This window comes from Camellia sinensis, unplaced genomic scaffold, assembly GCF_055761805.1.
Source record: "Camellia sinensis isolate YWXY unplaced genomic scaffold, ASM5576180v1 Unanchor3, whole genome shotgun sequence".
NCBI classification, from domain to species: Eukaryota; Viridiplantae; Streptophyta; class Magnoliopsida; order Ericales; family Theaceae; genus Camellia; species Camellia sinensis.
This window is the reverse complement of record NW_028129178.1, coordinates 16742679-16814767: the sequence shown is the minus strand read 5'-3', so window position 1 is coordinate 16814767 and position 72089 is coordinate 16742679. Positions and strand designations below refer to the sequence as shown.

The 72089-nt window shown below is 39.9% G+C and overlaps 2 long non-coding RNA genes across 3 annotated transcripts; both read right to left on the bottom strand.

The window, feature by feature from the left end:
- Positions 1–19234: 19234 nt before the first annotated feature.
- Positions 19235–22077, bottom strand: LOC145816143 (uncharacterized). Its single transcript, XR_014358564.1, has 3 exons — positions 21908–22077; positions 20972–21010; positions 19235–19500 (listed from the first exon to the last, which is right to left on the bottom strand). It is a non-coding gene; the product is annotated as an uncharacterized LOC145816143 (long non-coding RNA).
- A 32464-nt stretch (positions 22078–54541) lies between these two features.
- Positions 54542–67401, bottom strand: LOC145816157 (uncharacterized). 2 transcript variants are annotated; one of them, XR_014358593.1, is made up of 5 exons: positions 67276–67401; positions 62224–62268; positions 60054–60828; positions 56320–56364; positions 54542–54888 (listed from the first exon to the last, which is right to left on the bottom strand). It is a non-coding gene; the product is annotated as an uncharacterized LOC145816157 (long non-coding RNA). The 2 variants fall into 2 exon arrangements; XR_014358594.1 differs by lacking the exon at positions 56320–56364.
- Between the last annotated feature and the right edge of the window lie 4688 nt (positions 67402–72089).

The following is a 72089-nucleotide window of genomic DNA, read 5'->3' as shown; positions in this document are numbered from 1 at the left end:
AAGGGAAATCAAATTCATCCTTTTGTGCTTGAGATTTGAATACTTAAGTAATTTAGAAAACCTTAAATGAGGTGCTTATGTTAAACTAATATCGTTAAGCTACAATTACTTAGAAAATTGTTTTTCCTAAATGCTAAGCAAGGGTAGTTTGAGTTAAACTTCCCACTTAAGATAATGAATCATTTAGTGGCCTAAGCTAATTAGTTCATAGAACAAAATAGAGAAGGATGGACAAGGATAGAGAAGGTTATACAGAAACATTATTCATGAGAGCTAGAACAGAAAGTTGGAGAACAGAAAGAGAAATAGGACGGAAATCAAAGGAAATTTAAATTCATCCTTTTGGGCTTGAGAATTGAACACTTGGGTGATTTAGAAAACCTTAAATGAGGTGCTTAAGTTAAAGTAAGAGAACCTGTCTTGGATACTTAGCCACAAGAAGTGCAATTGGTGGTTGATCAAGTGAATCCTAAAGTTGGGCAGAGCCATCTACCTAAGCCATCCTTGGGTGTGGCTGAAGAGAGTCTAAGTGATGAGGTCAGGGAAGTTGATAATAGAGATACTGCTGGGAGACTTCTGTTCCCAATATTGAAGGGTTGGAGGATCTACAGAAGGATTTGATGGAGATAACAAAACTGGCTCTACCAAACAATGCAGAACTCCTTACGAAAGTGGAAAATTTGATGGGCACCACAGCAAAGAAAAGTGGTCCAGCAAAACAACAGGTCCAACAAGCCACCTCTGCAAGAGGTAACTCCTCTAGCAAGGGCTACAAAAGCCAGAGGAAGAAACACAGGTAAGTCCCAATTTAGTCTGGTTGTGGGTTAGAAATTTTTGTTGTTGTTTCCAATGACTTTTAAAATTGCATCCTGGAATGTTAGAGGGTTTAACGACCCTTCAAGGCATAAAAAAGTTCAAAAAATTTTAAGTTGTGAAGATATCAAAGTCTTGGGCATTTTGGAGACCAAAATAAAAGCTATAAATAAAAATCACATTCTATCTCCTTGTTTAAATAACTGGTCTTTTTTTGACAAACTCACAACCTACTCAAACTGGGAGAATTTGTGTGTTGGGACTCGGTTTTTTATTCAGTCAAGTTGATTAATTCTTCTGATCAATTCCTTTTTTGTGAAATCACTGACCTTTCCAAAGACATTGCTTTCAAAGCTTGTTTTGTGTATACTGATAATGGACATGTTGTTAGGAAGGATTTTTTTGAGTACATGGTTAGGATCTCCCTTTCGCAGTCCAAACTCCCTCTTGTTCTGTTAGGGGATTTTAATGCTATTCGGTATGGTTTTGAGAAATTTGGTGGTTCTTCTGTTTGGTCTAATGATAAAGAGGCTTTCAATTCACATATTCTCCAATCTGAATTGGTGGATCTTTCCTATGGTGGCTGCCAATTCACTTGGGCTAGCAAAAGGGACAGTGGGGACTACATTGCTACTAAGATTGATAGAGTCCTGGTTAATGAGTCGGGACTTGACTCTTTCCCAGCCTCTTCTGCTTATTTTTTTCCTTCCTGTATCTCTGATCACTCACCGGTTGTGGTCACTGTCTCTGCTGAAGTGGTCTCCTTTAAGAAACCATTTTTTTTATATTTTATTTTTGGGCTCAACATGAAAATTTTATTCCCACTATGTCTGAGGTGTGGAATCAATATGTTCAAGGGGTCCTTTTTTTTTGGTGAATTGTTCAAGGGGTCCCCATGCTTAGAGTTTGTCAAAAACTTCGGGATTTGAAGCCTGTTCTTAAGCATTGAACAAGGACTTTAGTGATATCTCCACTGTCCTGGCTACTAGTTCTGAGTTAAGTTTTGTTCAATGGAAATTGGACAAGGATCCTAGCAATCCTCTCTTACAAAAACTTACTTTTTTTTTTTGGGTGAATAAGACATAAATAAAGACAAGAGAATACACAAGATTACAAGGGGAATACCCCAGGCCCTACAACAACTATACAGAGAAAGAACCGAACCCAAACCAAAAGCAGCGAGAACAAAAGAGAAGCAGAACTCAAGCACAATGTTTAGAAGCCATATCCAAAGAGATAGGGGAAATGAACACTATGAAAACAACCCAAAATAATGAAACTAGAAAACAAAAGAAGCGGTCCAGAACAAGCAGAAAAGCACTGCCGAAAGGGACCAAAGACCAAATAAAGAGCATCTAATATGCAGCAAAAGGTTTCCAGGCGCAAGCCACAAAACCAAGTCCAAACCAAACAAGCAATTAAAAAGGTATAACACAACATTGTGCTAACAAAACAAAGCAAAATACTATCCTAGTACACCCCACTAGGGTAGGCGAAAACTGTATAGCAAATGGCGCTAGACATAGACAAAGTAATAACATAAGGCAGCTGATATTCATTCTAAAAACTCCAGATGGCGCTAACAGCAGCCATTCCTTAACCCAGATTTCCATCGAGTTCTAGTCTGACTCATCCAGGAGGCGCATTCAGCAGCCAATCCCTCGAACCAACATTCACCGAGATCCTTGTCAATCTGCAGTCCCCTACTAGACAATATACAAGGTCCTACCAGCATAGATTGGAAGATTGAATTCATTAGCAATGATATACAGATTACAAAGTAACCAATACACACAATGATGTATGAACTCACATCACTCAACCCACATTAAACTCACAATACTCTGTAACATCTAACAAGAGATAATTACAACACTCCATATTTAGGCTCACATCACTCTACCCACACATACACCCACAGCACACTATAACCATCCTTAGCCTGCATATAAAAATTACAATATATATAATCATTAGCAAAAACATTTGTGAGGACTATTTTACTTAACCCACATTCATTTCAAGTAAATTTAGACCTCACTTCACTCAACCCTCAGTGAATCACAATCCATACATGCTGCTGCACAAAGAATAAACAATTAGAGACACTCATTTTGCTTTTAGACACTCAACCATCATTTAGTGAACTCACATCTCTCAGCAGCCCTCCCATTCTGAGTGTATGGGGCTTCAAAACAATAGCAGGCAAATTCCATTGGGCAATGTACCAGTCTTACAAAAACTTGAAAGGAATCTCTATAAACAGTATGTGGACCTTAGTGCTGTTGAAGAGAGTTTGGCTCGCCAAAAGTCTAGGATCCAATGGCTTAGTTTAGGGGATAGGAATAACAAATTTTTTTCAGATCCATTAAAGGTAACATTAATAGAGGTAAAATCCTCAGTATTGAGAGGCATAATGGGCTTAGAACTACCAAGCCTGAGGATATTCAAGATGCCTTCACCAGTTTCTTTTGTGGTTTGTTTGGTATCCCTTTTGATAACCACTACAATGGTTTTGCTAGGATCAATTCTCTTGTGAAATCTAGACTCTCTCATGACCAGTCTTTGATGCTTGCTAGTTCTGTGTCTGATAAGGAGATTAAGGATGTTTTTTGGTCCCTTAAACGTGATAAGGCCCCTGGCCTTGATGGGTTTTCTGCAGGTTTCTTTAAGAGTTCTTGGGATATTGTGGGTAGAGAGGTCACTCAAGCTATTAGAACTTTCTTTGAATCTGGCAAGCTTATTTACGAAGTTAATAGCACCATTATTGCCCTTATTCCCAAGGTTCCTAACCCTGTGAAAGTTGGGGATTATAGGCCTATCTCCTGCTGCAACACCATTTATAAATGCATTGTGAAAATAATTGCTAATAGGATTAAAAAAGTTCTCCCTGAACTGATTGATCCTGTTCAGTCTGCATTTGTATCTAGTAGGAAAATCTCCAATAATATTTTCTTGTCCCAAGAGATTATGAGAGGGTACCATAGAGAGTCTCCTACTCCTAGGTGTGCCATGAAAGTGGATATTATGAAAGCATATGATAGCGTGAGATGAGAGTTCATCATTGATATTCTTAGAGCTATGGGTTTTCCCCCTATTATGGTGTCTTGTATTCAAGCTTGCATTACTAGCCTGTCATTCTCTATTTGTATTAATGGTAGCCTGCATGGCTATTTTAAAGGTGCTAGAGGTCTTAGACAAGGTGATCCCATGTCCCCTTATCTTTTTGTCTTAGCCATGGAAATTCTTGCTAGGATCTTTGTTGAAAAGTCTCATCTTTCGCTTTTCAAGTTTCATTGGAGGTGTGAAAAAACTAAAATTGTTAACCTCTGTTTTGCTGATGACCTTATGATCTTTCGTAAAGGTGATGTTCCCACTGTTGAATTGATTATGGAAGGCCTTGAGGAATTTAGGTGTCTCTCTGGCCTCACTCCTAGCCCTAGTAAAGAGTAACATCTACTTTTCTGGCTGCAATAATGATTTAAGAGAGGCCATTCTTAGGGTTGCTAAATTTAGTGAAGGAACTCTTCCTGTTAAATACCTTGGTGTTCCTCTCATTACTACTAAGTTAAGAGCCTCTGATTGTCACAAACTCACTGATAGGATTACAAAGAAAATTAAGAGTTGGACTAATAGAATCCTTTCCTATGTTGGTAGAGGCCAGCTCATAAAAACCATTCTCTTTTCCATGCAAGTTTATTGGTCTTCTCTTTTCATCCTTCCTAAGAAGGTGGTTAAGGAGATAGAGAGTATCCTCAAGGCTTTCCTTTGGTCTGGCACTAATCTCAAGAAGCATAGTGCCAAGGTAGCTTGGGACAAAGTGTGTGCTCCTAAAAATGAGGGTGGTTTGGGGTTTAAATCCCTTGAAATTTGGAATAGGGCTACTATTGCTAAATATATTTGGTTTTTATTTTCTGGGGGTGAGCAATCTATGTGGAATGGTTTAAATCGTAATTACTCAAAGGCAAAAGTTTTTGGCATGTTAAAATTCCTAGTGAACCTTCTTGGGTTTGGAGGAAGCTTTTTTCTCTTGGGAATATTGTCTCTCCCTTTATCCTTCACAAGATTGGCAAAGGTGAGTCCACTTTCCTTTGGTATGATAATTGGCACCCTTTTGGCCCTCTCTAGGACATGTATGGGGATAGAATTTTGTATGATTCTAGTCTTAACAATGAGACTAAAGTTAGTCAAATTGTTAATGGTGATTCTTGGAATTAGCTGTTTCCTAACTCTTGGGAAATTCAGGAGTGGATCTCTTCTACTCCTGAGAGCTGTAGACCTGATCCTTCTAGGAATGATCTTATCAGCTAGACTCTCACTTTTGTTGGTGAGTTCACTATCAATTCAGCTTGGAATCATTGGAGAAGCAAGTTTGCTAAAGTGGTTTGGCATGAGTTTGTCTGGGGCCTCATGGGATTCCTAGAGTTAGTTTTATTGTCTGGATTGCTATTGAGGAAAGGCTAAATACTGGTGATAGATTGTTTTCGTTTGGTATGGTTACTAACTCTATGTGTCCCTTTCATCAGTACCCTACTGAAAGTCACTCACATCTCTTTTTCACCTGTGCTTTTTCTTCTAGAATTTGTCATGCTATTCAAGATAAATGTAATGTTAATTGGGTGGCCCTCCAATGGCCTAAGATTGTTATCTATGCCACCAAAGAGACTAAGGGTAAAACTCTGAGATCCAATGTCCTTAAGCTGGCTTTACTGTGCTTTGTGTACCACATCTGGCTTGAAAGGAATAATAGAATATTCAATAAAGAATTTAAACCTAAAGAGGTTATTATAAAATCTATTATTCACATGGTTAGAGGTAAATTGCTGTCTGTTAACAATTTGTCTAGATCAATAGGTGATAGCTAGTTCCTATCTCAGTGGAACTTGCCTGAGATAGTTTTGAAGCCCCAATCCTTCAGGAATGGGAGGGCTGCTGAGTGATGTGAGTTCACTTCATGAGGGTTGAGTGAAGGAGAGCAAAACTGTATTTCCTAATGGTTTGCTCATTTTACAATAGTTATGGAGCTTTAATTGATTCTGGTTGAGAGTTGAGAGATGTGAGGAATATATTGGTTTGTTGTTTACTAGTGGGTTGAGTGACATCATGCCTCATAAATGATTTTTTGCTAATGCTTATATATATATAGTACAATTTTGTTTGCAGGATAAGGAAGCTTTAATTGAGTGGTGTGAGTTCCTAAATTGTGGGTTAAGTGAAGTGAGGTCCTATATTGTGGGATTTATTTTCTTGTTACCGATGTATGGTTATTATTCTTCATTTGGATGTAAGCATTTGAGTTGCACTATGCAGGTTCTACTGAACTTCTACCAAGAGGCTTTCTTCTACTGTGAATACCAAAGTTTTATTTTCATAGAAGAAGGCCTTGAGGCATATGAGAATCTATGGTTTTTTGATTATGTGAAGACTGCTGATACAAAAGTTGGTGGCTGGATATTCTGTCGCCGGTCAGGTTGTCGCTGGATCAAGTGCTCGCAGTATTACTTGCAGACAATTGGATTCTGGCCGTTGATAGTGATAGCTGCCTTAGGCGCCTCATGTTTGCTACTAGTCTTTTCTTGGTTATTGCTACTCCTTTTTGGTTTGTATATATGGTTGTTCCTCTGGCTTGGCGACCTGCTTTGCTTACCTTTGCTGGTTGTGCATAGGAATTGTCATTTGTGTGTGTTTTCTTTCGAATCAGTATTGAGTTCTTGGATTGTGTTCATGTTTCACATTTAGTTTGTATGCGAATCCTGAACATAGTTTAGTCTTTAATATCGATTTGATTTTCTTTGGTTTGCTTTTGGTCTTATCATGGCTTCGTTTTGCTGTTGTTTCAGTGTCGGCCTATTTTTTTTAGATGTCTTTAGGCGTTATTTTACTGTATAGCTGTCGTTAGGGCCTGGGGCATGCCCCTTGTACTTGTGTATATTTCTATTTTTATTTTATGTCTTATTCACCCAAAAAAAAAAAAGAAGTTAAACTAATATCATTAAGCTACAATTTCTCGGAAAATTCTCTTCCTTAGAGGCTAAGGAAATTATTTTGAGTTAAACTTGGCCACTTAAGCTAATGAAACAATTAGTGGCCTAAGCTATGTAATTCTTAGAACAAAATAGAAATGGATAGAGTTGTACAAAGAAAGTTAGAGAGAAACATTCTTCGTGAGAGAAAGAAGAGAAACTTAGAAAAAAGAAAGAGTAGTAGGAACAAAATCAAAGAGAATTCAAATTTACCATTTGGACTTTACAATTGAACACTTAGGTGATTTGGAAAACTTTAAATAAGGTGCTTAAGTTAAACTAATATCGTTAAGCTACAATTCCTCAGAAAATTCTCATTCCAAGAAGCTATGCAAGGCTAGCTTGAGTTAAACTTTGCCACTTAAGCTAATGAAACAATTAGTGGCCTAGGATAATTAGTTCCTAGAACAGAATAGAGAATGATTATAGCGATCTCGGGTTTACCCTTGTTGTATAGTGATCCAGACTTGTGTCTGTAGATGTTGGTAGTTGACTATTATCTTGTTTGCATCCTCTTTACTTCATATTTGAGTTATGGGATGTGTTGGGTGGGTTGTTTCAGGTTGGTTGAGTTTAGAAACCAAAACTAGTTGCCCAGATCTTTGGCCTGTCCGCTCGAGCGGAGATGTTGGCGCTCGAGCGTGGAATACACCCATCCAGTATTTGTTGTGCAGTGTTGTACGCTCGAGCGTAGGGTTGGGAGCTCGAGCGGAGGTCTGGTTCTGCAAAAGTGCTGAGCGAGTGCATTCTGCGCTCGAGCGGGAGGTTGGCCGCTCGAGCGTAAGTCTGTGAGTGGCCGCTCGAGCGGGGTGTTTTACGCTCGAGCGGGAGACTGGGTTAAAGTCCCAAATTTGTGCCTTTTCAAATCACTTTTTGCTTTCTCTTCTCTCTCTTACTTTTCCAAAAAGCCATTTTCAGAGCTTCTCACTCTAAATCGGCCCTTCTCTCTTAGATTTGATCTAGTAAGGATCGTTTACTCACCTTTTGTCTTCACAAAAGTTGTGTTGATCGTCGAGAGCTTCCTTTTGATCTGAAAATTTCGAGGTTTGGAGCATTTTGGTTTTGGTCTTCATCTCCTTTGGGGCTCCGAATTTGAGGTAGGGATAACCTACTCCTCTCTATGGGTTTTGTCTTTAAATTTTGGTATTTTGAGATGTTGGACTTGGTTTGGTAATCTTGTAAAGGTTTGGGGCTTTTGTGTAATTTTACAAAGGTTGGGGTTTTATTCATAATAAACCTAGATGCATGTTTGGCATAGAAAAATGGAATGATTGTTGAATCATTGATGAAAATGGGACCTAAGGGTTGAAATGGTAATTATGGAAAATGGCCTAATTACATTGTTTAATTAATTGGGATAATTAATTGATGAGAAATGAGGAAATGAAATGTTGATTGAATATCCATTTGTGCATTTATTTTCTGTTTTAGAAATAACTGCTTTGGGCTATCGGTGGAGGATAGTCGTGATTGTTGTAGACAATGTATGTTGATTAGGCAAACTGAAACTAATCAATGGAATGTGTTATGAAACTTGACAGTTGCTAGAATACATTAATTGTTTGTATTGTGTGATTGTATATAGAACCAATGTGTTTATATACGTTGTGTGTAGAGGAGGAGATAGGGGATGTACTCCGCGGTTTAGGGGAAGATAGGGGATGGACCTCTAAACCGGATAGGTATTTGGAGGAGATAGGGGATGTACTCCGTAGACAGAGCTCATATGCTTGTCTAGAGAAGTGAAGATAGAGCTCATATGCTTATCTTTGTGAAGTGTTGTGAAGTGTGGATACAACTTGTATGCTTATCTGTGGATATTGTTGATATACATATCTGTTGTAGAATGTGGATATAGCTTTTATGCTTATCTGAATGTGAGATATAGTTTTTATACATATCTGTGGAAATGATGATAGAGCTAGCATGCTTATCTGTTAAAAAGGGAAAATGAAAAGTAATTGGGACTTGTAAGTCGTTGACATAAATATGTAATTTATGTGATTGTATCAGTGTTGACCAACTATCAATTGCTAATGTTTTAGTCATTGTCCATGGTTGGTTTAGTGTATTTCTACTGGGCTGTGGCTCACCCTATATGGGAACATCATTTTCAGGTACAGGAAGCATGCCACCTCCAAGGACATAGCTGGGAGGCTAGAGGCAGACATGTTTTGTTGTTTTACTTTTGATGTATTACATGTAATTTCAAGCCAAGGGCTTAATGTGTAAACGAGTTAGAACTCTTTGTTGTAACCAAGTGTTAACTTGGAAAGCTGTAAGCCCGTAGGGCATTTTGTTATGAGATTAACATGTAATACTTATGTAATGGAATTCTAATGAATGATAGAAGGTGGTTAGTTTATCTATCAACGCTTATCTTATTTGTTGGGTTTAATGTTATTATTTTGAGGGCGTTACAACTTGGTATCAGAGCGTACCGGGTTCGAATACTTTGGGTACGTGGGAAGTGATTAGTATCACAATGGGTTTGTCTCGCTTGATAGAGACTTAGATGTAGTATCACATGCTATGTGCTTACTTGATAACATGCTTATGTGACTATGTGGGTATGGGATTTAATTTCTGGGATGTTGATTGGATCCTTGAGTTTCTGGAAGTCTTGTTGGAAAAGCACTTGATCAATGCTGTTTCTAACCGGAACTCTAGTAACGTCTTGGGACTATCATTATCCGGAAATGAAATTCGTAAGTGCTTATGTGTTTATGTGCTTATGTGGAGTGAATTACACTTGTCCATGCATTAGGACGTGAGTGTTTAGTTTCGGCACACCTATGAATGTGCTAACGTTCTGTGTTGCCTTTATTAGGATGTCAGGACGAGGAAGAGGTGCTAGGCGTGGTAGACCTGCGAGGCAGGAAGCACCGTTACCGGGTGAGATTCCGGCAGTGCAGGAGGGAGTTGGGCAGGCCAATGTGGCCGAGCCAGTGGGTCAGCAGGCTATGGGTGCCTTGGCCAGAGAGATAGCAGGAGCTTTGGGTATTCTTAGGGCTGAGAATCAGGCAGCTGAGGCAGGGCCTTCCTTCTTGAAGAGGGAGTTCTTTCGGTGTAATCCGGACGAGTTTATCGGGGATCCTAAAGAGCCGCTTAAGGCAGATGAATGGCTCGAACAGACAACGAAGACGTTTGAGATGCTTGGCATCGAGGACGGAGCACTGAAAGTGACCTTGGCATCCTTCCAGCTGAAGGGAGATGCGGGTCAATGGTGGAAATACGAGAAGGCTCGTGTTGGTGGGACTTGGGAGGCATTTGTGAATGCTTTTCAGGAGAGGTTTCTGTCTGCAGTAGCTAGGGAGAAGCTGAGGGATCAGTTTAGCCGGCTTAATCAGCAAGGCTTGTCAGTGGCCGAGTTTGAGGCTACTTTTACCAGTCTGTCCAGGTTTGCACCTGAACTGGTGGCGTCTGAGGAACGCCGTTGCTATGAGTTTGAGCGGAAGTTGAGGCGGGGCCTCAAGTTGAGAATTGGTGGGTCTTATATTCGAGAATATAGACACCTAGTGGATGCTGCAGCTCATATGGAGCTTATGATGCAGGAGGAGGATGAGGGTCAGAGAGGCTCCAAGAGGAGCCAGGATAGTCAGAGTGATGGCAGGAGGCAGAGGGGTTCTAACCCTCAGCAGTCGCAGGGTGGTGTTGCTAGATCGACCTTCCCAGTGCCGAGTGCAGGCTCCGGGAGAGGTGGTCAGGGGGAATTCACTTGTTACAAGTGTGGCCAGTTGGGTCACAAGGTTTCAGTTTGCCCGCAGAAGGGTGGGGGTCAGAAAGCTGCTTCTTTTTCAGCTAGACCGCAGAGTCAGAGTTTGGGCAGGGGGCAGCTCTTGATTTGTTATCAGTGTGGACAACCTGGGCACATGAAGAGGTTTTGCCCACAGTTGAGTGCCACTTCGGGAGCGTCTGGTTCTAGGCAGACGCAGGGTTTTCAGCCAGCTCAGTCTGTGCAGGCCTCGAGGGCCAATCCGGGAGCTTTGTCATCCCAGTCTGTGCAGCAGTCTTTTGCTCCGAGAGGCGAGCAGGTAGACCAGGGGCCTACGGGGCGCGTGTATGCTGTTACCGCGCAGGATTTAGTACCGGCTCCATCAGTAGTGAGAGGTACTTTTCTGTTTTGCAACTCGGTTGCTAATGTGTTGATAGACACGGGTGCATCTCATTCTTTTGTATCTGCTGCATTTGCATCTGTTTTGGAATTGGAGTTAGCACAGTTAGCATCTCCTATTTGTGTGGTATCGCCTTTGGGCGGTGAGTTGATCCTGAAACAGGGTGTTAGAGGATGTGATATAGAGGTCGCCGACTATAGGCTTCCTTTTCCGTTTGTTGTCATGCCCATGAAGGGTTTTGATGTTATTTTGGGTATGGACTGGCTATCGTCATACCGGGCTGTTATTGATTGCTACCGCCAGAGGGTTACATTATGTACCTTGAGCGGGGAGTGGTTCCATTTCTTGGGAGACCGGGTTGGTAGTGTTTTGCCACCGGGGTATGATTCGCGAGGGCGAAGTGAGCTTAGTAGTCTATTTGCTAGCTTTGAGAGTGGTGAAAGTGGTGAGACCCAGGTTGTATTACCGAGGGTGGTTTGTGAGTATTCGGATGTCTTTCCCGAAGATCTTGTTAGTTTGCCACCTCACCGAGAGATAGAGTTCTCTATTGATTTAGTGCCTGGTACGGCGCCGATTTCTATGGCACCTTACCGTTTTGCTCCAGCGGAGTTGGTTGAGTTGAAAGTTCAGCTCCAGGAATTGCTCGATAAGGGCTTTGTTCGCCCTAGTGTTTCGCCGTGGGGAGCGCCGGCCCTCTTTGTTAAAAAGAAAGATGGGGCCTTGAGATTGTGTATTGACTACCGGAAGTTGAATTGGGCTACGGTTAAGAATAAGTACCCTATGCCCCGTATAGATGATTTGTTTGACCAGTTGAAGGGTTCCCGTTGTTTCTCTAAGATAGACTTGAGATCGGGTTACCACCAGTTGAGGGTCAGGGAGGAGGATATTCCGAAAACGGCATTCCGTACGCGGTATGGCCATTATGAGTTTCTGGTGATGCCATTTGGGCTTACCAATGCACCGGCAGTCTTTATGGACTTGATGAACCGGATTTTCCGGGAGTTCTTAGACCGATTTGTGGTCGTCTTCGTGGACGACATTCTTATCTATTCGCCTACCGAGGAGGAGCACGAGGCACACTTGAGAGTGGTGCTTGAGTTACTTAGAGCCCATAGGCTATATGCCAAGTTTGGGAAGTGTGAGTTCTGGCTGAGGGAAGTCAAGTTCTTAGGCCACGTGGTATCCGGGGAAGGGGTGTCTGTTGATACATCCAAGGTTGAGGCAGTGCAAGATTGGGCACAGCCTAAGAGTGTGTTTGAGATCCGCAGTTTTCTGGGATTAGCTGGGTATTACCGTCGGTTTGTGAAAGATTTTCCAGGTTAGCGTCACCGTTGACTAGACTGACTAGGAAGGGAGTCAAGTTTGAGTGGAGTGAGACTTGTGAAAAGTCGTTCCAAGAGCTGAAAGTTAGATTGACCACCGCACCGGTGTTGATTATTCCGGAGAGAGGGTTGGGTTACTCGGTTTATTGTGATGCCTCACGAGAGGGTTTGGGTTGTGTGTTGATGCAAGAGGGGAAAGTGGTAGCTTATGGCTCACGTCAGTTGAAAATACATGAGAAGAATTACCCCACACACGACCTAGAGTTAGCAGCTGTGATCTTTGCCTTGAAAATCTGGAGGCACTACCTTTATGGTGAGAGGTTCGAGGTATTCTCGGATCATAAGAGTTTGAAATATCTGTTTACACAGAGAGACTTGAATTTGAGGCAGAGGAGATGGATGGAGTTCATCGAGGATTATGATTTTGAGTTGCATTATCATCCGGGAAAGGCCAATGTTGTGGCCGATGCCCTTAGTAGGAAAACCATTAGTGATGTAGCTTGTATAGCCATCCGGGAATGGGAGATGTTGGGAGCACTTGGCGAGTTTGATTTGCTACTGGGCGAATCTATCGAGGCTGCGGCCTTGTTTTCTGTTGTTGCGCAGCCTACACTTGTGATTAGAGTGTTAGAGGCACAGAGAGGTGACCTTGAGGTAGAAGCCCTCCGAGAGAAGATCTCCAGTGGGAAAGTTGAGAAAGGTTTGACGGTGTATCCCGACCTGAGTGTGAGATGCCGAGACCGTTTGTTTGTACCGGAGTCTTGCCGTGAGGAAGTACTCCGAGAGTTTCACCATTCGCGCCTTGCGGTGCATCCGGGAGGTACTAAGATGTATCAGGATTTGGGTCGCCAGTTTTGGTGGCGGGGTATGAAAAGAGATGTGGCTGTTTTCGTATCGAAGTGCCTTACTTGCCAGCAAGTGAAGGCCGAGCATCAGAGGCCAGCGGGTTTGTTGCAACCTTTGCCTATTGCCGAGTGGAAGTGGGAGCATGTCACTATGGACTTCGTTGTAGGTCTTCCGAGGACTCAGCGGGGTAGTGATGCTATTTGGGTAGTTGTAGACCGGTTGACTAAGTCGGCGCACTTTATTCCTATGCGCGTGAGAGATTCGGTAGATCATCTTGCCGATTTGTATATTCGGGACGCAGTGAGATTGCACGGGGTCCCAGTGACGATCGTCTCAGATAGAGATCCTCGTTTTACTGCTAGGTTGTGGCAGAGTTTGCAGAGTGCCTTGGGCACTAAGTTGACCTTTAGTACGGCTTATCATCCTCAGACTGACGGGCAGTCCGAGCGTACTATTCAGATCCTCGAGGATATGCTTCGGGGTTGTGTCCTGGACTTCTGTGGGACGTGGGAGAGGCACTTGCCATTGGTAGAGTTTGCCTACAACAACAGTTTTCAGTCTAGCATCGGTATGGCACCGTTTGAGGCCTTGTATGGCCGACCGTGTAGGTCTCCAGTTTGTTGGGCCGAGGTAGGTGATGCACCTTTGTTGGGTCCGGAGTTGGTTAGGGAGACGACGGAGAAAGTTGAGCTTATCCGTAGGAGGCTTGTTACAGCCCAGAGTCGACAAAAGAGTTATGCCGACCGTAGGAGGAGGCCTTTGGCGTTTGAGGTAGGTGATCATGTCTTTCTGAAGATATCACCTAGGCGAGGCTTGATGAGGTTTGGAAAGAGTGGGAAGTTATCCCCTCGGTTTATTGGTCCTTTTGAGATCCTTGAGAGGATAGGTGAGGTTGCTTATCGGTTAGCCTTACCGCCGCAGTTGTCCGGAGTACATGACGTGTTTCATGTGAGTATGCTTCGGAAGTATGAGCCAGATCCATCACATGTGCTGGATTGGAGCGATTTAGAGGTAGATGAGGATGCCTCGTATGAGGAGAGACCGGTTCGGGTCTTGGATAGGCGGGATCAAGTCCTGCGTGGCAAGACCATTCCTTTGGTGAAAGTCTTGTGGAAACATCACGGAGTGGAGGAAGCCACTTGGGAACGTGAGTTGGAAGTCCGAGAGAAATATCCGGACTTGTTTGTTGATATGTAATCTTGTATTTAAATTTTGCATGTTGTTGAACTTAAGAGCTTTTATATATGTCTTAAGTTGTGAAACATTGAGAATGTTTGGTTTATTGGAAGTATATTTGGAACTTGCCTCATATGGAAGTTGAATGTGACATTATATGTGTTGAATATATTGTTGAAATTGGAAAGATAGTGCATAATGTTAATGCAAGTTGAAAATACATATGTTGTTTACATATTGTGATATATCTCTTGTTAAAGGGATGGGATGACCGGTAATGGGTCGAATTGTTGAATGTTAAATTGTAACATTGTTCAAAATGGAGGAAAACCTGTTTTTGCAAACTTATGCTTAATTTCGGGGACGAAATTCTTTAAGGGGGGGAGGTTATAGCGATCTCGGGTTTACCCTTGTTGTATAGTGATCCAGACTTGTGTCTGTAGATGTTGGTAGTTGACTATTATCTTGTTTGCATCCTCTTTACTTCATATTTGAGTTATGGGATGTGTTGGGTGGGTTGTTTCAGGTTGGTTGAGTTTAGAAACCAAAACTAGTTGCCCAGATCTTTGGCCTGTCCGCTCGAGCGGAGATGTTGGCGCTCGAGCGTGGAATACACCCATCCAGTATTTGTTGTGCAGTGTTGTACGCTCGAGCGTAGGGTTGGGAGCTCGAGCGGAGGTCTGGTTCTGCAAAAGTGCTGAGCGAGTGCATTCTGCGCTCGAGCGGGAGGTTGGCCGCTCGAGCGTAAGTCTGTGAGTGGCCGCTCGAGCGGGGTGTTTTACGCTCGAGCGGGAGACTGGGTTAAAGTCCCAAATTTGTGCCTTTTCAAATCACTTTTTGCTTTCTCTTCTCTCTCTTACTTTTCCAAAAAGCCATTTTCAGAGCTTCTCACTCTAAATCGGCCCTTCTCTCTTAGATTTGATCTAGTAAGGATCGTTTACTCACCTTTTGTCTTCACAAAAGTTGTGTTGATCGTCGAGAGCTTCCTTTTGATCTGAAAATTTCGAGGTTTGGAGCATTTTGGTTTTGGTCTTCATCTCCTTTGGGGCTCCGAATTTGAGGTAGGGATAACCTACTCCTCTCTATGGGTTTTGTCTTTAAATTTTGGTATTTTGAGATGTTGGACTTGGTTTGGTAATCTTGTAAAGGTTTGGGGCTTTTGTGTAATTTTACAAAGGTTGGGGTTTTATTCATAATAAACCTAGATGCATGTTTGGCATAGAAAAATGGAATGATTGTTGAATCATTGATGAAAATGGGACCTAAGGGTTGAAATGGTAATTATGGAAAATGGCCTAATTACATTGTTTAATTAATTGGGATAATTAATTGATGAGAAATGAGGAAATGAAATGTTGATTGAATATCCATTTGTGCATTTATTTTCTGTTTTAGAAATAACTGCTTTGGGCTATCGGTGGAGGATAGTCGTGATTGTTGTAGACAATGTATGTTGATTAGGCAAACTGAAACTAATCAATGGAATGTGTTATGAAACTTGACAGTTGCTAGAATACATTAATTGTTTGTATTGTGTGATTGTATATAGAACCAATGTGTTTATATACGTTGTGTGTAGAGGAGGAGATAGGGGATGTACTCCGCGGTTTAGGGGAAGATAGGGGATGGACCTCTAAACCGGATAGGTATTTGGAGGAGATAGGGGATGTACTCCGTAGACAGAGCTCATATGCTTGTCTAGAGAAGTGAAGATAGAGCTCATATGCTTATCTTTGTGAAGTGTTGTGAAGTGTGGATACAGCTTGTATGCTTATCTGTGGATATTGTTGATATACATATCTGTTGTAGAATGTGGATATAGCTTTTATGCTTATCTGAATGTGAGATATAGTTTTTATACATATCTGTGGAAATGATGATAGAGCTAGCATGCTTATCTGTTAAAAAGGGAAAATGAAAAGTAATTGGGACTTGTAAGTCGTTGACATAAATATGTAATTTATGTGATTGTATCAGTGTTGACCAACTATCAATTGCTAATGTTTTAGTCATTGTCCATGGTTGGTTTAGTGTATTTCTACTGGGCTGTGGCTCACCCTATATGGGAACATCATTTTCAGGTACAGGAAGCATGCCACCTCCAAGGACATAGCTGGGAGGCTAGAGGCAGACATGTTTTGTTGTTTTACTTTTGATGTATTACATGTAATTTCAAGCCAAGGGCTTAATGTGTAAACGAGTTAGAACTCTTTGTTGTAACCAAGTGTTAACTTGGAAAGCTGTAAGCCCGTAGGGCATTTTGTTATGAGATTAACATGTAATACTTATGTAATGGAATTCTAATGAATGATAGAAGGTGGTTAGTTTATCTATCAACGCTTATCTTATTTGTTGGGTTTAATGTTATTATTTTGAGGGCGTTACAATGATGAAGAAGAACGGAGAAAGTTAGGGAGAAACATTATTCTTGAGAGCTACAAGAGAAGTTAGAGGAACGAAAGAGAAATAGGAAGAAAATAAAAGGGAATTCAAATTCATCCGTTTGGACTTGAGAATTGAACACTTGGTGATTTCGAAAACCTTAAATAAGGTGTTTAAGTTAAATTAATATCGTTAAGCTCATATTACTCTAAAAATTCTCGTTCATAGAGGCTAAAGAAGGTTAGTTGCGCTAAACTTGGCCACTTAAGCTAATGAAAGCATTAGTGGCCTAAGTTAATTAGTTCCTAGAATAAAATAGAGAAGGATGTAGAAGGACGGAGAAAGTCAGAGAGAAACTTTCTTCTTGAGAGCTAAAAAAGACAATTATAGAACTAAAAGAGAAATAGGAATAAAATCAAAGGAAATTCAAATTCATCCTTTTGGACTTGAGAATCGAAGACTTAGGTGATTTAGAAAACCTTAAATAAGGTGCTTAAGTCAAACTAATATCATTAAGCTCCAGTTACTACAAAAATTCCTGTTCTTAGAAGCTAAAGAAGCTTAGTTTATTGGTCTTCGCTTTTTATTGTTCCTAAAAAGGTTATTCGTGATATTGAGAGTCTTCTGAGATCCTTCGTTTGTTCTGGGGTTGAGTTGAAGTAGCACAGTGCCAAGATTGCTTCGAAGAATATTTGGAAACATAAGAATGAAGGCGGTTTTGGCTTTAAAGACATGGAGGTTTAGAACAAGGCTATTATAGCTAAACATGCCTGGTTCTTGTTTTCTTGTGGGGAGTGTTCCATGTGGTGCCAATGGGTTAAGTCCTACTTGCTCAAAGGTAAGAGTTTTTGGGGTATAAAAATACCTAGTGATCCTTCCTGGGTTTGGAGGAAACTCCCGTCTCTTAGGAATTTAATTTCCCCTCTTATCAAATTCAAAATTGGTAATGGAGAAAATGTGTTTCTTTGGTTTGATAACTGGTACCCTCTAGGTTCTCTATGGCATAGGTATGGGCAGAGGATCTTGTATGATACGAACCTACCTGATATTACCAAAGTCAGCTCCATAATTTCCAATGATTCTTGGAAGTGGCCTATCACTAATTCATGGAAGACATAGTGGATTTCTTCTACCACTCCAACCCTAAAGCCCTTCAAAGATTCTCTTGATACCCCCTTCTGGAGCTTGATTGCTGATGGTATGTTCTCTATTCATTCTACTTGGGACTGTTGGAGGGATAAGGGCCCCGAAGTTTCTTGGTCTAAATTGATCTTGGGGCCTCCATTTATTCCTAGGGTTAGCCTTGTTGTGTGGCTGGCCATTAATGAGAGGTTGAATATTGGTGATAGATTATAGATGTTTGGTCTTGTTCCTAATCCTAGTTGACCTTTCTATCATGCACCTGAGGCGAACCACTCCCATCTCTTTTTTAGGTGTGCATACTCTTCTAAGATTTGGGCTGCTATCCAGACTATGTGCAATACTAGCTGGCCTAATTTGTCTTGGTTGGAGACTGTTGATTTTGCTACTAAGTCCACCAAAGGCAAAACCTTGCAATCTGTTTTCATGAAACTGTCTTTCCTTTGCACTGTGTACCACATTTGGATGGAGAGAAATAGTAGAATCTTTAGTAAAGTGTTCAAACCAAAAGAGATTGTTACTAACTTTGTTATCCAAATGGTTAGAGGTAGAGTTCTTTTTATGGAAAATGTGACTTTATCTGCAGGTGAAAGCTGGTTTCTGATGCAATGTAACCTCCCACCTAAAATCATGAAGCTGTCCCAGGCTAATGATGCTGGGAGGAGAATGAGTGGTGTGAGATGACCTACATTGAGGGTTGAGTGAGGGTAAGCATAAAGTGAGGGATTGTCTAATTTGGGTGTTTTTTTGTAGGTTGGGATGTGTGTGAATTAATTCCATTTAATAATGGTTTCCTATCCATTAGCAAGTTTGAACTGGCCATGTGGTGGGTTGAGTGATGTGAGCCAGGACATTCCTTCTATCAAATGTGGGTTGAGGGCTGTGAGACTGTACATATATGGAGTTCTAACAATTATTATATATTATATACTTTTTGTGCAGGTTAAGGAAGCTATCATGTACATATTCCCTTTGTGGATTCTGAGAGAGTATGTGTGTTGTGTGTCAAGTGATGTGAGACATTATATGGATTGGAGAGAATTCTTAAAATGTGGGTTGAGTGATGGGAGGTCCCAAATAGTGTGTCTGCTTTTTCTGCTTCTCTATGATTATCTATATAGTCTTGATACTCATATATTACTATATATTGGACAGGTATACCTAATCATGGTCTGGTGGAGTGGCGGTGGCTGCAAGATGCGCCCTTCTAGGAGGCAACAAACTGTTTGGACATTGTGGGGAAAGAGGTTTAGAAATACTCTTAAGATCCTAGGAGACGCTAGTGATCCTCAGTGTCACGCCCCAAACCCGCCCCTAGAAGTTTGGGCATGACCATTTCAAAAAAAACGGACACTTAACCTGTTATATATAACATATGGGGCCTGAGTGGAAGCATAAATTTTATATAATAACATGCAAGGAAAGAGCTACATCCATTGAGCGACCACTATCATGCCAGGATCACAAATAGACAGATAATAATAGTTACATACACATATACAACCCCGCCCGTGTTTGGGCGTATAATAAAAAAAAACATTAGAAGTTACAACATATTATAGACAATCAGAATCTAAGCCAAAACTTCACCAAACGGGTAGGCTTCACCCAAATGCTTGGACACACAGAGGCTAACAAGGAAGACGAGCATTAAAAGTTGAGACTGACCTCCAAATGCAGGACCTACGGAATCAGACAAAATACATAGTGAGATAACCTCAGTGAATAATAGTACGTGAATAACTCAATGTTCAACTTGAATTATAATGCAAATTAGAGTTTATATAATATAAAAGACAGGTAGTTAATCTGATTCCGTACTAATGTCAGAACGGTCTTGTTGGTTCACAAATTCACAGACTGACCCTTGGCCTGGTGGGTTCACATATTCACAATTAGCCTTTGGCTTTATAGATTCATAATTGAGATTCATAATTTCACAACTTGGCCCTTGGCCCTTTGAATTCATAGTTTCACACGTTGGCCCTCGGCCTCATAGATTCATATTTTCACAAGTTGGTCCTCGGCCTCATAAGTTCACAAATTCACAAGTCGGCCCTCGGCCTCATAAGTTCATAGATTCACAAGTCGGCCTTTTGCCTCATAAGTTCATAGATTCACAAGTCGGCCTTTTGCCTCATAAGTTCATAGATTCACAAGTTGGCCCTTGGCCTCATAAGTTCATAGATTCACAAGTCGGCCTTTTGCCTCATAAGTTCATAGATTCACAAGTCGGCCTTTTGCCTCATAAGTTCATAGATTCACAAGTCGGCCCTTGGCCTCATAAGTTCATAATTTCACAAATATTCATAATTTCACAAGCTGGCTCTCGGCCTCATAGATTCATATTTCATAAATGGCTATCAGCCTTATAAATCATACAAAAGCACATAGTTCCTTCCAATTATTCACATGAGGTAACATAGTTATGTTATGTTCAACAGAGTGCTAATAACAACTATTACCAGATTGAACTTCATAATGCAGTCACATCCCATTTGTTTGTCATGAATTAGTACCTCTAGTTCACAGATAACAGAATGTTATTACATATTAAACGAGTCCAGAGATATGCAGATACCATAATCTCGTAATACACTTAAATTCCCCTTGTTCGTTATAAATCCATACAACTGACTTACAGATAACAGTGTGTTAGTATCCATTATCAATAATAAACAGAACGTAGTACCCAGTAATGCTCTTAGATTTTCCCATGGTTTCTCATAAGGTGACATAATTGTCCCACAATAATAGAACAACACTATTAACAATAAACAGAAGGTAAATGCTCCATTACATTAATAAGAGTGGAGCCATTCACATCATAACGTGGGTCACATAATCGTGTTATTGACATTCAATTCTTTCTCCGGATTGAGTCATTCAGAGGTTCATCTAATATTTAACATAATTTCATAATGGTTATTTAACGTACAAACAACCTATAGTCGTATCCAATTATTTGTTCTGATGATCCACTCTAGGTAGATATCTGTATCATGTTAGTGTGTGCCAAATCCTTCAATGTTTACATAAGTTCACACTAATTCTCGTTCCACATACATGTTAACTTAATTGACCACGGGGAACAAGATGTTAATAAGAATCATTATTAACGGTAAATAATGTGCATTAGAGTACTATTACTCACAGTGCTATAACGGAGTGCTCGTCCTTCTCAGGTTATGCCCTACACGTGTACACAACTTATACAGTAAGGCATCAAACACAAATTCCAGAAATACCAGAGGGTTAAGCACGTAAAACAGAGCAAACAATATTTTGCAGCATGAAGTTTCAAACCTACTTCTCCAACTCAATATATATATATATATATATAAGATTACTAGTCTTACAAAACACATTATGGAATTTACACCCATTCATCTTCTACTCAAAGAAAGAAAGGATTTTTATGAACATTTCCATGTTCCCCAAAACTCCTTAAATTTCTAGTGTTTTCACCAAAAACCAAACATTTCCCCTCCCCATAAGAAATCCTATTAAATCATTCTCTTGGTTTAATAACTAAGCAAGCCTACAAATATTTAGTAAAATGATTTGGGATTAAACCCATTCTTGAAAACTTCACATTTTAGGTCACAAAAATTAATATCAACATAGTTAATATCATCCCACATAATCATCACAATTCAACATATCTCAAAAGGAATTCTTAAATTCCATTTCAACATTCCATAATCGAATTTATATCATCCACATTATCAATAAATCTTTTCCCCCAATTTCCCTTTTATTAAAACATAATTTACAATGCATTTAACAAAGTTCAATCGCAAAATTTAAACATAATTTTCAAACATAACCAAATTCCAATTAAACTTGAGCACATCTAATTCAACCTATCACTTTCATGATTCAACTATCAATTTGGGCCAAATCATGGATTATCATCAAAAATCAACCTAGGGTTTCTAAGAAATCTACAAATTTCAAATACAATTTTAAATCTTCTTAACCCATTACTTTTTATTCCAAATCTTCTCATTTAATAGGCACCCTAGGTCCATAACCCATAAACCATACTCTAAACCTCATAATAGAACCCCAACATACCCCAACATACCTCAAAAATTTCGGAATTCCATTCGGTAGAAAGTGGTGATCTCCTCTTATTCTCCACCCTTGATGCAAGATTCATGGTTAATTTGTTGAGAAAAGTGGAGGAAATCAAGGTTTTGGGAGCTAGGGTTTCGGACATGGAAGAGGGAAGAAGAAGAGAGGAAAAGAAAATCTAAGAAATGACTCAAAAATCACGTTTTTGAGCTGCTGCCCCGCACATCGCCGCACGTGCGCCGCATTTCCCGCACGTGCGGTTCTGCTTCCAGCACAGATATGAAAACTTCAAACAAGCGTAACTCTTTCATCCAGACTCCGTTTTAGGTCATTCTTGTGCCCAAATTGAAGCCCCGAAAATAAGCTTTCCAATGGTTCTAACCTCACATCCAAATTCCAAGTGTGGAACAAGAAAAGGGCAAAAGAGTGACGGTTGGTCGTGAACGAATTATTCAAATTAAAGTTTTTGATCCAATCTTACTTTACCATCATATTACCACTACAATCAATAGCCCAAAATAAAATAAGGAGGTTCCAAATACACTAATAAAAATGCCACAGATATAAATCACTTTTCACAGAAAACAAGTAAATGCACAGAATAACAGATCGAAAATATACTAGAAACAGATATGAGGGTCGGGTTATTACATTCTCCCCCCCTTAAATAAGTTTGGTCCTCCAAACTTGTTTTACCATATGATAAAGTAGAAATCTCAGTCTCACATTATTGTTCAATTCTTTCATAAATATTTACATACTTTGGTTCGAACAATTCACAGGGTAATCCCACACTTATTGCGATAAGGAAGATAAGATTACACGAGTCCATTGCAGAATATGTAAGACAGAAAATCCTCAGTAGGTAGGGTCTATCATTTCAATATTTCCCCATCAATAAGTTTCACAGTGTTAATGCCCAAATACAGAACATACAATTCTTAAATACAAAAGTATAATAGATTTCGTTTTCTTTTTTTTTTGGGTAAGTAAGAAATAAATAAAACAAGAAAAATTACACGATTACAAGGGGCATACCCCAGGCCCTACCCGAAACTACAACGACGACGACCAAACAAACACTGGCACCAGAGAGGCAAGCCAGCCACACAAAAAAAAAAAAACAAAAAACTCAAAACAGCCAGAGCAACTAAGCACTAAAAGACTTGTTCAAGAACCATATCCCACAAACAGATAGGGAGCTTGCACAAGATCTACACTGTTACAAGAAGCATCCGAACTGAGATAATACAAAGATCACCGTGAATACCAAAAAAACAGCCCTTATCTTAGGCTTAAACACATCCAGATCTAATAAACTAAGAACCCAAAAAAACAGGACAACGTTACAATACACAATAATAAAAGTCCCACCATTCAGATATATATACAAGCAGAATTTAAAACAGCTTATGAACCCACTGAAGTGCCAAGGTAAGGCGCACCGTGCTGCCATCACCGAAAAGCATCTCCACACAGCATAAAAGTTCCCCGAGGGGCGCAGGTTGCAGCCACCTCCACACCACCAGTCAACATTAAATTCGATAGCAGGCACATCTTGTTGCCAACATCCAAGAGCCTTCCTCAACATCATCCAACTTGCAGCCGGAGTCCAATAACAGTCCCAATAACAGTACAAAGGAGACTGCCAGTAATAAACCCACCAGACAGTTTTATGTTTCACCTGCCCACATAGAACTAGATAGTAAGTGCCAATAATACAAGAGACATCATAGAGAAGGAGGAAAATAAATCTGGGAATATGAGACCTCCCATCACTCGGCCCACATCTAATAACAACACTCCACACAGTATATGTCCTCTCTTCACTAGGCCCACATCTCTCAAACTCACTAATTATCTCAACTGATTTGCTGTATAAGGGCGCTTCCTCGACCTGCACATAAAAGTTAGTATACAGAATAACAGTTAGAAATATGATGGTGAGTAGCCTCACATCTCTCAACCCACAAGATAAAGTGACATTATTCTGGCTCACTCCACTCGGCCCTGGCCGAACATGTTAGAGAGTATGAAGACATCATCAAATTGGAACAAGCATCCATGACATAAATCTGCAAAAGAGTAACCAATTAGAAATCCCTCAATATATGCTCCCCTCACTCAACCCTCAATATAGGTAAATTGTCCCCGCTCAGTACACTCCCAGCATTGTTGTCCTGGGGCTGCTTCATAATTGTTGCAGGTAGATTCCATTGAGATAGATACCAATCATCACCTGCAGATTTAGCCAGATTATACATAGAAAGCATCCTACCTCTAACCATCTGGACAATAAGGTTAGTCACAATTTTTTCAGGTTTAAACTCCTTGCTAAAGATCCTTCTATTCCTTTCAATCCAGATCTGATAGACAGTGCAAAGGAAGGATAGTTTAGTAAGAGAAGACTTCAGGGTTTTGCCTCTGGTGGACTTCGTAGCATAGACCACGTACTCCAGCCAAGTTAATTGGGGCCAGCTAATGTTACACTTAACCTGAATGGCACCCCAGATCCTAGAAGAATACACACACCTGAAGAACAGATGGGAGTGATTCTCCTCAAGACCTTGACAGAGGGGGCAGATAGAACTAGGGACAAGGCCGAATAGAAGTAACCTATCCCCCGTGTTTAATCTCTCGTGAATAGCCATCCAGACTACAAAGCTGACCCTAGGAATGGACGGATGCCCCCAAACAAGATTAGTCCAAGGCACTTTAGTACCCTTATCCCTCCAACAATTCCACGCGGATTGTATGGTAAAATCCCCATCCACAGTCAGGTTCCAGATAGGACAATCCTGGATATCATTATTAGGTTTAAGCTCAAGAGGAGTGGAAGAGATCCACTCCTTGATCTCCCAAGAGTTGTCAATAGGCCATCTCCAATCATTATTAGATATGACAGCACTAACTTTAGACTCGAAAGAAAGACCCGTGTCGTACATAATCCTATGCCCAAATCTGTCCCATAAAGAACCCAAAGGATGCCAGTTGTCAAACCACAGAAACACCTTCTCCCCATTACCAATTTTATACTTGATAAGAGGGAAGATATTTTTCCTAATAGACAGAATTTTCCTCCAGACCCATGAGGGGTCACTAGGCATCTTAACATGCCAAAAGCTCTTACCCTTAAGTAAGTAAGACTTAACCCATTGGCACCACATAGATCCTTCCCCTCCAGAAAACAAGAACCAAACATGCTTGGTGATAGCCGCCCTATTCCAGACCCCCATCTCCTTAAACCCTAAGCCCCCTTCACCTTTAGGCTTACAGACATTATTCCAAGCAATTTTAGCACTATGCATCTTCAAATCAACACCCGACCAAAGAAAAGCTCTCAAAATGCTATCAATCTCTCTAATCACCTTCTTAGGGAGGATAAAAAGAGAAGACCAATAGACTTGCATGGAGAAAAGGATAGTCTGGATAAGTTGAGCTCTACCCGCATAGGAAAGAAGTCTATTGGTCCAGCTCTTAATCCTCTTGATGATTCTCTCAACCAGGATCTTACAATCAGTAGCCTTAAGCTTCGTAGTGATCAAGGGCACACCCAAGTATTTCATCGGAAGAGTGCCTTCAGTAAACTTAGAGATGCGAAGAATGTCATTTTTAAGCTCCCTATTACACCCCGAGAAGAATATATTACTCTTACTAGGACTAGGGGTGAGACCAGACAATTGTCTAAACTCCTCAAGGCCTTGCATGATAAGGTTGACAGTGGCAGTATCACCTTTACTGAAGATCATAAGATCATCAGCAAAGCAAAGATTGACGATTTTGGTCTTATCACACCTCCAATGGAACTTGAAGAGGGGATCACAAGCTTTCTCAGCCAAAATTCTAGCTAAGATTTCCATAGCCAAAACAAACAAGTAGGGTGACATTGGATCACCTTGTCTAAGCCCCCTAGCCCCTTTGAAATACCCATGGAGACTCCCATTAATGCAAATCGAGAAAGAAGGACTCGTCATACAAGCCTTGATCCACATAATCATACAAGGGGGAAAGTTCATAGCTGACAAGATGTCAAGAATGAACTCCCACCTAACATTATCATAGGCTTTCATAATGTCCACTTTCATAGCACACTTGGGAATTTTAGAATTTCTATGATAACCCCTCATTATCTCCTGAGACAAGAAGATGTTATCCGAGATCCGTCTACCCTGGACAAAAGCTGATTGCACAGGATCTACCAGATCCGGAAGAACAATCTTAACTCTATTGGCAATGATCTTGGCTATGCACTTATAGATTGTGTTGCAACAGGAGATAGGCCTATAGTCCCCAACCTTCGTGGGGTTAGGGACTTTAGGAATGAGAGCTATAATCGTACTGTTAACCTCCGAGAGAAGTTTACCAGTTTCAAAAAAGGATCTTATAGCAAGGGTGACCTCCTTGCCCACAATATCCCAAGAGCTCTTGAAAAAACCCGCCGAATACCCATCAGGTCCCGGGGCCTTGTTAGGCTTAAGGGACCAAAAAACATCCTTAATCTCAGCATCAGAGATAGGCATAGCAAGCATATCATACTGAGACACAGAAACTCTAGTTTTCACCAAAGAATTGATCCTATCAATGCCATTATACTGGTCCTCAAAGGCAGAGCCAAAGAGGTTGGTATAAAACTGAACAAAAGCAGTGTGAATGCCACTGATCTCCGTAATGCTATCACCATTCCCCAACTCAACACTCAAGATTTTACCCCTATTAGTATTACTCCTCACCGACCTAAAGAAGAAGCTGCTATTCCTGTCCCCCAAATTAAGCCATTGAATCCTGGATTTTTGAAGAGCAAGACTCTCCTCCACTTTGCTAAGGCCCAGATACTTCTTATACTCCTCCCTCTCCTGAATCTGGAGGCCACAATTCAAAGGATCTTTATCAAGCTTGATCTGGATTGATTCCAGAATAGCTTTCGAAACTTGAACTCTAACAGAAATGTCACTGTAATCCTTTTTATTCAACAGCTTGAGGGCTGTTTTAAGCTGTTTTAGCTTTTGACAGACCCTAAACATCGGAACACCTCTAATAAATTGATCCCAGGTAGTAGACACACAATTCAGAAAATCAGGATGCTTAGACCAAAAATCAAAAAATTTGAAAGGTTTTTTAAAGGATGTTTTGGTCTCATTTATATTAACAACAGCAGGTGAGTGGTCAGAAATACCAGATGGAAGAAAAGAAGCACTGGATTCAAGGTATTTGACCAGCCAGTCCTCATTAACTAACACCCTATCAATTTTAGTAGCAATATAGTCACCATCAGCTCTTTTATTAGCCCAAGTAAATTGACAACCACCATACGAGAGATCAGTCAAATCTGCTGAGTTAATACATGTGTTAAATTCTTCATTGTCATTAGACCAAACCGAAGAGCCCCCTATTTTTTCCTGGCGATATCTTATGGCATTGAAATCACCCAGGAAAACACAAGGGGAATTGGATTTTACATGGGAGATGTGAACCATTCTTTCAAAAAATGTTTTCCTCACAGTATGTCTATTATCAGCATAAACAAAAGTTGCAAAAATACTGGCTTTAGTGGCACGAAGCAGAACTTCACAAAAGATGTGTTGGTTAGACATCGAGCACAGTTTGACATCACAAGTTTCGCTGTTCCAACACACCCACACCCTACCAGATTCAGTTGGTTGGGAGTTAGACAAAAAGGACCAATTTTCAAAACAGTTATTAAAAATCTTATTTTCATTATATTTGCTAATTTTGGTCTCCAAAACGCCAATGACTTGGATATCTTCATTAAGCACAAATTTTTTAAGATCTTTATGTTTAGAGGGATCATTCAACCCTCTAACATTCCAAGAAGCAATTTTAAAAGTCATTGGAAACAAAAACAAAAAGTACATCCCACAACCAACTGAAACAGCAGTTACTTCTTCTTTTTCCTCTGACTTTTGCCAGAGGATTTGCTACCTTGAACATGCTGAGTTTTTGGGACTTGAGTAGCCCCTGATGAACGCACCGTGGCTGGCATGGTATCAGCAATCACTGCCTCCAAGAGTTCTGCAGCCTGTGGGAGCACCGTCTTAGTCAATTCCATAACACTATTATGAAACATTTTAGCTTCCTTCACTGGCGTCTCTAACTCCTCCTCTGATGAGCTCACTGCCACTGTTGGGATAGGATTTTCCACTACTGGAATGGTTGTAGTTGGAACATCAGGCACCAGACTGGGAGCATCCACACTTTCAGGATTCGGATCCCCCACTTTCCTCTTCCCTTTGGCTTGGACAGTAGTCCATTCTTCTTCCGGCACCTCAACAGCTTCCTCAGAGTTCTTTTGGAGAGCAATTAGGTGCGCCACCTGTTTAGATACACACTTCTGAGTATCGTGACCAAAAATTTGGCAGTGTTGGCAGATGGAAGGCAAGCCTTGGTATTCAACACGGATCAGGACTGCTTCATCATCACAGCGAATCTGGAAATAGGTAGGAAGTTTGGCAGTAGCCTCTATCTCAATACACACCCTTGCAAAAGCCACCCTGGACACAGAATTCATACATTCCACAGTATGCATTAATTTCAATCACCATATGTTCTTTGCTATGTTCATATTCAAATCCCATTACTTGATAAGTCCCATATTATAAATCACTTAGGGATAAGCTGGTAACCCAAACTGTCTATCATCGTCACAAAAATCAATTATGTAATTAGATTCATATCATATAATGCATCATGAAATTAAATACCAAAGCCATCCACAAGGTTCAATCCATTTAACAAGGTATGCATCATTCCAACAAGCATAATAAGTTGCGTAAGCATATAGTCACTAGCTTCACATTTGTTCTTAGTATTCTCTATTTCCGTAAACATATCAAATTCATAATGTTATATGGACTCAAAACCACACATACGAATTTGGGCAAAGTCAGAATAATGGAAAGAAATACCGTAACACAAGGAGAACCATAGTCCAAATCCAACAGTTACAATAATATCATAACTTAGCATCATACACTTTTACAATTTCCTGTAAGTACGCCATGAGAGACACTTAATCAGAATATCCTAAGTTTGGATATGATATAAGGTAACTATCTTTTCAAGTGTAGGGATCCATCCGAAAATAAAACCAGAATCAAATTCAAAATCACGGTCAGTTAATCAGTCATAACTTTAAGGCGTAACGTCTTCTCTTAGAAACATTCTTCTTAATTTGGCCTCTCCTTTACTCATTTCAATATTCCACATACGTAAGTCTGGTTAAGTCCATTTATAGAGTCATAATTCCAGTAAATATACCATAATCACATCTATTAGGGTTCCATAATATCTAGAAATTTAACAGTATAACGATAAAGTGCTTTAATCATGTAGTGCGTATTGTACAAATTTGTATAACATGCAAGAGGAAGTGGATACCCCGTACGTATCGCTAGCCCTTCATCATTATGGATTATCCCCTCATAACTATTTGTTTCTGTCGAAATGTCCAGTGTCATACAGAATAATTTACATTATGGTCTTCCAATAGGCAATAAAGGATCAAATTACAATATCCAACCTTTACATATCTTCACAGAAATATATTACAGAGATGATTTCTCAATCATTAATACCCATAGGGAGGTTTTCGTTCTTGCAGCAAATTATCAGATTCCACTCATTTAATTTGGTTTCACGGTAGTCCTTAACTACCCCTCTATAGGTATTATATACGCAAACCTATAACATAAGTGGGGCTCTTCATGTTCTTCGGCCATTTCTTATAAGAAATCCCGATTAAACATATTACCAATTTCAGATTTCAAGTTTCAGATTACAAATTACAGAGGGCAGAGTACAGACAGAATTATGGTTACAGATTCGCATAATCAAATTCCAGTTACACACAAACACTACTCCTTCCTTAATTCACGAAATCATATTACTTACATACTCTTTCAAGATCATTAACTAACTCGTCAATATAACTTATTTATTTAAATCATTAGCAAGAAGCAAGGTCACAATTACTTGATCCTTTTCACAACTTTAGGGGGGTCACTACATGCCTGACTTTTTCTTAGAATCAGTCGTACTTAACACAATTTCAATCCTTACACAAAACACATCTTATGAAAATATTCAAACACAATAAATTCTTAAAATCACGAATCTCGACAGGGTTATGGCAAGAAAAACATAACTAAGAGTATCATACATATAGCATTTCCTTTGATCTTAGGAATATTCGGTACTTAGAATTTAATCAAGTCACTTAAGCAGATGCTAAAAGCCCATTCATATTATCATTATTCCCATGATAACTCACATTTCATCTAATCATTTGTATATACATTGTCTTACCGACCAACTCGAATCCTCACCACGCTTCCGCTGCGCAACTTGCTTGATTTAATCCCATCTGCAGGTCTTACCATGTTCTGCAGAGCAATCAATCACAATATATACAAGAAATGTATAACAGACATGAATAACAACCATTGCGGTTAGCGTCATTACATATACCATTATCGTTGCTATCAATCCCTTTCATATGCACTAAGGAATGATGCCTAAGTCTTTTCTAGACATCCTAAAGCTCAATGGATCCGTGTGTGAGATAGCAACTCGTGCTCTGATACCACCTGTCACGCCCCAAACCCGCCCCTAGAAGTTTGGGCATGACCATTTCAAAAAAAACGGACACTTAACCTGTTATATATAACATATGGGGCCTGAGTGGAAGCATAAATTTTATATAATAACATGCAAGGAAAGAGCTACATCCATTGAGCGACCACTATCATGCCAGGATCACAAATAGACAGATAATAATAGTTACATACACATATACAACCCCGCCCGTGTTTGGGCGTATAATAAAAAAAAACATTAGAAGTTACAACATATTATAGACAATCAGAATCTAAGCCAAAACTTCACCAAACGGGTAGGCTTCACCCAAATGCTTGGACACACAGAGGCTAACAAGGAAGACGGGCATTAAAAGTTGAGACTGACCTCCAAATGCAGGACCTACGGAATCAGACAAAATACATAGTGAGATAACCTCAGTGAATAATAGTACGTGAATAACTCAATGTTCAACTTGAATTATAATGCAAATTAGAGTTTATATAATATAAAAGACAGGTAGTTAATCTGATTCCGTACTAATGTCAGAACGGTCTTGTTGGTTCACAAATTCACAGACTGACCCTTGGCCTGGTGGGTTCACATATTCACAATTAGCCTTTGGCTTTATAGATTCATAATTGAGATTCATAATTTCACAACTTGGCCCTTGGCCCTTTGAATTCATAGTTTCACACGTTGGCCCTCGGCCTCATAGATTCATATTTTCACAAGTTGGTCCTCGGCCTCATAAGTTCACAAATTCACAAGTCGGCCCTCGGCCTCATAAGTTCATAGATTCACAAGTCGGCCTTTTGCCTCATAAGTTCATAGATTCACAAGTCGGCCTTTTGCCTCATAAGTTCATAGATTCACAAGTTGGCCCTTGGCCTCATAAGTTCATAGATTCACAAGTCGGCCTTTTGCCTCATAAGTTCATAGATTCACAAGTCGGCCTTTTGCCTCATAAGTTCATAGATTCACAAGTCGGCCCTTGGCCTCATAAGTTCATAATTTCACAAATATTCATAATTTCACAAGCTGGCTCTCGGCCTCATAGATTCATATTTCATAAATGGCTATCAGCCTTATAAATCATACAAAAGCACATAGTTCCTTCCAATTATTCACATGAGGTAACATAGTTATGTTACGTTCAACAGAGTGCTAATAACAACTATTACCAGATTGAACTTCATAATGCAGTCACATCCCATTTGTTTGTCATGAATTACTACCTCTAGTTCACAGATAACAGAATGTTATTACATATTAAACGAGTCCAGAGATATGCAGATACCATAATCTCGTAATACACTTAAATTCCCCTTGTTCGTTATAAATCCATACAACTGACTTACAGATAACAGTGTGTTTTTTTTTTTGGGTGAATAAGAGATAAAATAAAACAAGAAAATTTACACAGCTACAGGGGGCATACCCCAGGACCTAACACAGCTATACAGAGGACAGAACAAAAGCCAACAACCTGTTCACCATTCCTATAATCTAGCAATAGGAAGAGTGAACAAGAAATATAAATAATTATAACAACCTAGACGAAGAGAGCAAACTGAAGCATGGATCCAGGAGGCTATGATCTTGAAGAGAACCTCCTGCTACTGTAGCACCAAGCAAAAGAATCTGGACACTGTATCCACAAAAGGCACGAGCATTGATAATGTTAGTATCCATTATCAATAATAAACAGAACGTAGTACCCAGTAATGCTCTTAGATTTTCCCATGGTTTCTCATAAGGCGACATAATTGTCCCACAATAATAGAACAACACTATTAACAATAAACAGAAGGTAAATGCTCCATTACATTAATAAGAGTGGAGCCATTCACATCATAACGTGGGTCACATAATCGTGTTATTGACATTCAATTCTTTCTCCGGATTGAGTCATTCAGAGGTTCATCTAATATTTAACATAATTTCATAATGGTTATTTAACGTACAAACAACCTATAGTCGTATCCAATTATTTGTTCTGATGATCCACTCTAGGTAGATATCTGTATCATGTTAGTGTGTGCCAAATCCTTCAATGTTTACATAAGTTCACACTAATTCTCGTTCCACATACATGTTAACTTAATTGACCACGGGGAACAAGATGTTAATAAGAATCATTATTAACGGTAAATAATGTGCATTAGAGTACTATTACTCACAGTGCTATAACGGAGTGCTCGTCCTTCTCAGGTTATGCCCTACACGTGTACACAACTTATACAGTAAGGCATCAAACACAAATTCCAGAAATACCAGAGGGTTAAGCACGTAAAACAGAGCAAACAATATTTTGCAGCATGAAGTTTCAAACCTACTTCTCCAACTCAATATATATATATATATATATATATAAGATTACTAGTCTTACAAAACACATTATGGAATTTACACCCATTCATCTTCTACTCAAAGAAAGAAAGGATTTTTATGAACATTTCCATGTTCCCCAAAACTCCTTAAATTTCTAGTGTTTTCACCAAAAACCAAACATTTCCCCTCCCCATAAGAAATCCTATTAAATCATTCTCTTGGTTTAATAACTAAGCAAGCCTACAAATATTTAGTAAAATGATTTGGGATTAAACCCATTCTTGAAAACTTCACATTTTAGGTCACAAAAATTAATATCAACATAGTTAATATCATCCCACATAATCATCACAATTCAACATATCTCAAAAGGAATTCTTAAATTCCATTTCAACATTCCATAATCGAATTTATATCATCCACATTATCAATAAATCTTTTCCCCCAATTTCCCTTTTATTAAAACATAATTTACAATGCATTTAACAAAGTTCAATCGCAAAATTTAAACATAATTTTCAAACATAACCAAATTCCAATTAAACTTGAGCACATCTAATTCAACCTATCACTTTCATGATTCAACTATCAATTTGGGCCAAATCATGGATTATCATCAAAAATCAACCTAGGGTTTCTAAGAAATCTACAAATTTCAAATACAATTTTAAATCTTCTTAACCCATTACTTTTTATTCCAAATCTTCTCATTTATTAGGCACCCTAGGTCCATAACCCATAAACCATACTCTAAACCTCATAATAGAACCCCAACATACCCCAACATACCTCAAAAATTTCGGAATTCCATTCGGTAGAAAGTGGTGATCTCCTCTTATTCTCCACCCTTGATGCAAGATTCATGGTTAATTTGTTGAGAAAAGTGGAGGAAATCAAGGTTTTGGGAGCTAGGGTTTCGGACATGGAAGAGGGAAGAAGAAGAGAGGAAAAGAAAATCTAAGAAATGACTCAAAAATCACGTTTTTGAGCTGCTGCCCCGCACATCGCCGCACGTGCGCCGCATTTCCCGCACGTGCGGTTCTGCTTCCAGCACAGATATGAAAACTTCAAACAAGCGTAACTCTTTCATCCAGACTCCGTTTTAGGTCATTCTTGTGCCCAAATTGAAGCCCCGAAAATAAGCTTTCCAATGGTTCTAACCTCACATCCAAATTCCAAGTGTGGAACAAGAAAAGGGCAAAAGAGTGACGGTTGGTCGTAAACGAATTATTCAAATTAAAGTTTTTGATCCAATCTTACTTTACCATCATATTACCACTACAATCAATAGCCCAAAATAAAATAAGGAGGTTCCAAATACACTAATAAAAATGCCACAGATATAAATCACTTTTCACAGAAAACAAGTAAATGCACAGAATAACAGATCGAAAATATACTAGAAACAGATATGAGGGTCGGGTTATTACACTCAGCTAGTCACCTAAAAAGATACAAATACTCCGGTCGGGAGTGCCAAAATTAGCACTCCGACGGACAAGTCAGTTCAGATCTTCAGGATAGCTTGTTTACTAAGTTAAGTGAAGTCATTCTTACATACCTTTCTCAATCCATTGTTCTTACATTTATACCTGTTCCTTTTGATCCTCGGGGCCAGGGCCTACTTTTTAATCATTGTCCTTTCTCTTATTCGGCTCTAAGGATCTACACTTATTCGGCACATGTATTGTATTCGGCTTTCCATTCTGGTAGGATACAGCCGATTAATATCAGTCTTCTAAGGTACGCACCTTCTGATTTTGCCATTATTCGGCTCCCACAATTGCCTCCCGAACTCCCCATTGACGGTAGTTAATCGGCGTGTTTGGTCTTGAATTGGAAAAGTCAAAATAGGTCAGGCGGCTTCACGTGCCCTAATACAGATGTCAGAACGCACACACCTTTTTGGTCATCATTACACTTTCCCGCCTTAATCGTGCGTCTCGTATTTATTGCGATTTGAACTTTCAATCCTTTCGAGTTCACATTTTGTCGAGTATTCGAGACTCTTGGACCGCCAACAGGCAACCCTTCTCTGACTCACGTTTTCTGTAATTCTTCTATGTCTATCCTTGTCCCGTCTACTCGTAAGTCTTCTTCTCTCTTCTTTGCAACCCTATTTTCTGTTTGTCATTTTGATTTTGGCAGAACCTTGAATCCCCGCAAAAATGGCTAAACACTTGAAAGACCTCCTTTCTGAGGGTCGTATTTTCGGATTCCGGTGACACTTTTCCATTCCCGACGATGTCCACTTATCTCTTCTAACGGATAGTACTCTTGATATGGAGAGGGAGGATCAAAATACGATCGTCTTCCCTCTCTCATCCATAGCGGATGGCGGAGTCCGTTTTCTCCTACATCCATTGCTTAGGGCTGTCCTTCGCTATTGGAGTCTGATTCCTTCTCAACCCAACGTAAATTTCTTTCGAATCATCATGGGGGTGATAGAGTTGAACCGACGCCTTAGGATCAACCTTGGCATTCCGGCGATTCAGCACTGCTACGCTTTGGTCAAATCTTCCGGTCGGCTGGGGCGATACTTTCTCAGGGCCAAGGACACTGACCATCACTTGATAACCATGCTTGCCAGTTCTGGTAAGAGAGTTGACGACGTAATGGACAATGTCCGAGGTAATTGGGAGTTCGATGAAGGCGAAGACCGCCTAGACCCTATTCCCAGACGGAAGGGTGATCCAGGTTGCCATGTAACGCCTCGTGTTTATGTTGATCTACCTTTTATTCGGATTTTTTCCTTTAATCACCCCTTGTTCTTTGCAGGTAACAGATTGAAGAAGATTCTTCCCTTAACCGATGACGCAGTCCTTGAGGAAATTAAGTCTGCACTCATATACTTCGGCCGTTCAAATGTACAAAAGCAAGGGAGAGCTGCTCACATACTCCTCCGATACGAACTTACTTATACTACATTTTCGGCCGTGGACGGCATTCCAATTCCATCCGGCGATCAACACTTTTCGGCTCTTCTCTTTCCCAGCTTCAAGAGCCTTAGGCAAATTGGCCTCGAAGATTCGAATTCGGGGAAAGACGCGGAGCCGGTGATAGAGGTAGTTGCCGAACCAACCAGAGAGGTCGCAGAGGAGGCCGAAGAGGTCGACGAGACGATACGCTCGGCATTCGAGGCTGCCAGACTTAACCAGCCTTCACCGTCCACTTTGGGTCGGGCAGAGTTTTCTTCTGGAGATATTTTTTCGAATTTGGGAGACCTACTCGGTGATTTTTCCGAAGGTATGGCTGGGGAAAGCCTTACACAGATGGCACGAAAGAAAAATACCGAGCGAATGGCTGCTCGAAAGAAGGCCGAGGCCGCCCATTCTGAGCTCACCTTGATTAAAACTTTCATACCCGTTATTGAAGAGACGGCTCAGGTTGTTGCGGCCGAAGCGGGGAAAGAGGTTGAACAGGTCATTGACGAACGGCTGATTCCGGAGGAGCGGGGCAAAAAGCGTAGTGGCGAGGGAGAGGCTGGGTCGGAGATTAGCCCTGCTTCCAAACGGCCTCGTTTAGAAGAGTCGGACGTGGTTGCTCCTTTTATTGTTCGGCCAAAGATCAAAGATACGCCGATCTCTTCTGACGCTTCAGCCATTGAGGATCCAGCCGTGGCGTTGAGCCTAGCGGCTTCAATTTTCTTGTCGGCTGACACCGCAACCTTTCGCGCTGTACCGGATGTTATGGTCGTAGCCCTATCTGTGCAGTTGGCGCTCCTGGTAAGTGACCATCTCAAATTCTCTTGAATTTGTTTTCATTAAGGTATCTGATGATCCCAATTTGTTTTGTAGACGGTTGGGAGGAACGCAGACCTAGGCCGCTGCCTGCATGATGCCCTTGGCAGGATTGATCGTTTGCAAACGGAGGCGGACGGTCAAAAGAGTAGGGCCGAGTTTGAAGTGATGAGAGCCGCAATGGAGAGTGCACGAGCTGAAGCAAAGGAGGAGAGGGCTCGCTCAGTTGAATAGTTCCGCTCTGACGCTGAGAGTAGGGCAAATGCGAGCGAAGAATCGCTCAAGTTAGCCAAGGAGGCGCTTGCCGAGGTGAAGGTTCAGTTAGAGGAGCTCAAGGCGGCCAAGGAAAAAGCCGATTATGAGGCTTCTGTGGCATTTGAGGCAGGAAAAAGCGGCGCCTACACGGAATGTGTAGATGAAGTCCCCAAATTCAAGAATCGGGGGTTCAAACATGGGTGGCTCAAAGCCTTTGCTGCCGCTGGAGTTATTAAGCCCTTGCTCAAAGCCCTACGAGCAAGTGGACGTTGAGCCACTCGAATCTAACCCCGAGGATTGATCTGGGAGACATTTCAATTTTATTAAGTATTTTTAATTCCGATGTAAGTTTTTGTTCGGTAGACTTAGACTTTTGTTGGTTCAGGGTAGTTTTCATGTATAAATTGGTTACTATTTGCACTCAATTTATTAATGAAAATTTCCTAGTTATTTCACCACCGCTTGTACACAGTTTGTGAAGTTATGTTAATGAAAAATGTTTTGCCTTTAACTACTTTGGATAAAATCATTGTTGTGTTTGAGCTTTCAGAGATTGAATATCTTATGACAATATTGATTTATCACTCATATTCCGAGTATTGTGGGCATTTAAGCCGAATAGATTGATGAATCTTAAGTATTTTGAAGAATCGATTCATGAGCCGTCTGGGGCACTTGAGCCAAATAGATTGATGAATCTGCTCTTGCCCCAGGCAGTGCATGATCATTCGGGAGCTGGATGAGTCGACCTTAAGAATTTTGAAGAATCGATTCATGAGCCGTCTGGGGCACTTGAGCCGAATAGATTGATGAATCTGCCCTTGCCCTAGGCAGTGCATGATCATTCAGGAGCCGGATGAGACGACCTCGAAAATTTTGAAGAATCGATTCGTGAGCCGTCTGGGGCACTTGAGCCGAATAGATTGATGAATCTGCCCTTGCCCCAGGCAGTGCATGATCATTCGGGAGCCGGATGAGACGACCTTGAGAATTTTGAAGAGTCAATTCATGAGTCGTCTAGGGCACTTGAGTCGAATTGATTGACGAATCTGCCCTTGCCCCAGGCGGTGCATGATCATTCGGGCGCTGGACGATTGAGGTTTTTTCAATTAATGAGATTGCCTCGAGGGCGCTGCCTCTGTAAAGGATAAATGAACAAAGGCACAACCTTTATGAGCTTAGTAAACAGCTGACTCCAGCTCTTGGAGGAAGATTTATCGTGTGAATGTCGAACAGACTCTTCTTTAATAGCAGAGGGGAAGCGAGGACGCTAGCTGAGCTGGGTGGAGACATGAATCGAGGTGGTGGACCTTCGCGCACAGGAAGTAGGAGTTCTAGGGATCGAGAGAGGTGTCAGTCTCCTCGACGTCGAAGTAGGTCACCGAGGCAGGACAAGCAGTCGCAGGGCAGATCTCCGCAACTCCGAGTCGAGAGGGGATCTGACGCGAATCCGTGCCCATTAAGCTTTGCGGTATTTGTGGGGAATAGACCTATGACAGAGGCGGACTCGATCGTTTGAGACCCAAATGTAGCGGTCAAGTTTGCTCGACAAATTTTTCCTCCTGAGGTGCAGCAGTCAATGGTAGGTCGCCAAGACTATGACGTATTTTGAGAAGGCATTCACGGGGCAGTGAAGGGCATTTACACCGCCTATGAAATTGGCATGCGGCTGTGCGCTGCCCGTCGAGAATTGGAGAAGAAGGTGGAACGTATTCGAAGTTTGGAGGCTCGCGCGGAGGCAGCTGAGCGTGAAGACCAGAGTGGCTAAGGCACAACCTGCCGGGCAGGGAAACCCAATTGTGGAGGAAAGGGTTACCAGTCGACTCATCAGTGCTGCGCTCACCGATCGTGAGACGGCGAGTATGTTTGCAATGGAGTCCGCGATGGGGAGGGCCTATGAAAAAGGTTTTCATGAAGGCCGAAAAGTTGGAATCGAAAAGACCAAGGAGAAGCTTGCTGAAGAGGTTTACCGATGTGAGAATCGTGGATTTAGGCATGGTTGGATCAAGGCATCTCAAGCCACGGAAGCTCTTCGAGCGTCGGGCATTGATTCGGCATCTCTACCTTACCACAGTAAACATTTTCCGTTTTTCTCTTTTGAAGTCGAGAAAGTGAGGATGAGGGTGATGCCGTATAAGAATACGCATTGTAAGGTTGAATCGTAATAAAAACTATGTAACTTATTGTTGGATTGAATAGAAATGTTCTATTATAAATATTCTGTCGTAGTTCGTATTCGGTATATTCGTGTTTCATTTTATTACATGGATGTTTGAATGAATGTACAAACATTGATCGTATAGTGATACGCCGGCTTATAGGCAGGGTCGGCCCAATCGTGATGGCCGTTTTATTCTTGAATCTGGCCACTATAATTTCAAGAGGCCAAAAGCTAGTTCGTGGAGTGGCTGTGGCAAATTCCAGTCGACGCGGGGTCTAAGTGCTTGGCCGGTTGGATTGATAGCGCTGTCCCTGTCCCAGACAGTGCATGTGTTCCAAAAAGCCGTTCGGGTACCTAGGCCGTGGTGAATGTCAACTGACGTTCGTCTCTTGGGGTTTTGGCGTTAATGAAATTGCCTCGGGGTCACTGCCAGCATTTAAAAATAAATGGAATGGACTCTCCGTGCCAGTGACCTTGTTAATATAATGCCATTTGTTGCGTGGGGTTGTATAATATTTTGGATGTAAAACAGAGTTTCTTTAATCAGCCAAACTTGAACTTTGGCCGAGCTTGATGCCGCAATGGATTACAGCGGAGAATTCTCCCGTGTGGGAGGTAGGTCGTTAAGAAAGAAACGGGACGCGCGTCAGCCTCCAAGTCGTCGAAGTAGATCGCCCCGAAAGGAGACACAACGACCGTTGCCCTTACCCTTCCTTGTCTTGGATCTTGGCCTTGACATTGTCGATGGTGTCAGAGGGAGGTCTAGAGATACGCTAATTCGGGCATGGTTGGATCAAGGCATTTTGAGCCGCGGAGGCTTTCCAAACGACGTGCATTGATTTGGGGCCTCCGTTGTATCAACGTTATTAAATCCCCTTTTCTCCTTAGAAGTTAAAGATAGATATTGTAATGTTCGAACGTGGAGTGCGTCTATGTAACAACTGTTTGATCAAATAAAAAGTTTTATTTCAAACATTTACGTCTTACTTAGGATTTTTTATATGCTTAGCTAAGTACCTTATTTCGAATGTTGGCATGTTTTGTTTCGTTTTGTTTTTGCCGAAGGGTGCTTCGAATTCGGAGATACTATCTACCCTAGGGTGTTACGCGTCAGAGGCACTGCGAATTCGGAGTCTTAATCGGCCCGAAGACATCTTGCGCCGATGGGGCTCCGTGACCGGCGTTTCGATGCGGAGACTTTAATCGGCCCTAAGGTGTAATGCACCAAAAGGAGGCTCCGAATCCGGAGATTTAGTTTGGCCAATCGTGATATCCACGAAGGGTGCTCCGAATCTGGAGTCTTAGTCGGCCCTAAGGTGTCATACACCAAAGGGGGCTTCGAATCCGGAGACTTAGTTTGGCCAATCGTGATATCCACGAAGGGCGCTCTGAATCTGGAGGCTTAATCGGTCGGCCCTAAGGTGTCATGCACCAAAGGGGGCTCCGAATCCGGAGACTTTATTTGGCCAATCGTGATATCCACGAAGGGCGCTCCAAATCTGGAGGCTTAATCGGCCCTAAGGTGTCATGCACCAAAGGGGGCTCCGAATCTGGAGACTTTATTTGGCCAATCGTGATATTCACGAAGGGCGCTCCGAATCTGGAGTCTTAGTCGGCCCTAAGGTGTCATGCACCAAAGGGGGCTCCGAATCTGGAGACTTAGTTTGGCCAATCCTGATATCTACGAAGGGCGAATCCGGAGGCTTAATCAGCCCTAAGGTGTCATGCACCAAAGGGGGCGCCAAATCCGAAGACTTTATTGGGCCAATCGTGATATCCACAAAGGGCGCTCCGAATTCAGAGGCTTAATCGGCCCTAAGGTGTCATGCACCAAAAAGGGGCTTCGAATCCGGAGACTTTAATCGGCCCTAAGGTGTTATACACCAAAGGGGGCTTCGAGAAATGAATTGAGTGACGAAGAAAAATGGTTTGCATTCCAGAAGTGATATATATACAAGTATCAAAGCCCACAAGTCGGGTTAGTGATAGGGTTTTCATAAAATCTCTGCTTGTACCCATTGCGGGGAGCCACGGATTTCTTCAATGCCATGGGCTGTCGGGAAGCGCACAAGCTGATGATAAGTGCTTGGAACAACCTTCATAATATGTAACCAGGTTCGCCTCATGATGACATTATACGACGAAGGGAGCTTTACGACCAGGAATTCTACTTCGACCGTTCTGGAGCCCGCTCGAACAGGTAGTATGATCTTCCCTAATGGGTACTCAGGATTCGTATTAAAGCAGAACAATGGGTGAGGCGCCGGAGACAGATCTGACTCATTGAAGCCGAGTTTGATGAAAGTTTTGTAATACATAACCTCTGAAGTACTCCCTGGGTCTATGAGAATACGTTAAATGGTGAACCGTTTTACGTGTAATTTGATGACCAATGAATCGATGCGGGAGTCTGTTGTGCCGCTAAGATCGGAGTCATTGAAAGTAATTGTCGGAGCTTCTCTGGGCCATTCGGTCGGAATATGTTGCTTTTGGGGGATTGGATGCGATTGAATTGTGTGCACGGTTGGGGACACAGACAGGTTATAGATTATATGGATCACGCCAAGTGGAGGTGAGTCCTGCCTCAAGGCTAATGCCTGGATTGGCTTTCCCTTTCTCACATACTGTTGCAGTCGGCCATCTTGCACCAGTTCTTCTAGGTGATCCTTTAATGCGTAACAGCTCTCGGTTTCGTGGCCGTGATCTTTGTGATACTCGCCTATCCCTTCTTCGCGTGTCGGGTGGCCCAACCATTATTGATGGCCATTTGAAGAATGAAAGGTGTTGGACTTTAGTCATTATTGCAGCGATTGGTTCTGACAACTCTGTGTACTTCTTGTCGGCACGCCTCGAGCGCCTACTGTCGACTTGCAGTTGTTCTTTCGTCCGATGGGAACATTGATCGCTTGATCGGCGAGAATCCCACCTTTTGTCTCGTTTAGCGCATTGCCGTGGCTCAGGGCTCGGAGGTGGCATGGAACTTATTGGTTGAGCAATTTCAAGGGGGGCCGTTTTGTTGGACATTTGTCTGGCTTTTATTCTCAAGGCATCATCTTCCACTTTGCAATACTCTTCAACTTTCTTCATCAACGCCCAGACTGTTTTGGGGGGTCTTCTGTCCCATTTTGAAGGCGGTGATGGCCATGGAGTCGTTGCAAGCGTCGTCGACGAGGTTGAAGCACTCCTAATAGCGTGCCAAATACGCTCTGAGTGTTTTTCTTGACTGGATCTGCATAGCCCAGAGAGAGTCAGCCTGTTTCGGCTGTACCTCGTTGGTGATGAACCTGGCCCTGAAGGATTTCTGTAATTGATGGAAGCTTTTGATCGAAGCTGGCTCTAGCTTGTAATACCACCTGACAGCTAATGGCCCCAGGCTGTTGGGGAATATTCGGCACATGAGGGCTTCCTTGTCTGCATGCAATGTCATGGCCTGCTTGTAGTGACGGATATGATCAGTGGGGTTTGATTTTCCGTCGTAAAGAGTGAATGACAGAGCTTTGAACTTCTTGGGCAGGGCCGTCCTTGCGATCCGTCAGACAAAAGGATCGTGCTGGTCTTCTTCGTCTGAACTGATTCTTCTGTGCTTCTTCTTTGTATGTAGACTCTTTTCGGAGGAGCTGGAAGTTTCGGATCGTCCCTTCTTGTTGAGCTCCGTGGGTGATGAGTAGGAGTCGCTATCGGTCTCCTTTGGTCGGGCTCGAGGTCGTTGTCCACCTACCCTCGGAGGTCGTTCGGGATCTTGGCGCACGGCTTCTTTGGATTTTGCTACTTCCAGGGCCAAATCTTGACGGAGACGTTCATTTTCAGCGATCATGTTCTCCAGCCTTTGTTCATTCTAGTCACGCCTGCCATGGATGTATTTGAGTATTCCCACAAACGGCGCCAGTTGTGGGGAAAGAGGTTTGGAAGTACTCTTCAGATCCTGGGAGACGCTAGTGATCCTCACCTAGTCACCTGAAAAGATACAAATATTCCGGTCGGGGGTGCCGGAATTAGCACTCCGACGGACAAGTCAGTTCAGATCCTCAGGATAGCTTGTTTACTAAGTTAAGTGAACTCATTCTTACATACCTTTCTCAATCCATTGTTCCTGTATTTATACCTGTTCCTTTTGATCCTCGGGGCTAGGGCGTACTTTTTAATCATTGTCCTTTCTCTTATTCGGCTCTAAGGATCCACACTTATTCGGCATATGTATTGTATTCACCTTCCCATTCTCGTAGGATACAGCCGATTAATATCAGTCTTCTAAGGTACGCACCTTCTGATGTTGCCATTATTCGGCTCCCACAGACATGTACCTTGGTGATGGTTGCTTCCAGCGCCTTATCAAGCTATATGTGTGTTAATTAGTTGTCTTAATTTCTGTTTGTACATATATCTTTTCGGTATTTTTACTCTTCTAGTTAATGGTAAAGGTGCCTACTCCTACGGGCTGTGTAGGAGGGTCCTTGTTTGGACTTGTTTTCATTTTACTTTAACTGTGTTGCTGAAAATGACTTCGAATAAAAAAGACTTGCTGAAGCTGATATGCTACTCTTTCGATCGCTATACAGTGCTGTTTGGTGCTTTCTATCGAATGCTGCCCTCTTTTGGCTGTTGGTTGCTCATGTTGTACAAGAACCTTATCCTTTGCAGGACATGTTTTTTGTACAATCACTGGCTCGATTCACCGTTCTGTTTCTTCTAGTCAGCGATGAAGCTTTAGGGATGGTTTATTAGTTTTGCTAGTTTTGTGCTTGTGTTTTCGGTTTGGTTGGTGTTGTGGGGTTGAGCCTCAATGCTTCCATTGCCGTGGCTTTTTGCTTTTGTTTCTATGTTAGGGCATGGGGCATGCCCCTTGTAATCTTGTAAATCTTTGTGTTTTTTTTTTATTTCTTATTCACCCAAAAAAAAAGAAGAAGCTTAGTTTGTGTTAAACTTGGCCACTTAAGGTACTGTAGTGGCCCAAGCTAATTAGTTCCTAGAACAAAATAGAGATAGATGGAGATGGACGGAGGAAGTTAGAGAGAAACTTTCTTCTTGAGAGCTAGAAGAGAAAATTACAGGAAAAAAAAAAAAAAAAAAAGGGAGAGAAATAGGAAGAAAATCAAAGGGAATTCAAATTCATCCGTATGGACTAGAGAATTCAACACTTAGGTGATTTAGAAACATTGAATGAGGTGCTTAAGTTAAACTAATATCGTTAAGCTACGATTACTTAGAAAATTCTCTTTCCTAATGGCCAAGAAAGGTTAGTTTTGAGTTAAACTTTCCCCTTAAGCTAATGAATCATTTAGTGGCCTAAGCTAATTAGTTCCTAGAACAAAATATAGTAGGATAGAGAAGGTTAGAGAGAACCATTCTTCATGAAAGCTAGAAAAGAAAGTTAGAGAAAAGAAAGAGAGATACGATCAAAATCAAAGGGAATTCAAATTCATCATTGTTGACTTGAGAATTGAACACTTGGGTGATTTAGAACACCTTAAACAATGTGCTTAAGTTAAACTAATATCGTTAAACTCCAGTTAATCTGAAAATTCTCATTCTTAGAGGAAAAGCATGGTTATTTTGAGTTAAACTTGGCCACCTAAGCTAATGAAACAATTAGTGGCCTAAGCTAATTAGTTCCTAGAACAAAATAGGGAAGGATGGAGAAGTATGGAGAAAGTTAAAGAGAAACATTCTTCTTGAGAGCAAAAAGAGAAACTAAGGGAAAGGAAAGAGAAATAGGAAAAAAATCAAGGGGAATTGAAGTTCATCCTTTTGGAATTTAGAATTAAACACTTGGGTGTTTAAGAAAACCTTAAATAAGGTGTTTAAGTTAAACTAATATCATTACGCTACGATTACTCATAAAATTCTCGTTCCTAGTGGCTAAGCAACGCTAATTTGACTTAAACTTTGCCACGTAAACTAATGAACAATTAGTGGCCTAAGCTAATTAGTTCCCAGAACAAAATAGAGAAGGATGGAGAAGGAAGGAGAAAGTTAGAAAGAGACATTATTCATGAGACCTAGAAGAAAAAGTTAGAGAAAAGAAAGAGAAATAGGAAGAAAATCAAAGGGAATTCATGTTCATCCTTTTAGACTTGAGAATTAAACCCTTAGGTGATTTAGAAAACCTTAAATAAGTTCTTAAGTTAAAGTAATATCGCTAAGCTCCAATTAATCCGACAATTCTCGTTCTTAGAGGCTAAAGAAGGTTAGTTTGAGTTAAACTTGGCCACTTAAGCTAATGAAACAATTAGTGGTCTACGTTAATTAGTTCCTAGAACAAAATAGAGAAGGATGGAGAAGGACAGAGAAAGTTTGACATAAACTTTCTTGTTCAGAGCCAGAAGAGAAGGTACAGAAAAAATAAAAAGAAAAAAAAAGTGAGAGAAATAAGTAGAAAATCAAATGGAATTCAAATTCATCCTTGTGGACTTAAGAATTCAATACTTTTTTGGGTGAATAAGAATTCAACACTTAGGTGATTTAAGAAACCTTGAATAAGGTTTATAATTTAAACTAAAATCGTCAAGCTACAATTACACTGGGAATTATCTTTCCTAGAGGCTATTTAAGGTTAGTTTGAGTTAAACTTCCCGCTTAAGCTAATGAATTAGTTGGTGATCTAAGTGAATTAGGTCCTAGTACAAAATAGAGAAGGATGGACAATGACAGAGAAGGTTAGAGAGAAACATTCTTCATGAGAGCTAGAAGAGAAAAGAAAGAGAAATTGGAAGAAAATCAAAAGGAATTCAAATTCATCCTTTTGCACTTGAGAATTGAACACTTTAGAGGTGATTTAGAAAACCTTAAATAAGGTGCTTAAGTTAAACTAATATTGTTAAGCTACAATTAATCTAGAAATTCTCGTTCTTAGAGGCTAAAGAAGGTTAGTTTGAGTTAAACATGGCCACTTTTTTTTGGGTGAATAAAAAATTTTTTGGGTGAATATCATGGCCACTTAATTAAATCAGTTGGTGACCTAAACTAATTAGTTCTTAGAACAAAATAGAGGAGTATGGACATGGACGAAGAAGGTTAGATAGGAACATTCTTCATGAGAGCTAGATAGAAACTTTCAAATTCATCCTTGAATTTAAGCTTCCCACTTAAACTTTCTTCTTCCGTCCTAGAAGAGAAAGTTTGAGAAAAGAAAGAGAAATAGGAACTAATTGGCTTCTCATGGATCTAAACTTAGTGGGGAAAGTGTGGGTCTAAACTTAGTTCCCTGAATAAAATAGAGAAATAGGAAGAAAACTAAAAAGAATTACGTAGATATGTGGGAAGTGTGTAATTAATGTCATGCATGGTTCCAACTTCATGATCTAAGTTTGATTATGAGAATTGGGTCCATGATTTTGAGCAATTAGTTTCAAATTAGCTATATTTTCAAGTTCTAAAATGTTTTCCATGATTTTGTACCAAAAACACGAATTTTGGACCCTTGAATATCAAATTCAAACTTCAAACACAGTTTTGGAAATACTAGAATTCGGCCTGTCCGCTCGAGTTAAGAAAGTGTCACTCGAGCGTAAAAATCGAGCTCCCAGAAGTTTTGTAGAGAATTGCACGGTGGATCAAGCATCCAAAGATGTGCTCAAGCAAACCCTGTGTTACATTGCTCATTACTCGAGCGACAGAAAGCTCGCTCAAGCATAAAAATCATACAACTAGTACTTTTACAGAGTTTTACAGACCACTCAAGCGACCAAAGCTGCAATTGAGCAGAGACCCTATTTTCAACAAATTTTGACTAACTCTTTTAAGTGCGTACTTGCATCCTCGTATCATTTCAAGTATTCTTAGGCACCAATTGAACTCATATAAACATGGAATGAGTTAGAAACACATGAGGAGAATTGAAATAAAGTGAAGTGAATATTGAATGGTACTTCAATTGTGTATTTGTTATGTGTTTTGTATAGGTGGACGTCCTCGGCCTGTCTGCTCGAGCAAAGAAAGTGTCACTCGAGCGTAAAAATCGAGCTCCCAGAAGTTTTGCAGGGAATTGCACGGTGGCTCGAGCGTCCAAAGATGCGCTTAAGCGAACCCTGTGTTACATTGCTCATTACTCGAGCGACAGAAAGCTCGCTCAAGCATAAAAATCATGCAACCAGTACTTTTACAGAGTTTTGCAGACCACTCAAGCGACCAAAGCTGCAGTCGAGCGGAGACCCTATTTTCAGCAAATTTTGACTAACTCTTTTAAGTGCCTACTTGCATCCTCGTGTCATTTCAAGTATTCTTAGGCCCCAATTGAACTCATATAAACATGGAATGAGTTAGAAACACATGAGGAGAATTGAAATAATGCGAAGTGGATATCGAATGGTACTTCAATTGTGTATTTGTTATGTGTTTTGTATAGGTGGACGTCCGAGGCCTTGTGACAATATAACCCACTGTGAGTAATAACTTTATAAAGATATGTTCAAGTTATATTTATTTCCAAAAATGTTATTGTTATTGAAAATGATATATGAATGATTGAATGGTCTATTGAAGTACTAATTGTTACTAATGAATGAAGTTCATCTGTGCTTACTCATCTAAGATCTGGGCTGCTATTTAGAATAAGTGTAATGTTAGTTGGCCTAACCTTACCTGGTTAGAGTATGTTGATTTTGCTGTTAAATCTACCAGAGGTAGATCCTTGAAGTCTGCTATTATGAAGCTGTCCTTTCTGTGTACTGTGTATCATATCTGGATAGAGAGAAATGGTAGAGTTTTTAACAAGGCCAATGTTCCTGCTGAGGTTGTCACTAAACATATTATCCAAATGGTGAGAGGTAGGATCATTTCTATGAATAATGTGATGAAATCTACAGGTGATAGCTGGAACTTGTCACAATGGAACCTGCCATCAACAATTATGAAATTGCCCCAACATTCAACTGCTGGGAGAAGTATGAGGGAAGTTAGTGCTCCTATATTGAGGGTGGAGTGATGGTAGCATAAACTGAGAGTTTCCTTAATGGTTGTTCTTTTGCAGGATTTGAAGTTTGTCATATACTTGATGTTGATATATCTTTGGACTAATGCGGGCAAGTTTCTTTGTGGGTCGAGTGATGTGAGCCAATACATGATTTACTATATCTCTTTTAATGTTTGTGAGCATTACCAAAAATGGTTTTTAATGTTTCTTTATACATGCTATCTCTTTTTTCTTTTGCAGGATATGGATGCATTCAAACTTCTGTTACTAGTTTAGATTGTGTCTAATCTTGTGAGTTGTGGGTTAAGTGATGTGAGACACTATATGGAGAGGAGAGACAAATTTGTTTGTGGGTTGAGTATTGTGAGAGGAGAGACACTATATAATGTTTGTTCTTTTTCTACTCCTAATTGATATAATATACAGTCTTAGTTTTTATATCTGGCTGGATATTGTTCAGGTTTACCTTACCAAGTACAGGTGGAGAGGTCGTGGCTGCAATCTGCGCCCTTCCAGGAGACTTAACATTGCTTTGTTCATTTCTTCAGCGATGGCAGCAAACTGCGCCTTGCCAAATTATCTGCGAGTGATTACTAGGAATCTTAATTACTATTTGTACATAACTTTTGCAATACTTTTTGTTAACCTCCGTGTATTATAAATTCTACAACACCTACGGTCAATGTAAGGGGTTTAACAGTAGTTGGTTTTTGTTAGCTTGGAACACCCACATGATGAATACTTTTTATATACACTATGTGGCTGTTGGGACAGATGTTAAATTCTTTAAGTCTTCCCATACCGTTATTGGTGGCAAATTCTTTATGACTTCACATGTAAAAAACAAGCTCCTATCCTCCTCGGGACATGGTTCTTAGACAACTCATGGGCATTATGGTTCACTGGGTAGTTGATTGATCTGGTTCTCTTTTTGTGTGGTTATTGCGTTTGTTTTGTGGTGGCTGTTGTTAGGTCTTGGGGTATGCCCCTTGTAATCTTGTAATCTTGTAAAAAAAAATGAAGTTCATCTTTGAAAGTATATTTGTGGCATCCTTTAGTGAGGCCCTCGCCTGGGGGATATAATACCAAGGCCCACTGTTTAATAGGTCCTTGTTTGCCTAGGGAATATAATATCATGGCCCATTGACCCTTGCATGAGGGAAATTAATGCCATGGCCCATTGATAAAGAGGCCCTTGCCTGGGGAAAATAAATACCATGGCCCATTGACCCTCTCCCGAGGGAAATAATACCATCGCCCATTGGATAATTAAAACACAGGGATCTCTGATGTTAGACCTTCATGGTCACATTTAATGACCCTTGTGGTCCTATTGTTATTAAGCATTGTTAATTTATTGGATGTGCCACATGATTTGAATGAAATGGTTATTGATGTCTAGAATTGTGAAATTGATATTTGTAATGTTATCGAACTTCATTCATATAACCTCTTTATTCTGTTCTTATTCATTGGGCATTAGCTCACTATTTATGTTTATATATATGTTGGTGATCAAGTTGAGCATCAAGGTTAGAGATTGCCTCGGAGTCACCCAGTGGTCAGCCTTTTGTGGGGCTCCCGAGAAGGAGCCAACTTGGACACGCGTGGAGCCAAGCAAAGTCTAAACCCCTTTTTGTTATGAACTTTATGAACTCTTGGTTGATTTTTGGTATAGGGGTTTTTGTGTATATATGACTTGAAAAGTCGAAATTGTGGGTTGAATGTTGTTTTAGAACTTCTGTGATGCATGCACTTACTTATAGAATGGTTGTACAACTTTAATGCAAAGTCTTTTCATATATGCACAGCTCAATGGACTACTTCTATGTTTTAACTTACTTCCACCAAGCTCGTAATTTTATAATAAATGGATTTCATTAATAGAGGCCACAGGTAATCTCGATGATTATTGGCCAACCATGACACCAAACCTTTAGGGGCAGATTTGGGTCATGACAATAAGGACTTCATTTAAGGTTTTCTAAATCACCTAAGTGTTATATTCTCAAGTATAAAAGGTGAATGCATATTCCTTTTGATTGTCTTCCTATTTCTCTTTCCTTTTCTCTAACTTTCTCTTTTAGCACTCAGGAAGAAAGTTTCTCTCAAACTTTCTCCGTCTTTCTCCATCCTTCTCTATTTTGTTCTAGGAACTAATTAGCTTAGACCACAAATTGTTTCATTAGCTTAAGTGGCCAATTTTTTTTTTTAGGGGTGAGTAAGTCATAAAACAAAGACAATAAAATGTACAAGTTTACAAGAGGCATACCCCAGGCATGCCCTACAGCAAATAATTAAACTACTACAAATAACAACAAAAGCTACCGCGGCTCCCCCAAAGAAAATGGGGGAGATATATAAACCAACCCCACAAAAGTTAGAGGACAACAGAAAATACAAAATGAACCCAACTTTGCCCATATATCTTTTTTGTCCCCAAGTAACCCTTCCATAAAAAATAATAGAAGAGAACTTGGGGTGGATATATGGGCAGGGATACAAGTAAACATCACAAGCTTATAAAACTTAACAACCATACTCTCAAAACAAAAGTAACTAAACTAAACCCCCAACAAGACCAATCGAAAAATGATAACCATCCCCACTTGCTCCCAGTCTCTACTTCGGATGAAAACATGGAATCTAATAAGCATCTCGTTCTTCACAGCCGTGATATCCTAACCACTCAACCAAAGCCATGACGAAGGAAAATCACATCCCATGAAAGATCCTGGTGGAGTCCTATGAAGCCTGCGCAGTCAGTCACCATAATCAATGGTCTTGGAAAGTATAATGAAAACCAAAAACCACCACAACAACAGACATAGTCGACATCGATCCCATCATGAGAATAACACCACATCCCCCAGTCCCTTCCTAAGCTGATCACAAGCCTCAATCCCCACGGCAGTGTCCCCTTCACTCCGTGTCAGGAGTGGCTAAAGATCAATCAGGATGGGTCACGTGAAGACAAGAGGTAACTAGAAAACTAGTAGGCCGCTCATCCCCCAGTCCCTAACTCAGTTAGCCATCGAACCACAATTCCCCATAGCAGCGACTCCTCAATCACTCTTGGCGGAGATGGCTCAACACCAATGTCATATAGGGTCACATGAAGATTTTTTTTTTTAGGTGAATAAGACATAAATAAAATAGAAGAATAAACAAGATTACAAGGGGCATGCCCCAAGCTCTACAAAGCTATACACGAGAGAAAACAAAGCAAAACAGCTAAGAAAAGCACAACTAAAACCTAGGCGCATGTTGTTCAAAAACTATATCAAGGAGAAATAGCAATTGAACAATAGTGGGGAAGCTAACTAAAAAACTAATAATGAAAAAAAGTAATATCTATGAGTAACCCATCCAAAAACACCAAACACCAATAATGAAAATAAAAACCAAAGTAACCCATCCAGAAAATCCCCGAAATCTGAACCAGCATAGTCTTGAAGCACAACCTACACGAGTGTAACAACATTCCTAAATTGCGTTGGAGGAGAAGCCAACATTCTGATGTATGCGTCATAATAGTTATGAGTAACAAAATATACATCCCACTAGAGTAGGCAAAATAAGTATGTAGTTATAGTAGGTGTAGAACAAAAATAAAATAAAACACAGCTTTTGAAATATCCGGAAGGCGCATTCAGCAGCCATTCCCATAGACCCTTTCCTCACTCTTGCCAACTTAGAAATTTCCATTGGCAGCTTGAAATAACAGTCCCTGGTTGAACATTGTTGACATGCATGTCCTAGACAATATAAAAGGACCAGCCAGGAAAGCATAAAATGATAGAAACCATTAGAGAGCTGAACTCATCCAAGCCATCCGTAATCATACGAACAGTGTTAACATCACCTTTACTGAAAATCATAAGATCATCAGCAAAGCAAAGATTAACAATTCTAGTTTTCTCACATCTCCAATGAAATCTGAAGAGAGGATGCTTGGATTTTTCATCTAAAATGCTAGCAAGGACCTTCAATACCAGAACAAAAAGGTAAGGAGACATAGGATCTCCTTGCCTAAGATCTTTAGCCCCTTTAAAGTAGCCATGAAGGCTGCCACTAATACAAATGGAAAAAGAAGGACTAGTCATACATGCTTTAATCCAGGAGATCATAGTATGGGGAAAGCCCATCGCATTGAGAATATCAATGATGAACTCTCATCTAACAGTATCATAAGCTTTCATGATATCAACTTTCATAGCAGACTTAGGAACATGCGAGTTCTTATGATAACCTCTCATAATCTCTTGAGACAGAAAAATATTGTCAGAGATTCTTCTCCCATGCACAAAAGCAGATTGAATAGGATCGATAAGATCAGGGAAGCTTTAATTCTGTTAGCAATAATCTTGGCAATGCACTTATAGATTGTATTGCAACAGGAGATAGGTCTATAGTCCCCCACTTTTACCGGGTTAGGAACCTTAGGAATGAGAGCAATGGTAGTATTCTTGATTTCAGAAAGGAGCTTCCCAGATTCAAAAAAGGCTCTTATGGCTTGGGTAACATCTTTACCAACAATTTTCCAAGCACTCTTAAAGAAACCAGCTGAAAACCCATCAGGGCCAGGGGCCTTGTTAGCTTTTAATGACCAGAAAGCATCCTTAATCTCCTTATCAGAAACAGGACTAGCAAGTTTGATAGCTTGATCAGTAGTGACTCTAGAATGGATAAGAGTATGAATTCTACCAGAACCTCTATATTGTTCCTGAGAAGGAGTACCAAAAAGTTTGGAAAAATAATTGATAAATGCATCATGAACTTCCTCAGGTTTGGACAAAACCCTGCCATCCTCCATCTCAACATTAAGAATTTTACCCCTATTGATGTTACTCTTAACAGACCTAAAGAAAAAACTATTGTTCCTGTCCCCCAGGCTAGGCCATTGGACCCTAGGCTTCTGGTGGGCCAGACTCTCCTCAACAGCACTAAGATCCACATACTTTTTAAGGAGACTCCTTTCAAGGATTTGAAAAGAGCTATTACTGGGATCCTTGTCTAATTTCCACTGGATGGAATCCAACTCAGTTTTGGTAGCCAAGACTCTAGTAGAAATATCACTAAAATCCTTTTTGTTCATGGATTTAAGGATAGGTTTCAAACTACAGAGTTTTTGGCAAACTCTAAACATGGGGACACCAATAATGTACTGATTCCAATCCTGAGCAGCTTTAGGAAGGAAGTCCTCGTGTTTGGCCCAAAAATCAAAATATTTAAAAGGTCTTTTTGAAAGAGGAAGCCTTACTAGAAATAGTAACAACAACAGGGAAGTGGTCTGAAATACTAGAGAGGAGAAACATAGCAGTAGAAGCAGGGAATTGGTCAATCCATGATTCATTGACCAAAACTCTATCAATTTTAGTGGCTATGTAATCACCCCTGGTCCTTTTGTTACCCCAAGTAAACTGACACCCACCACAAGATAAGTCAACAAGCTCAGCATTCAGAATGTAAGAGTTAAAAACCTCTTTCTCACTGTTCCAATGAAGAGACCCCCCAAATTTTTCATAATTGTATCTAATAGCATTGAAATCCCCTAGAAAAGTTAAAGGGGTGGCAAGGCTTAAGAGAGATAACCTAAACATATAGTCAAAAAACTCTTTCCTCAAAACATGTCTATTCTCAGCATAGACAAAACAGGTATTGAAAACCTTGGCCTGAGATAAATCAGTTATTTCACAGAGAATATACTGATCTGAAAAATTGACCAGTGTGACATTACAAAAAGCTGGATCCCAAAACACCCAAATCCTACCAGTTTTATTAGGTTGAGAGTTTGTCAAAAAAGACCAATTACTTATACAAGATGAGAAAATTTGATTTTCATTAATAGCTTTTATTTTGGTCTCCAAAATACCCATGACCTTAATATCTTCCTTAACCAAAAAATTTCTCATTTCTTTTTGTCTAGAGGGGTCATTAAACCCTCTAATATTCCAAGAAGCAATTTTAAAAGACATAGGGAAACAAAAAAAAAAAAAAAAAAAACTCTCAACCCAAGAAAACAGAAATTACCTTTTTTTCTTCCTCTGGCTTTTACCCTTGCCAGAGGATTTTCTGGTGGTAGAACTTGCAGGACAGTTGTCAGGAGTGGCTTGTGAGCTTTCCTTAGTAGTAGACAGGTTCTTTACTTTCTCCAAAACTTCTGTATCCCCAGGAAGAGCTATCATAACAATATCTAACAATTCCTTCTGTATACCCGCTAACCCATCTATACAATGAGGCAAAGCAATATCAGTATTGATAGCATCTACAGGGGTAGCACTCTGATTGCCCAAAGTCGTATTAGTAACCATGACAGCAGAATTGTTGGCCTCTGATGGAACTTGGCGGTTGTTCTCTTCTGCTGGAGTATGGACTTCCCCATCTAATATATTTCTAGCCAAACTTCCATCCATTTCTTTGTCTATAGGATCTGGTTCTCCCACTTTTCTTTTACCCTTTGCCTTGACAGTGCTCTACCCAGGATTCGGATTGTTCTCAGTTTCTTTCTGAAGATTAACTAACTTTGCTACTTGGATAGTAACACTTAGTTGTGTCATGTCACGCCCTAAACTTGCCCCTAAAAGTTTGGGCATGACCTACACGGAAACGGACGCATAACCTGGTATACATATCATATGGGGCCTGAACGGAAGCATTTACCAATATAAATTAACATAAATAAAAGAACTGCATCCATTGAGCGACCACTATCATGCCAGGATCACAGACAGAACATAAGGCAAATAAACATACAGTGACGTGCACCAGAGAGTTAGCTATGTACATATATATATATACAGACCCAGCCCTTAGAATTGGGCGTAAAACAACATGGATAGGCAAAGGAATTATATATACATCAACCTTAAGAAAACAATCAGAGTATAAAATCAAAAGTTTAGCAAAAAGGGCTGCCTTCACTTAAGTGCCTGGATACTCTGAGGTTGACAAAAGAGGCACGGATGCCATGGGTTAAAACTGACCTCCAGGTGGAGTGCCTACAGAAACAGACATAAGACAAAGTGAGTCAAGCTCAGTGAACAGTAGTACATAAACAATTTAAAGATTAACTTAATTTACTTACAACGTACACATTTCTCTAATTAGATAAGTAAATGCAAAAATCCTGTGGTTAGTCTGATTCTGTACACATTTCAGGACAGTCTTGTCGGTTCATAACTTCATAGGTTGGCCCTTGGCCTGATGGGTTCACACATTCACAAATTAGCCCTTGGTTTAACTTAGATGCATAACTTCACAAATTGGCTCTCGGCCTTTGTGATTCATAGTTTCACAAGTTACAGATTCATGCTTCACAAGTTGGCCCTCGGCCTCATAATTTCAGAATTCACAAGTTGGCCCTCGGCCTCATAAGTTCACAAATTCACAAAGTGGCCCTCGGCCTCATAAGTTCACAAATTCACAAAGTGGCCCTCGGCCTCATAAGTTCACAAATTCACAAAGTGGCCCTCGGCCTCATAAGTTCACAAATTATACCTTTCATATCTTCACAATTTATATCTTTTATAAGTTCACAAGTTATTCCTTTCATATCTTCACAAATTATATCTTTCATAGGTTCACAAGTTATTCCTTTCATATCTTTCGTAATTTCACATAACCGGGTGACCCATAAAGGGGCCAAATTGGCTTTAAGCCCAGCTCTTGTAGGTATGGACTCAAGAGGTGGTTCGCATTGCAGCACTTAGTTTCGTACTAGGAATCAATAGTTCTTGAAGACTGAACAATTCATATTATGTCATAGCATAAACGAAGTGAATAAACATAACATAATAATGCCAGGTTCATACAAATACCGTTCACAATGGTGCACATAAATTTTCCTTTATGATTCATTACATGTAGCCATAGTCATCTTACATATAACAAAGTATTAATAATAATTATTTACAGAAACACATGTGTCGTTACAGTACTATTCGTGGGGATAGAACAAGTCGCACCATAACGTGAGTCATATAACAATGTTATTGATATTCAATTCTTTGACATATAAGGAAACCCATGGTTCTGTTCGATTTTCATTTCGTTAATCCATTTTAGGCAGATGTCTATGTTATAAAACATGTATCGAACTAAATAAGGCTGTAGGAGTCCAGGATAGGACGTTCAAAATGTCATGTTCCCATTAAGCGGGATTTATATTCATAATCCCTTCTTGCCAACCAGTTGCATAATATTAATAATTCTTGTGCGGAGTTATAGGTAATTTACAGGTTATTATACATTAAGTATAACCATTAACCATAATCAGAATGTAGAGTAGTTTCAGCGTCATACCGAAGTGCACATAATCTTTCAATGTTCTCATCGATCCCTAAATAACATAAATGCTTACAAAGAACAATGCGTTAACAATAAGAATTATTTATGGTAAGTAAACGTACGATTGCAGAACTACTACTCACAGTGATCAGTTCCCGGTGGTAATAGGACGATGTTCTCGTCTCGACCTACAAGTACAGTGCACAACACATAATATGAGATTATACTCGATCATTTACTTATTCTCTTTGATCATTCACTTAATTAGCCATGGTGGTACCAAGCTCATTATTTCTTAATAAGTTATACTCCATGTCACAGAAACAGGAGAAATCAATGGAAAATGGTTTAGGTGAAGAAATGGTATAAAATTAGTTGACAGAAAGTGAACAGTCGTCACTAATTTGGGCATAACTATTTTTGTATTTAGAATTTGGGAGTGAGACCACTTCCATTGGAAACTAGACTTCCGGGGCTTGATTTTAGGCTCAAGAATCACTCAAAACGGAGCCCCGAGGCAAAAAATATGCTCATTCAAAGATGGCTGGACAAAGCTGTCTCCCGCACGTGCGGGAAACAGGGCCGCACGTGCGGCTCTGGGCAGATTGCTGTCCGAAAATGGCAGAAAATTTGGGACTTCTCATTTTCAAAATCAAACCTTAATTACATGTAAATCAAAGCCCAAAACCCTTTAATACATGACCAATTTCACATTATTATTCTCCATCAAACATCATAACCTCAAAATAAACAAATATAATGACTTTAATTCTTCAATTAACCAACTCTTAAGGAATCAAGGTTCAATTCATGAAAAGAGTTCATCTAAACTTATATCTATCAACCAAAACTCAATTAGGTGGTTTCTCTTCATTTGAGATCATGAATTTAAACTAGTAATAGATCAATCTTAAGGGGTTAAGTTGATTTCACATACCTAGAGCCAATCTCTTGAAGTAAAATTCCATCAATTTTCCTATCTTTCCTCTTCATTCTCAAGCTCTTCCTTCCTTCTTCTCCTTGAGTTCTCTATCTCTCCCTCTCTCACGTGGCTCCCCCCTTTCCTCTAGATATTTATTTATTTTTATTCTAAGAGATGAGTTCATCCACTCATAAGGCACCCATAATATAAGTATACACATACACACCAACATAACACAATAGAGAGAGCCAAACGTGGCCTTACGATTCGTACGAAATCAAATTTCAATTAAACTTCCCAGATAACTCTAAAAATTATGAGGATCATAAATATGTCCCCTGTTCTGGTTTCTGAAGCCTCTAATGCCTTAAATTTGCAATATAAAGTTAACTACCCAAACGTGCATTAACGAATCAGACAAATTAGATTTCCAATTAATTGTCCCAAATAGCTCCAAAAATTCCCATTAACATATCCAAGTACTCAATTTTGATTTCTGTACCCATATAGGTCGGTAATTTCAATTTTAAATCCGTAACTCAATAGATAATGCTTCAATTCCAAAAGATATAATTAAATTAAAATACCTCATCTCATAGTTAAATACCAATGATTTCTTATATGCATTTTGGGGTCCTTACATTCTCCCCACCTTAAGAAGTTTGGTCCTCCAAACTTGATTCACCTTGTCATAAGTCTAGTTCTGTCCTAGACATATAATATTTCTCAATTATTTAGCCATTCACGATCCTATACAGTCAATTTCAATGGAGTTTGCTCCCAAAACTACACGTAATTCATCTTTACTGACTAATTGGTAACCCAATTGATAATAATACTTAATAACATCAAAGCATCGTCTCATCATTCACAATCCTGGTACATTTCAAGTTATTGATTCAAAGGCCATACCTTCTAGATACTATAACAACTTAAGGACATTCAGAAATGGATTCACTCAAGTATTCGATTACATGAGACTCATGAGCTGTCATACATAGTTCAAACTCTTTAGGTTCACAAACAACCCCAACTCCTACTCCCTCGAAGGTTAAGGAAATGTTTACTAGATAATCATGTTTCAAAGGCACATGCATCTTACAACAATTAAACCCAGAATAACAAATAAGTTCTAGATCAATGACTTTGTGGCTCCTTGCTTACTTTCAGAATTAGACTTATCAGTTCAAATCAGATTTCTAACAGACTCCAAATGACAACTCAAATCCCATATCAAGGAATTACATGTTCAGAGTAAATTATCAGTAAAACCAAATACGTATCCAACCTTCATGATCACAATTCCCGAATTACAATAAGGTATAATCATTTAAAATCCATGTTTGCTTGGAAGATCTTAAAGTCAACATCATGACATCAAACACATAATACATTTACCATAAAGCTATTATATTCTTGTTCCATATTTAGTAAAATGTTCTTATCATGAACAAAACATTTCCAAAAATATGTAATACATAAAGTTCATCAAACCTTTCATAATTACATAAAATACGTTGTTCAGAGACATTACCCAGAAACTTATCAGACCTTTCAAAGATTATTAGATGATGGAATAATTCCCAATAGCATTAAACTTATTTAAACTTTGACAGAACAATCTTTGATCCAACTTATAATAGATAAGACAGAATGACTTCAAATTCAACACAGAGCATTCATCAAGCATGCTACACTAAATTATCAGATGGAAAACTCATTCATGTATAGCAAAATATCTCTTTCAGGAAACTTGTCACATCCTGAACATTCGGAGTTTCGTAACATACTTAGTCATCTTGAAGAAATTATTCAGAAAGCTTATCATATCATACACATGGTAGAAGTTCTTAGCATTCTTTATCATTTCAGAAAATACATCATATAAAACATTTCATAACCCAAAATATAAATTTCATAAACATCGTATAACATAGTCATTTTCAAAATCCTTTATACAAAAGTATCTTTTACAAAGACATTACTTACTCAGGTCTATAGTCAACTCACACAATATAACACATTATTCATCTATGTCAGAAGTACCGAACGTAATTGGTAGTATGACACCTCTAAATAACACAAATCACATAAGTTCCATTCCAATGATCACTCATTGGCAGATCACATTAAAGGAACAAGCCTTGAATTAATTCGCATACAAATATTTCACCCTTAATTTGACAATTTGCAATATCTAACATTTGCATGTTTACAAAGAAATATATCATAGAAATGCCTTCTCAATCTTAAGTCATTAATACCCGTAGGCAGGGTTTTTGTTCTTATGGGAAAATATCATATCCCTATTTATTTAATTGATCTCAAAGTAGTCAATAACTACCCATTTTCTTACAAGTATCATGTGGACAAACACATAACCTGGATAAGGTCCATCATGTCATTTAACCATTCCTTATAAAATATCCTGATTATAGATTACAGACCACTCATAAACAAAACAGATTACAGATTTCCATAAACAAATCCCGTTAACCCATAAACAAAACTCATTCGACATCATCAATAATCCTCTTGGTTCCCCAGCAGAAATCGTCAATAATTTCCTCAGTTCACAAAATCACACATTTTTTTTTTTTTTTTTTTTACATGCTGTTTCAAGCTCAATATGCATAACTTCTTCTTACAGCCAATCATACTCAACATGATTTCACTTATTCTGCAAAACACATCTTATCAAATATTCAAATACAGTAACCTCTCAAAATCAAAGATCTAGACATTATTTTGGCAAGGAAGACATAACTATAGCATAAAGGTTAGAGGATCACATATATCGTTTTCTTTGATCTTAGAAATATTCCATACTTAGAGTTTAATCACTCCATCTAAACAGATGTTAGGAAGCACAATCACGTTATTATCGTTTCTTACGGGTAATTACCAACCCAAATTAACAACAGATGTCACACATTGGCATATAAATTATCTTACCGATGAGTTCGAACCCTCACTGCGCTTCCGCTGCGCAACTTTGTTAATTTAATCCCATAATTTTCCTTTCCATTTTGTCTAATCGTGCGGGGGTCGAACCCTCCAGATCTCCCGTCTTTATACTTACCATATTCTGCATCACAACCAATCGCCATATACACAAAGAAAATACAATAGACATGGATCATGATCATTAGCGTTACCAGATACACTTAACGTTGCTATCCATCTTTTCATATGCAGTAAGGATGTCATGCATGATACCTAAGTCTTTTCTAGACATCCTAAGCCCAATGGATTCGTGTGTGAGATAGCAACTCGTGCTCTGATACCACTTGTCACGCCCTAAACTTGCCCCTAAAAGTTTGGGCATGACCTACACAGAAACGGACGCATAACCTGGTATACATATCATATGGGGCCTGAACGGAAGCATTTACCAATATAAATTAACATAAATAAAAGAACTGCATCCATTGAGCGGCCACTATCATGCCAGGATCACAGACAGAACATAAGGCAAATAAACATACAGTGACGTGCACCAGAGAGTTAGCTATGTACATATATATATACAGACCCAGCCCTTAGAATTGGGCGTAAAACAACATGGATAGGCAAAGGAATTATATATACATCAACCTTAAGAAAACAATCAGAGTATAAAATCAAAAGTTTAGCAAAAGGGCTGCCTTCACTTAAGTGCCTGGATACTCTGAGGTTGACAAAAGAGGCACGGATGCCATGGGTTAAAACTGACCTCCAGGTGGAGTGCCTACAGAAACAGACATAAGACAAAGTGAGTCAAGCTCAGTGAACAGTAGTACATAAACAATTTAAAGATTAACTTAATTTACTTACAACGTACACATTTCTCTAATTAGATAAGTAAATGCAAAAATCCTGTGGTTAGTCTGATTCTGTACACATTTCAAGACAGTCTTGTCGGTTCATAACTTCATAGGTTGGCCCTTGGCCTGATGGGTTCACACATTCACAAATTAGCCCTTGGCTTAACTTAGATGCATAACTTCACAAATTGGCTCTCGGCCTTTGTGATTCATAGTTTCACAAGTTACAGATTCATGCTTCACAAGTTGGCCCTCGGCCTCATAATTTCAGAATTCACAAGTTGGCCCTCGGCCTCATAAGTTCACAAATTCACAAAGTGGCCCTCGGCCTCATAAGTTCACAAATTCACAAAGTGGCCCTCGGCCTCATAAGTTCACAAATTATACCTTTCATATCTTCACAATTTATATCTTTTATAAGTTCACAAGTTATTCCTTTCATATCTTCACAAATTATATCTTTCATAGGTTCACAAGTTATTCCTTTCATATCTTTCGTAATTTCACATAACCGGGTGACCCATAAAGGGGCCAAATTGGCTTTAAGCCCAGCTCTTGTAGGTATGGACTCAAGAGGTGGTTTGCATTGCAGCACTTAGTTTCGTACTAGGAATCAATAGTTCTTGAAGACTGAACAATTCATATTATGTCATAGCATAAACGAAGTGAATAAACATAACATAATAATGCCAGGTTCATACAAATACCGTTCACAATGGTGCACATAAATTTCCCTTTATGATTCATTACATGTAGCCATAGTCATCTTACATATAACAAAGTATTAATAATAATTATTTACAGAAACACATGTGTCGTTACAGTACTATTCGTGGGGATAGAACAAGTCGCACCATAACGTGAGTCATATAACAATGTTATTGATATTCAATTCTTTGACATATAAGGAAACCCATGGTTCTGTTCGATTTTCATTTTGTTAATCCATTTTAGGCAGATGTCTATGTTATAAAACATGTATCGAACTAAATAAGGCTGTAGGAGTCCAGGATAGGACGTTCAAAATGTCATGTTCCCATTAAGCGGGATTTATATTCGTAATCCCTTCTTGCCAACCAGTTGCATAATATTAATAATTCTTGTGCGGAGTTATAGGTAATTTACAGGTTATTATACATTAAGTATAACCATTAACCATAATCAGAATGTAGAGTAGTTTCAGCGTCATACCGAAGTGCACATAATCTTTCAATGTTCTCATCGATCCCTAAATAACATAAATGCTTACAAAGAACAATGCGTTAACAATAAGAATTATTTATGGTAAGTAAACGTACGATTGCAGAACTACTACTCACAGTGATCAGTTCCCGGTGGTAATAGGACGATGTTCTCGTCTCGACCTACAAGTACAGTGCACAACACATAATATGAGATTATACTCGATCATTTACTTATTCTCTTTGATCATTCACTTAATTAGCCATGGTGGTACCAAGCTCATTATTTCTTAATAAGTTATACTCCATGTCACAGAAACAGGAGAAATCAATGGAAAATGGTTTAGGTGAAGAAATGGTATAAAATTAGTTGACAGAAAGTGAACAGTCGTCACTAATTTGGGCATAACTATTTTTGTATTTAGAATTTGGGAGTGAGACCACTTCCATTGGAAACTAGACTTCCGGGGCTTGATTTTAGGCTCAAGAATCACTCAAAACGGAGCCCCGAGGCAAAAAATATGCTCATTCAAAGATGGCTGGACAAAGCTGTCTCCCGCACGTGCGGGAAACAGGGCCGCACGTGCGGCTCTGGGCAGGTTGCTGTCCGAAAATGGCAGAAAATTTGGGACTTCTCATTTTCAAAATCAAACCTTAATTACATGTAAATCAAAGCCCAAAACCCTTTAATTTTTTTTTTTGGGGTGAATAAGAGATAAAATAAAACAAGAAAATTTACACAGCTACAAGGGGCATACCCCAGGACCTAACACAGCTATACAGAGGACAGAACAAAAGCCAACAACCTGTTCACCATTCCTATAATCTAGCAATAGGAAGAGTGAACAAGAAATATAAATAATTATAACAACCTAGACGAAGAGAGCAAACTGAAGCATGGATCCAGGAGGCTATGATCTTGAAGAGAACCTCCTGCTACTGTAGCACCAAGCAAAAGAATCTGGACACTGTATCCACAAAAGGCACGAGCCAAGACAAAAACAACATTCCCTACACATCCCGTAGGGCTAGGAATGAGAAACAAAAACAAAACTAAACTGTTAAAATGTGTGCAAGCCGAAACATTGTTACTAGGACAGCTATTAGGAATACAAAGAAGTACAAAAATACTCCTACACAGCCCGTAGGAATAAGCTAAACACACTACTAAATTATGCAAAAAAAGCAATGAAGAACAACTGATTTTCTCCCTCCTGTAGCACAGCAAGGCGCTAGCAGCAGCCATCACCATGGTACAGACACACCCTTCATACTGCCACCCGAATCTGTGTAGCATGTATCCAGCACCCTTCCACGCCAAAAACCAAGGATGCCAGCAGCACTTCCCTGCAACTGCACTGTACGCAGCATCACACCTCCTCACCAACAAGTGAACCTGTCGTAAATCATAAAGGAGAAGAAATAACAGACACACAATATAGGAGCTCTCCTCACTCGACCCACAACACAGTATGTCTCTCCACTCCATATATGATCTCACAACACTAGGCCCACAACTCACATGATACCTCGAAAGGATCAGAAGGGCATTATACTTGAAAGCTCCAAGAACCTGCACAAACCATATATAAGATATAATAAAAGTTAGCATAAAGTATGTGTATTGTCTCTCATCACTCAACCCACAATGTCTGGAAATATATAGGTAGCTCACAGCACTCAACCCTCCATACGGACCCATCAATGTAGGAGAAGATTTAGGATTCATGATAACCTGCAAAGGAGCACCCAGTTAGTAAACCCCACAGTAGTTGCTCACCATCACTCAACCCTCAATGTATGTAACCTCACATCACTCATTCTCCGGCCAGCTGCAATAGTATGGTGCTGCTGCAAGAGTTTGAGAGGAAGACTCCATTCCTCCAAAAGCCAATTATCACCTGCAGAAATTTTAACATTTTCCAAAGAAAGAAGCCTACCCCTAACCATTTGGATAATAGAGTTAGTAACAACCTCTTCAGGCTTTTGGGCCTTATTGAAGATCCTACTATTCCTCTCTATCCAGATGTGGTAGACAGTGCACAGAAATGATAGCTTAAGAATCACCATTTTCAAGGAGGTGCCACTGATAGATCTAACAACAAAATCAACAGTTTCCAACCAAGGCAAAGAAGGCCAGTTAGATTTACTCTTGGCAAGGATACCACCCCAAATCCTAGAAGAAAATATGCATCTAAAGAAAAGATGAGAATGTGTCTCCTCAGGATCTTGACAGAAAGGGCAGCAAGGATTAGTAACAAGACCACAGGTTTTGAGTCTATCACCAGTACTAAGTCTCTCATTGATGGCTAACCAAACAATAAAACTAACCCTAGGGATTGAAGGGGGGCCCCAGATAAGTTTGGACCAAGTGACTTTGGGGCCCTTATCCCTCCAACAATCCCAAGCTGACTGGATAGAGAAGTCACCATCAGCAGCCAAATTCCAAAACGGAGTATCAGAAGAGCCAAGGGAAGGAAGGAAGGATAAAGGGGTAGAAGAGATCCACTCCTTTATCTCCCAAGAGTTAGAGATAGGCCACTTCCAAGAACCATTAGAGACTATAGAGCTAACCTTGGTGCTGTCAGGAAGATTAGTGTCATAAAGAATTCTAGGACCAAACCTATGCCACAACGAACCAAGCGGGTGCCAATTGTCATACCACAGGAACACATTTTCCCCATTACCAATTTTAAACTTGATGTGAGGATAGATTAAATGCCTAAGAGACAGGATTTTCCTCCAAACCCATGAGGGATCACTAGGAGTTCTAACAGCCCAAAAGCTCCTCCCTTTAAGCAAATAAGCCTTGACCCATTGGCACCACATGGAACAATCACCCCCAGAAAACAAGTACCAAACATGTTTGGCTATAGCAGCCTTGTTCCAGGTAGCTAAGTCTTTGAAACCAAGGCCACCCTCATTTTTTTCCCTGCAGATATATCTCCAAGCAATCTTAGCACTATGTTTCTTCAACTCAACCCCAGACCAAAGAAAAGATCTAAGGAGGCTCTCAATGTCACCAATGATTTTCTTAGGGAGGATAAAAAGAGAGGACCAGTACACTTGCATAGAAAATAGAATAGACTGGATGAGTTGGGCTCTACCAGCATAAGAAAGCAGTTTATTGGTCCAACTTTTAATCCTCTTAGTAATTCTCTCAACCAGAGTATGACAATCAGATGCTTTAAGCTTGGTAGTGATAAGAGGCACACCAAGGTATTTCACTGGGAGGGAGCCCTCAGTAAAATTGGCTATCCGAAGAATATTCTCTTTAAGCTCACTACTACACCCCGAGAAAAAAATGTTACTCTTACTAGAATTAGGGGTAAGACCAGACAGATTCCTAAATTCATCCAATCCCTGCATGATAAGAGAAACAGTACCAGGGTCCCCTTTACTGAAAATCATCAAATCATCAGCAAAGCAAAGGTTGACAATTTTAGTTTTCTCACACCTCCAGTGGAATTTGAACAAAGGGCTCCTAGATTTCTCAGCAAGAATTCTGGCAAGAATTTCCATGGCCAACACAAAGAGATACGGGGACATAGGATCCCCTTGTCTTAAACCCCTCGCCCCTTTAAAATACCCCTGAAGGCTCCCATTAATACAAATCGAGAAAGAAGGACTCGTAATGCAAGCCTTTATCCAGGTAATCATACAAGGAGGGAAAGCCATAGCTTTGAGGATATCAATGATAAAGTCCCATCTCACAGTATCATAAGCTTTCATGATATCAACTTTCATGGCACACTTAGGGGAATGGGAACTCCTATGGTAACCTCTCATAATCTCTTGGGACAAGAAAATGTTGTCCGAGATCCTTCTACCTTGAACAAACGCAGACTGCACAGGATCAATCAAATCAGGGAGGGCCAATTTAATTCTATTAGCTATGATCTTGGCAATGCACTTGTAGATGGTATTACAACAAGAGATGGGTCTATAGTCACCAACATGAGTAGGATTAGGAACCTTAGGAATAAGAGCTATAATGGTACTGTTAACCTCAGAAAGAAGTTTACCAGAGTCAAAGAAAGACTTAATAGCTAGAATGACATCCTTACCAACTATATCCCAAGAGCTCTTAAAAAAACCAGCGGAATACCCATCCGGGCCAGGGGCTTTATTGGACTTTAAAGACCAAAAAACCTCTTTGATTTCATTTTCAGACACAGGCTTGGACATTAAAACAGATTGAGAGAGAGAGACTTTCTTATCCACCAAAGATTGAATCCTCTCAAGGCCCTGGTACTGATCCACAGAAGGGGTACCAAACAAGTTGGTATAAAAATTAATAAAGGAGGTGTGAACATCAGTACTATGAGTAGACCTAGAACCATCACTCATGACAACACTCAAAATCTTCCCTCTATTGATATTACTTTTCACAGACCTAAAGAAGAATTTGCTATTTCTATCCCCAAGACCAAGCCACTGCACTCTGGATTTTTGAAGAGCAAGGCTCTCTTCAACTTTGCTAAGCTCAATATACTTATTCAGATCCTCTCTCTCTTGGGCTTGCAAAACACTATTCAAAGGGTCTTTGTCAAGTTTATATTGAATAAGATCCAGATTAGTTTTTGCAATTTGGACACGAGTAGATATGTCACTAAAGTCTTTCTTATTCAGAAGCTTGAGACTAGCTTTCAGCTTTCTGAGTTTTTGACAGACCCTGAACATAGGAACCCCTTGAATGTACTGCCCCCAAGTGTTAGAAACAGTACCCAGAAAATCTGGATGTTGAGACCAGAAATCAAAGTATTTGAAAGGTTTTTTGAAAGAGCACTTGGTGGCACTGATATTGACCACTGCAGGGGAGTGGTCAGAAATACCAGAGGGGAGAAACTGGGCAGTAGCCTCAGGAAATTTGTCCAACCAAGCCTCATTAACCAGAACTCTATCAATTTTGGTAGCTATATAGGTCCCCTCCCCCAAAACCCTTTAATACATGACCAATTTCACATTATTATTCTCCATCAAACATCATAACCTCAAAATAAACAAATATAATGACTTTAATTCTTCAATTAACCAACTCTTAAGGAATCAAGGTTCAATTCATGAAAAGAGTTCATCTAAACTTATATCTATCAACCAAAACTCAATTAGGTGGTTTCTCTTCATTTGAGATCATGAATTTAAACTAGTAATAGATCAATCTTAAGGGGTTAAGTTGATTTCACATACCTAGAGCCAATCTCTTGAAGTAATTCCATCAATTTTCCCATCTTTCCTCTTCATTCTCAAGCTCTTCCTTCCTTCTTCTCCTTGAGTTCTCTATCTCTCCCTCTCTCACGTGGCTCCCCCCTTTCCTTTAGATATTTATTTATTTTTATTCTAAGAGATGAGTTCATCCACTCATAAGGCACCCATAATATAAGTATACACATACACACCAACATAACACAATAGAGAGAGCCAAACGTGGCCTTACGATTCGTACGAAATCAAATTTCAATTAAACTTCCCAGATAACTCTAAAAATTATGAGGATCATAAATATGTCCCCTGTTCTGGTTTCTGAAGCCTCTAATGCCTTAAATTTGCAATATAAAGTTAACTACCCAAACGTGCATTAACGAATCAGACAAATTAGATTTCCAATTAATTGTCCCAAATAGCCCCAAAAATTCCCATTAACATATCCAAGTACTCAATTTTGATTTCTGTACCCATATAGGTCGGTAATTTCAATTTTAAATCCGTAACTCAATAGATAATGCTTCAATTCCAAAAGATATAATTAAATTAAAATACCTCATCTCATAGTTAAATACCAATGATTTCTTATATGCATTTTGGGGTCCTTACATGTCATGCCCAAAAACCAAATAGTGCTCGCATTTAGCCGGAAGCCCCTGATACTCCACCTTAACAATCACTTGATCTTCCCTATAATAGACAAGGAAAGAAGGAGGTTGTTTGGCACTAGCATCCACTTCCACACAAATTCTAGCAAAAAATACTCTAGTTCCCTTATCAGTGAGATGATCTGTAAATAATGGAACTCCAACCACACTTGCTATCCTACTCAAGCCATCACTATCCCAATATTCCATCGAGACATTGAAGAATTTAACCCAAACTGGAACTTTTTGGATTTTGTCTTTAGTTAGTCTCATCATCCGAGTCCATTTCTTGAGGATAAGATGGAAACCCCCTATATACCATTGCCCCCTTTCAAGGACCTCACTGCAGCAACTAGGGCTTTCAAAAATGAAAAAGATGAAACCCTCCCCATTAGCAAGAACTTCCTTAAGCCCTTTGTTTTTCCATAAACTGAAAGCACTATTCCTCATATAGTTAAACGCAACACCCTTGTCAATGAAGTACCCCACTAAACAAGAATCCCATTTTTCCAACGGGTTTGGCCTTGGTGGAAGGTTAACATTGACAAATTCATCATTCACTATAGAAGGAACATACCTTAATGGCAAGCACGAACGATTTGAAGTTGCAGCAACATCAGCCCAAGATTTCTTAGTTTCGGAAGCCCTACCTTGACCTCTGCCTCCTCCTTGACCCCTACCACCTCGGCCGCCTCTATAACTGTTTCCCCCCCTCCTCGACTGTGGGATTCATTACAATCGTTCTCATCTAGGGTTTCTGGATCACTTTCTGGATTCTGATCTTCTGGACTGCGCGTAGGGTCTGATCGAAGAGTTAGAGCATCTCGCTTCTTTCCATCGGCGCTGATTCTCGTGATCTCCAAGCTATCAGGGATATTCTTGAAAGATATATCTTCCTTCTCCATCTCTCCAGCCCATCTAGGGTTTAGATGTGATGCGACTGGTGATTTTGGGGCTATACCAGTCGATTCAGGGTCTCTCAACCTTTGAAGTCGATCGGCTATCCTTTGAAGATCCATCGATTGGTTGTTTGATTCATCTAAGCTATCAGCATTGTTACCCATTAAAGGGTCAAGGCTCGAACTTTGACCAATATTTCCAGTATCGCTCATCAATAACTCACTCAGAGTTGTGCAGACTTGACTATCTAACCCTAATCGTAATACACCGATTTGGGGATTTTTGACTTCCACACTACTGTCCATACACGAACTCACCACATCATTCCCATTTAATGTTTGGTTTTGGCAATAACTACTGGCATCGTGAAATCAATGAGGTATTGAAACCCCAGAAAATCGAGGGTTTTCTAGAGAGATGTCAGAGTTTCTCTCACTAACCCATTCTCTTCCAATTTCTCCCTCTATTTTGTTTAACTCGTCACATGAAGATCACGTAGTCAGTCATCATAAATTAACTGTTGTACACCATATACTGGTGCGCCATGGTTGAACAGAAGAAAATCATATAAACCTCAAATGGGCCTAAAATGGGCCCATATATAAATTCAAATCCACTGCTTCAGTACTCAAAAATTGTATTCCCTCCAATCTCCATAGACAAAAGGTCTTGGCGGGCTCCACAGAAAATGAGCCAACGGCATCCCATATAAACCACTGACGGGCCCACCAACCATAAACAGATAATTGAGAAACCAAATGAACACCAAACCGTGGGCCTGATTGTTACATATAACCCAAGCAACATCATCAAGCACGTGGCTCAGATAGCCCATCTGAGCCCAAAAAAAATAAGGGAAAATTACCAGGAAGTCTTGTTTGAAAAACGTGTAAACTATTTAGTCCCATAACTTTTTGCTTATACCCAAAAGTCCTATAACGTTATTATTCTTCTTCTCTGCCTCTCTTCTTCCTTGTCTCTTTTGCTCTTTGTGTTTTTCGACAATCGTTGATGGGTAACCATATCTTGCTTCTTCTCGTTCTCTTTCCGATATATAGTCGCCGATGACTGATGACTACCATCGATTGGGATTCATCGACAACCACCGACCGTCGACTACTTACTTCACTCTCACCGACAACAAAGAAGATATGTTTTCGATGAAGAAAATGAGTAGATTTACATCAGATCTGATGTAGAGCTACATCAGATCTGAGTAGATCTACATTAGATCCGGTTAGATCTAATCAAAAAATAGTTGCCGGAGTACAATCCTCTCTCTATATTTGCCTCTCTCCTTCGATCTCTTATTTTTTTTACATTTTCTCTGTTATATACTTCTATTTTTTCTGTTCTAATGGAGAAAAATTTTAAGTTTCGAACAAGTTGTGTTCGAGTTTTAGTTATAGGCGGTGAAAACTGTAAAATTTTGTAGTTTTAAGTTTTTTTGGTGCTGTGTAGATTTACATCAGATCTGAGTAGATCTACATCAGATCCGGCTAGATCTAAACAAAAAATAGTTGTCGGAGTACAATCCCCTCTCTATATTCACCTCTCTCCTTCGATCTCTCTTTTTTTTTTTTTTTTTTACATTTTCTTTGTTATACATTTCTCTTTTTCTGCTCTAATAGAGAAAATTTTTAAGTTCTGAACAAGTTATTTTCGAGTTTTAGTTACAGGCGGTGAAAACTGTAAAATTTTGCAGTTTCAAATTTTTTTTTGTGCTAGAATGAATCATGGTATAAAACTGTAAAATTTTACAGTTTCATAACAGTCTTTAGAACTATAAAGTTTTACTAATATTTTACAGTTTCAAAACTTATTTTTCAGTTTGATCAATATTAGAGATTATTTGCTTAAACCTTACAATTGAAAAATAGCATATGTTTTCCCCATTGTTGCTGTTTTTTGTCGTTCTATTTTTTTCTTTTAGTTTATCAATATTTAGCACATTTTGCTATATTTTTTCACTTTAATTTGTCCGTTTATTTTTTTTTCGGCGATATTCTGGATATTTCAGTGAGTCTCCAATGATGTTCTTAACGTTCCGTGAACGTTCTGAACATTCCGGCGACTTCCATTAACGTTCTTAACACTCTGGTAAACTTCTGGCGATACTCCGATGACTTCCCGGTGATACTCCGACGACTTTTCGATGATGTTGAATATTCCAATGAGTCTCCGATGACCGTTTGATGGAAGTTTGACGGTAGTAGAATGTAACAGCATCTGTAAATTGGAAAAAAAAAAAAAGGATTTTTTTGGTAACAATTAAAAATATATAGGACTAATTGGTGTAAGTGTTTTGTTTGGGGATTAGATAGATCTTGAACTTTGTATATGGAACTTATTGGTAAGTTCCCCAAAAAATAATAACTTGAAACTCCACGTGGTAGACAATTTTCCACAAGTGATACACAAAATCAAAACCAGCTCACAAGTGGGAAAAACCCCACTCACGTGGGGCTATGAGAACTAAACAAACCAACTATATATAGTACATATACATATAATATATAAAGATGATTAGCTTTTACCCATCCCAATAAGCCATCAGCATGCACGGTACCTATATCAAGCAGACAGGCCGAAAAATCAACTCATGTGCAGGATCTGCACGCCGAGCAGGATCACACGGCACCACAAACGTGGTCACTCACGCTCACGAGCATGAAGCTCACACCTTTGCACCAGTCTACCTCAAAAAACACTGACGCCGGAGAGACCACCATGGCCGGCTGAGCGTGACGCAACATACTTGCACTACGCTCCACCGACGAAACTACCAGGACACATCTAAAAAATCACTATCGATCAGCAACAGCAAACTCCAAGACTCCAATATCGCAGCGGAGCAACACGGAGACCAGACCCCACCAGCGGCTGAGTTGGATAAAGAAAACCCAGCACCAACAGGACCACCATCAAGCATCACATCAGAAACGACCAGTTGGATAAACCCAGAACCAGCATCGAACCACCTACTTCTCTGAACCATATTGACCATCGCCAGAGAAAACAGCAAGCTTACCAATGTAGAAACGCCATATCACCGTTTCCAGATGACCACCTGCCAATGCGTGCAACCAAACAGCCAACACAGAGCAAAACAACCCTGGGCATAACATGACTGCCATGAAAACAAACATGACCAGTCACTTACCGGAAAGACGTCCAGCAGGCACCACAACAAGCTGTAGACCCACCGGTGAATCCATACCCCTCCTGGGGGACCTTCGCTTCAGTTACCAG